Source organism: Suncus etruscus, chromosome 6 (assembly GCF_024139225.1).
Source record: "Suncus etruscus isolate mSunEtr1 chromosome 6, mSunEtr1.pri.cur, whole genome shotgun sequence".
Lineage (NCBI taxonomy): Eukaryota > Metazoa > Chordata > Mammalia > Eulipotyphla > Soricidae > Suncus > Suncus etruscus.
The window spans coordinates 45,709,932-45,773,612 of NC_064853.1; the positions used below are offsets into that span (position 1 = coordinate 45,709,932).

Genomic DNA, 63,681 nt, shown 5'->3' on the forward strand with positions numbered 1-63,681 from the left:
TCCCACTTGCCTTTCCCCCCCCCCCCCCCAGGGGAATAAGTTGTACTTGTAGAGATCAAGTGAAAGCCTAGGACCATTGAGCCATGAGGGAGGTTACTAGGCTAACTCCAGACCTTGAAAGTACACTGGCTGAGGGAAAGCTGCTTTTGAAATAAAAGTAAACAACATTTGTCTGACACTTAGGATGGAGAAACTAAGCTAGATTTCAAAGGTCATTGAGCTGTAGGTCTTTTGTTCATTCTGAGCAAGTATTCATGTACACATGGGGATAGCTCTATTGTGAAGGTCACAAAGTGATTCTGGGGCTAGGACTGGCAGGCGGACTGGCCTAGGGCAGGGTGCAGCTTCTGTAGGTAGGGCAGTAACTGTCTAACAAGGGAGAGGCAATGGCTAAAGTTCAGTATGTGCAGTGGGTTCTGAGGGTGTGAAGGAGGGTCAGTGGAGGCCACAAGGCTCCAGGAGGCAGAACATAGCTCCTTCACAACCTGCAATAATGGAAATATGTCAAAACATCCACAAGACCCAGTAACCAAATAAAAGAGTTTCTGGGATCAATGCTAGAACTGCTGGAGCAGCCAAAAATAAAAGTGTTGGCTTGCAACCCAAAGTTAAAAGAAAATATCCATGAGTTCTTATGGAATTAATGAATTATTAAACAAATGAATTGAAAAGTGACAAAGTCCCCTGTAGAACCCAAAACACTCGTGTAATGTCTGTGTAATCCTCAAGGAGGGGTGCCCCTGCCCCCCATCCTTACTTAAGTGTGTCTCTCTTGCTGGCCTCCTTCCTAAGCTGCATGAGGCTGGTATAAGTGTCTCCATGGAGATGTCTGCAGACCCCACCTGGGCTAGGCTATGGAGGCCCACCTTGGGGTGCAAGGGTGGAGGATTTGAGGCATTCTCGGGAGCAACCTTGCACAAATACTGGCAGCCAGGCAGCCCTGGAAAAGAAAAAGGCTTTTTTGAAGTATAGGTGTATCCTCATGCCACAGCTTTAGGATAACTCTGGGTTATCCTGATGCTTCCATCAACAGCAACTGCTCTCCCTGCCTCCCTCCAACTCCAGTGAATTCCTCTGTCTTTGGGTACGACTTTTCCATAAAATCTCTAGCTCCTGACCCACAAAGGTCACAATGAGGACTCTTTGTAAGAAGAAGGGAGGGCATACAAAGCATTGTGTCCAGGTGCTCCTCATGCCCCATTGGTGATAAGAAAGCCCCAATGCAACAGTAGAAATAATAGATCTGTAGTCACAGCAGTGAGGACAGGTAACTGCACCAATGAAGGGCAGCAATGGTCTGTCCGAATTCCAGAACTCTAGCTAAGGCTACTCATCAGAAGCAGGTTGAGGATCAAAACTACACCTAACAGGGGCCAGAGTGGTGGCGCAGGTGGTAGGGCTTTTGCCTTGCATGTGCTAACCTCGGACAAACAGGAGTTCGATCTCCTGGCATTCCATATGGTCCCCCAGCAAGGGGTGATTTCTGAGCGCATAGCTGGAAGTAACACCTGAGTGTCACCTGGTGTGGCCCCAAAACAAACAAACAGAAAAACTACACCTAACAGTTGAAAAGAAAAGACAAAAGTTATTGGGGCTAGAGCAATATCACAGTGGGATGGACTTGCACATGGCCAATCTAGTTTGATCTCCGGCATTCCATATAGACTCCCAACCACTGCCAGGAATGACCACTGAGCACCACAATAAAAAAACCCTAATCACAGAGCCACTGAGCACTCCTAAGTGTGGCCCCAAACTCAATAATGAAAATTTTTTTTTTTTTTTTTTTTTTTTTTTTTTTTTTGGTTTTTGGGCCACACCCGTTTGACGCTCAGGGGTTACTCCTGGCTATGTGCTCAGAAATCGCCCCTGGCTTGGGGGGACCATATGGGACGCCGGGGGATCGAACCGCGGTCCTTCCTTGGCTAGCGCTTGCAAGGCAGACACCTTACCTCCAGCGCCACCTACCCGGCCCCTCAATAATGAAAATTTAATAATTGTTGTATGTTACACCAGGTCAACATTGACCAAAAGGAAGCAGTGCAGTAGTACAAGAAACACAAACTTAAAGCAAAAGAGGAGGCACAACCTGTTCTGATGAACATTGGATAAAATCTAGCAGAAAAGTATAAGCATGCTTGAATTGGTGCCAATTGAATTGAGGGCCAAAAGTTGTGAAGGGACTTGGAATACCTGCCTTGCAACATATGGTCACAAGTTCAGATGTTCTGTGACCCATGTGGGGACGCTGTTCTCCATGATCCACTGTACCTCATGTGATTTCCAGCCTCACTGCAGCTGGGTGTGTGTGAGGCTCACACAAGGGGGGACATGTCTTTTGAGTCCTACCACTTGCAGGTATGAGTGTCATGGCCAGGAACTGCAACCCCCAGTAAGCCTGTGTGCGAGCTCCTCTGTCCTCTACCCTATCCTGAACCTGGGTCTGTCAAGTAAGAATGTTCATCGCAGTGAGAAGATGTGACTGAAGGAGCACAGACCTTTCTGCACTCTGTGGCCAAGTATGGGAACTCCACAATCTGACATGTGAGTCCTTGGCAAGCACCAAGGCAAAAACCTGTATGAGCAGCACAACCAGGCATATGCGTGTGACTCATTGTCACTATAATAACATCAACAAATGAAAGGAAAGGAGAGGGGGAGAAAGTTTTTCTTTTTTGGGGGGTGGGTTATACTCACAGCACTCAGGGATTACTTGTGACTCTAAACTCAGAAATTTCTCCAGTTAGGCTTGGGGCACCATATGGGATGCAGAGGATCAAACCTGGCTCAGCCACATGCAAGGCAAATGCCCTACTTGCTGTGCTATTGCTCCAGCCCCAGAAAGTATTTTTTTTCTATTTTTAGATTTTGGGTCACACCCGGCAGCGCTCAGGGGTTACTCCTGGCTCTATGCTCAGAAATCGTTCCTGGCAGGCTTGGGGAACCATATGGGATACCCGCATTTGAACCACCGTCCTTCTGAATGCAAGGTAAATACTCTACCTCCATGCTATCTCTCCAGCCCCCAGAAAGTATTTTTTAATTAAAATTGTGTTTGAGGTCCAGAGAGATAGTACAGCAGAAAAGGTGCTTTTCTTGCATGAATCTAACCTAAGCTCTATCCCTGGCACTACATATTGTTCTTCAAGCACCACCAGGTATGGCTCCAAAAACCAAACTAAACCATGTTTGAGGGCTCAGTGGCTGGAACTGCCTGTCTCACAAAATTCATGGTCATGAGTTTGATCCTCAGTACTACCTGCATGTGCTTCAACAGTGTATATGATCTCCACCATCCCGCTATAACCTAAAGTGTGGGATGTTGGCAAGAACTACCACTGAAGAAATAGTGGGAGCACTGTGGCCAGGCAACCCTAAGGGAGCAGCTGTGTAAGCACCACAGCAACCCCTGAAAAGCAAGAGCGGAAAGTGCTCAAACACCACAGCTAGCTGACCGTGATCCCTTAGCCAGAAAGATTCCCTCAGCACTACTGGCTGTGGCCCCATAACAAAAATAAAAGGATTGACAAATCCACATTAATAATGCAAAAGTTTAAAATATAGCTCTCCGAAATTGAGTAGGTCAAGTGAATAAAAAATAACATGAAAAACATTGCAGAAGATAGTGCAGACTGTCTTAGGACTGTCTCAGTCAGCCTCAGTCCATTTCATTGTGTGCCTTCCTCTATTGCAGGAAGGGAAAAAAATAGATCTCCCAGATCATTAGGTGTCCTACTGGGTGCCATTGTGCAGAATCACAAAAGAGCGGATGAGAGGTGAACACCGTTTTCCTCTTCCTTGGACAGCTGCTTCCTTCAAACACAATCATGAAGTCATTGAGTTTTTCTGGAGGGGTGTCTGTCCTCTAGTTCTGTGACGGTAGTGGCAGCAAGGGCAGTGCTTTTGTTGGACCTTTGACTTGTTACCACTATGGTGTGCTTGAAAAACTAATTCTGGTGCAGATGACCCAGAGACCCAGCTCCACAGACCTGCCCATAGCCCTTCCCAGACATCAGCAATATTTAATACTTCTTTCTTCTACAAAATCTAGCTTGTAGGGCCTGAGAGATAGCACAATGGTAGGGCGTTTGCCTTAGACGCAGAAGGATGGTGTTTCGAATCCCAGCATCCCACATGGTCCCCTGAACCTGCTAGGTGCAATTTCTGAGTGTAGAGCCAGGAGTAACCCCTGAGCACTGCCGGGTGTTCCCCAGAAAAACAGAACAAAACAAAACAAAAATCTAGCTTGTAATTTTGCACCGAACACTGATTTCTATAAATTCAAATTACTATAGATTACGATGGATTTGAAAAATATGATTCAAAAACTTGGGTAAAAAGATAGGAAAGTAAGAAAAGCCTAAACTATGACTGAAAAATTATATCATTCAACATTATTAAGATAAATATTTGTTAATCCAAATACAATATGTGTTGTACTAAGGAAGCCTTAAGTATATCTATCTACTTATCTACATATATGCATATATGTATCTATATATTTCTTTTTGTTGTTGTTGTTTTTGTTTTTTGGGCCACACCCAGCAATGCTCAGGGGTTACTCCTGGCTGTCTGCTCAGAAATAGCTCCTGGCTGGCACGGGGGACCATATGGGACACCGGGATTCGAACCAACCACCTTTGGTCCTGGATTGGCTGCTTGCAAGGCAAACGCCGCTGTGCTATCTCTCCGGGCCCGTATCTATATATTTCTATATAAATTTTGGAACACACTTGGCTATATTCAGGGTTAAGTCTCAGGAATCACTCCTGGTGGGGTTCAGGGGAGCATATGAAGTGCTGAAATTGAACACAGGTCATCTGTATGAAAGGCAAATGCCCTAACCACTGTAGGTTCTACCCACTCTCTCTCTAGCGCCAGAAACCTTTAATATTACTAAAAAAATATTATAGAAATAAGTTTACCTTCTTTTAGAAAAGTAAAATCCAGTTTTATTTAGAAATTCTGAAGAAGGGGAGAAAGAGGAAGAGTATACTTAAGAGAGAGCACAAAAATAATTTTATCTCGTGATAAGATACACGACACTATTTAAAATTAAAAAAATTGTTGGCTTTTGGATTATGTCAGTGATGCTCAGGAATCACTCTTGGCAGTGTTTGGGGACCATATGGTATGCTGGGGATCAAACCCAGGTTGGTCACATGCAAGGTAAGCACCCTGCCCACTGTATTATCACTCTGGACTACATTATTTTAAGTAAGTGGTGACTGAAAGTTCAATTATTTGAAAGCTAATTGTACCTAGGCCTGTACAAGACCCATGAATCAGAGAGTAAATTATAATGGAAATTATAAAAGATTTACAGCTGAATGGCAATAAAAGTGTCACTATTATCTATCAGGGCTTGTATGACACAGCTAAAAAAGTACTTAGAGAAAAATAATGACACTAAATAAATTAACTATAAATGAAAGACTTTAAGAAGTGAATTTAAGAGGCCAGAGAGATAATATAGCAGGTAAGGCTTACAAGGTCTGCCTTACATGCAGCAGACCTGTGTTTGATTCCTGCACTTCATATGGACTCCTACAAGGAGTGATCCCTGAGCACAGAGCCAGGAGTAAGACCTACGCACCACTTGGTATGGCCCCCAAACCAACATTAATTAGTGACACAAATTGTAATAATGACAATTAAAAAAATATATATAGCAAACTAAGCAGAAATCTAGGCTTAAAAACAAAACAACCAACAACCCTAGAAAGACTGATGAAGAGAGTTAAGAAAACTAGGAGCTGGGGCCGAAGAGATAGCATGGAGGTAAGGTGTTTGCCTTGCATGCAGAAGGATGGTGGTTCGAATCCCGGCATTCCATATGGTCCCCCATGTCTGCCAGGGGCGATTTCTGAGCATAGAGCCAGGAGTAACCCCTGAGTGCTGCCGGGTGTGACCTAAAAACAAAAAACCAAAAAAAGAAAAAAGAAAACTAGGAGCTGGACCAGACAGCACAGCGGTAAGGCATTTGCCTTGCATGCAGTCGACCCCAGAGGGATCCAGTTCGATTCCTGGCATCCCATAAGGTCCCCCAGCCTGCCAGGAGCGACTCCTGAGTGCTCAGGAGTAACCCTGAGCGCTGCTGTGTGTGGTCCCCAAACCAATCAATCAATAAAGTTTAAAAAACAAACAAACTAGGAGCTAGAGAGCTAGTACAGGGGTTAAAGTATCTGCTTTGCATATAGCATCCCTGGCTCAATCCCCAGAACACAGAGTCAGAAGTAAGGCCTGAGCACAGTTAAAAAAAATCTTAGAAAATTTAAAATTATTGTCTAGAAGTCCTAAACAATACAATAAAAAGAAATATGACCATAGGATTGGTACAATCTACAATAAAAAGAATTATGATGGGGCCAGAGAGATAGCACAGCGGTAAGGCACGCAATCAACCAGGACGAATGGTAGTTTGATTCCTGGCATCCCGTATGGTCTTCGGAATCTGCCAGGAGTGATTCTGAGCACATAGCCAGGAGCAACCCCTGAGTACCACCGTGTGTGACCCAAAACCAAAACAAAACAAAACAAAAAAACCAAAAAAAGAAATATGACACATGGGACTGGTACAATCTACTAGGGGTAAATCTACTAGAAAGATATAAATGAGGGTGATAGTCAAAAGCCATATATACTATGCATATGGGAAGCCCAGGTTCAATCCTTGGCACTGCAAGGTCCTCTGAGCATCATAGCTACCTTTGAATGGCATTAACCTGGGAATAGCCTCCATATTCCACCAAGTGTGGCCTCCCTAAAACAAAGGTGTAAATAAAAAGGGAAATACAACTTTGAAGTAACACGAGATAGAATTCCAGAATAAAGCATCATAAAGTTCTGAACATTTGTAAAAGAATCAATATAAAATTTGCAAGATTTAATAAAAATATAGCTGTCTGGATACAGTATCAACAGAGTATCATTGCCTCCATTTTCACTGGCAATAATCAAATGGGAAGGTAATAAGTAAAAAAAAGTTATTAAGTCCAGAGTAATTTAATTAAAATATACAGTATTTTGATGAAAAAAAATGACATAAATGAATTGAAACTCTGAAATAATAGAGATAAGTACATCACATTTATGGGTAAAAGACTTATTACTATGAATATTATTATTTTACTATTTCTAATCTGTATATTCAATGAAATCTTCATATAAATTTCACCAAATTCTTCAGGAAATGGTAGTGAAAAAAGACAATACAGCTCATATAGAATAATGTAGTATGTAACTATGTAGCATATATCAATAACTATAGATATATATTCAGATATATCATTAAGACATTTATTAAACAATAGGAATCAAGCTGAGCTGTTAGAGGATGCTTCTGTTTGCTTCCCTTAGATTTTGCTTGGAAAGTTGATTTCTACAAGGGCACTATATAATTTCTTTCTCTGAAAAGAAGACAGAAGATTACATAAGTATGGGAATCTCTGGTGAAGACCAATTTCTGACTCAAAGTGGCATTTTAAAGTGCCAGCTTTTACTGTCCTTTTACTCCCAGTACCAGGTGATGTAGCCAACATTTCCCTTCTCTCATCCAACTAAAACAATTCCCCTTCCTTCCTTCCTTCCTTCCTTCCTTCCTTCCTTCCTTCCTTCCTTCCTTCCTTCCTTCCTTCCTTCCTTCTTCCTTCCTTCCTCCCTCCCTTCCTTCCCTCCTTCCTTCCTTCCCTCCCTCCCTCCCTCCCTCCCTCCCTCCCTCCCTCCTTCCTTCCTTCCTTCCTTCCTTCCTTCCTTCCTTCCTTCCTTCCTTCCTTCCTTCCTTCCTTCCTTTTTTCCTCCCTCCCTTCCCCCTCCCTGCCTTCATTTCTCTTTTTCATTTTCTTTCTCCTTTCAACCCTCTCTCCCTTTCCTCCCGCCTTCCTCCTTCCCTTCCTATCTTCCTTTTTTGCTTGAAAGCTAAACTGTTTATTCAATATTTGTGCTAGTTTATTGATTGTATTTCTGCTTACCAGGTGTTATATATGGCTTTGATGTGAATAAAGACAATGTTATTCAGTAATCAGCTTGTAGAATTTCAGGACAGCCAATTTAACCATCTTTCTCTTATACTTATTCTTTTTGGAAATGGTGTTAGATTTCCTCCTTTTCTTAGCATTACCCCAAAGTTTCAAAACAAGATAAAGAGTGGACTCCTAAGGCTGTTGAGAAAACACAGCAGCAGGGCCTTTGTCTTGCACGCGGCCGACCCAGGACTAACTGAAGGTGGTTCGATTCCCGGCATCCGATATGGTCCCCAGAGCCTGGCAGGAGTGATTTCTGAGTGTAGAGCCAGGAATAACCCCCAAGCACCACCAGGTATGACCCCAAAACCAAAAAAAAAAAAAAAATTGTACTTTGACTAATTTTGTTTGACTATAATATACAAAAGGAGTCCACTTTTCTCTCAGGGATTCCTCTTGGCTCTATGGTCAGAGATTGCTCCTTGCAGACTCGGGGGACCATACGGGATGCTGGGATTCGAACCACTGTCCATCCTGAATCGGCTGCATGCAAGGCAAATAAATGCCTTACTGTTGTGCTATCTCTCTAGTTCCAACAAAGTACAATCTTAAGCTGTTTATCAGCAAAGATCATCTTTATGATTCGAAGAATTTTGTCCTTATTCAGGATCTTGGTTTTTTACATTTTCTATAGTATCCGAGGGTTCAATTTGAAGGGTGATAATCTTCCCGGTAAGGATTTTCACAAAAATCTTCATCTTGGTGGTGGCTCCATGGCAGATGGTGGCTGTGAAGGAATAAGATGTCTTTTCACGAGGCTGGAGAGATAGCACAGCGGTGTTTGCCTTGCAAGCAGCCAATCCAGGACCGAAGGTGGTTGGTTCGAATCCCAGCATCCCATATGGTCCCCCGTGCCTGCCAGGAGCTATTTCTGAGCAGATAGCCAGGAGTAACCCCTGAGCACCGTCTGGTGTGGCTCAAAAACCAAAAAAAAAAAAAAAACCAAAAAAAAAAAAGATGTCTTTTCATTTCAAAAAGTGATTTCGTGGGGCCGGAGAGATAGCATGGAGGTAGGGCGTTTGCCTTTCATGCAGAAGAATGGTGGTTCGAATCCCGGCAACCCACATGGTCCCCTGAGCCTGCCAGGAGCGATTACTGAGCATAGAGCCAGGAGTAACCCCTGAGCGCTGCCGGGTGTGACCCAAAAACCAAAAAAAAGTGATTTTGTAGGGCTGGCACAATACTACAGTGAGTAGGGCATTTGACTTGCCAACCTGGGTTCCATCCCTAGCATCTCATATGGTCCCCATAGCCTGCCAGAAGTAATTTTTGAGTGCAGAACCAAGAGTAACCCCTAAGTGCTGCTGGGTGTGGCCAAATAGTGATATCTTTCGGACCAGAGTGATAGTACAGTGGGTAGGGTGCTTGCCTTGCATGCGGATGACCTGGGTTCGATCCCCAGCATCCTATATGGTCCTCTGAGCAATACCAGCAGAGATTTCTTTTTTTTTTTTTTTTTTTTTGGTTTTTGGGTCACACCCAGCGGTGCTCAGGGGTTACTCCTGGCTGTCTGCTCAGAAATAGCTCCTGGCAGGCACGGGGGACCATATGGGACATCGGGATTTGAGCTAACCACCTTTGGTCCTGGATCGGCTGCTTGCAAGGCAAACACCACTGTGCTATCTCACCGGGCCCACCAGGAGAGATTTCTGAGTGCAGAGCCAGTGGTAATCTCTGAACATTGCCAGGTATGGCCCCAAATTAAAGATTTAAAGCAGTAACTGTGTTCACTGGTCAGATTCTCAGCTTTGGCCTCATTTGGGACACTGGAAAGCCTAACATGGCTCACATACGGCTTCCTTTTTTTCTTTCCTTTTTATAATAAATTTAATTTAAAAAGTTATAAACTTACAGAAAAAAATTAGTATGTAGTTCCTGTATATCCTATATGTTTTCCTTTATTATCCTTTTCCTCCTCTTCCAAGCAGTGCTCATGAGGCCTGGAGGCCTCTCTCAGGGATTTTTGGACAATGGGGTGAAGGGTTGAAGCTGTGAGTCTTTGCCTCAGTGCTCTGGGGCTACATTAGGTCTCCTGGGGACAAGGCATTTCTAGGGGTTAATCCCAGATTGGCTGCATAGGAGACATTCACCTAACCCTTGTTTTCTCTCCAGTCTATATTTCTTTTTAAATTCAACATTATTTTTTGTGTGTATATATATACATATATATCCATGTTGATATATTGATCCATCAAGTTATCTAACTCAATCATTCTCTCATACAAGTACTAACTAGGCTCCAACCTTGCCTAGCTTCTGCAGTCAAACAAAATCGGTATGCACGGGGTATTATAGCTAAAGACTTAACTCAGTCATTCTAATGGCAGCGTGGTATTTCCATTGATCTCAAAGCTTCTAAAAGTTCCCCATGGCAGATATTTGATGCCAGGGCATTTCCCCACATCCCCTTGCTCTCACTCTTTCCCCGGTCTACAAATCCCTAGTTCTGAAATGAAAGTGTTTTATACTTATTTGTTCTAAATGTCATCTGGTTTCTAATCTTAAGAGTCAGTCTAGAGGTCATAGAGATAGCTCAGTGGAATGAGCATGTGCTTTGCATGTGGGAAGCCCTGGTTCCGTGCTCCTCACCTCCTGGCCCCTGGAGCACTGCCAGGCGTGACCCTTGAGCACACTAGGGGAGAAGCTCTTGAGTACTGCCCCAGGTGGCCTCCAAACAAATCAAAACAAAGCAAAAACAAAAACAAAAAAAAGATTGCTTCCATGAGCTGGGAAGTGAGAGTATATTTTATTGTAAATCTTTCTCCCGGGCTTAAATGTGAATATCTGTTTTGTTTTGTTTTGGACCACACCTGCCATCGATGTTTGAATAATTCCTGGCTGTGCATTCAGGAATTACTCTTGGTGGGCTCAGGGAACCATATGGGATGCTGGGGATCAAACCAGGTCTGCTGCGTGCAAGGCAAGCACTTTCTTTACCCACTGACTATCTCTTGGCACCCTGAGGTGTACACCTTGTCTGAATACTATTTTTATTTTGTTTTAATTTTTAATTAATTTTCATATTAATTTTTATTTTGTGAATACTATTTTTATATTTGAAATAAAATAATTAAAATAATGTGTGTCTCCTCTCTCACTCTAGGATCGAGTTTCGACTCTCAAGCAGGTATCCAAGGCCCTTTGTTGCTTTGGGATCCTTCCCCATGGGCACACACTTATGTCAGGGGCCCAATGTAGTGACACCTCCTCTAGAAGGCCCTCTGGAAGAAGCAGGAGAACTCACGCACAGTGCATGCCCTGCCTTGGCCTGGATGTAAGGATTTCGGGGTTCCCCCCTTCGTGCTCCATCACGCTGCGTCACGCTCTGCCCCCACATCTCATCCCATGTGACTCACGTTCTCCAGGCCTCGTCTCTAGGGTGAGGGTGTGCGTGGGTGGCTGGTGGGGTGATGGGTGGTCCGGGTTTCTGTTGCCTGGAAAGCCCGTACTCCTGCTTTTAGGGAGGGCTGGGAAGGATGGGGGGGGGTCCCATGGGTGCTGGCCTCCTTGTTGCCTGCCTTGTCAAAAGCAGGAAGAGACCCCGGTTCTTACCTTGAACTTGGGGAGTCCCCTAAGGACCCTGAGCAGGAGAACTCAGTTCCAGCTTCCTTAACGCTCCCCAAAGCCGGAGTGTGAGCCCTGAGTTCAGCTGTGTTTACAGGCAGGGTGGAGAGTGGGGGTGCTGCAGGGGCGCATTATCTGCCCCACCTCACCAGCCGCCCCCGCACAGCTGTAGTCTCAGCCTCAGGAGTTATCAGAGCCTGGGGATCCTGCCGTGAAGGAGCCTCCTTTCCTCTAGTTCACACTGGGTCCTTATGGAGAAGTTCAAGGGGTCCCTGGAGTGAAGCTCTCTCTGTCTCCTCTCAGGCCTGCCCTCTGTGCGGGGCTCCTACGACTGGCCATGTCCCAGGAGGCATCTGCAGAAGAAGGCTTTGGCACAGTGGACACTGTGCTCAGCCCCCCACGCTGCTCTGATGCTTGCCAGAATGAGGGAAAAGCCAGCTTTGCGTCATGGTTGATCCCTCATCAGCCAGGGGCCAGCTGGGGGACTGGAGTCTGGACTGACACCAGAAAGGGGGGCCTCGAGGAAGATGCCCAGCTGGTCACCTGCTCCCAGGCTGCTGCCTGCAGATCAGAGGCGCAGTCCCACTTGATGCAAGCCACAGGGTTGAGCCAGAACTTGGAGCCCAGCCCTGAGGCTACCCAGCCAGTATCTGCTGAGGGGAGGGTTGAAGCCAGGAGGAGGCTCCACATTTCTCTGACTGATGTCTTAGCCAGAAAGCAGCCCACTACCTGCTACAGTGTGTGCCAGGATCTCCCAGAGGAAGCTGGGGTGCTTCCCAAGGCTAACTCCCCCAGGCCTGGAGAGATGGAGGAAGGTGGAAGGGGTACCGTGGAATGTAATGGGACAAGTCCCTCCTTCAGCAAAGAGGGACCCCCCAAAAGTCACCTGCCATGCTCACCAGGCCTGCTCCCCACCAGGGCACAGAAGAAACTCAAGTGTCAGACTTTTGGAGAGGGCAAAGAGGAAGCTTGTGGCTTCTTGTGGCTCAGTGAGGACACCCCTCAAAGTGCTGACCTGGAATCCCCAGGGATCCAATGTGCTCCTCTCTCTCCCAGGAACCCTGAGTATGGTCCTGGAGATCTGGGTGGAAGTTGGCTAGAATGGACACTGGGAGCTGATGATGTAGGGGGATGTTTCCCCCCTGGAGATGATGGGGCCCTTCCACAGAGCCCTTATGACCTTCCTGGGTCCCCACTAACAGAAGGAAGTGAGCCCCAAGGAGCAGCTGCAGAGAGGCCTCCACAGAACCCTGACCTGTGCCTGGGTGAGTCTGGAAAAACTTCCATGGGGAAGCAAGAATCTGAGCACAGGGTTTGGGCTGGTGCTGATGAAGGCTGTGTCACTTCTCATGACCCGGAGCAGTTGGAAGATGAGGCCCAGCCAGTGTGCTGGGGCCAGCCTGGGCAATGTCTGTCTCCCCACAATACCTCGGCCAACTGCCCAAAGATTTCCATTAGCAAGGCTCCCTCAGGACCAGTCACTGGACAAAGACAATCTCTCAGTGCTAAGACATTGAAGAGGAGGCCAGAGGTTTATGCCCAGGATGAAGGCACAGAGAGAAGCTCAGACAACTCATCTACAGTACAGCCAGAGAAACACAGTCCAGAAGTCTGCTTACAACTGGTAAGTGGGGTCAGAAGGTTGAGCTAGGAAGGGCCCAGGTTGGTCTCTCAACGGCAGGCTTGGTGGTGGAATTTTAGTTAAGCTTGATGTGTACTTGGCGACTACTATCCTCAACCCCTATTTTATGTGAGTAAACTGAGGTCCATCGGGTCAAGAAAGAAAGTGTGAGATTTTCTGGGAGAAATAGTTTTATCTTTAGAAGTCTTTATCTTTTAGAAATGGAATGACCTGGCTTCAGATTTTGTCTCTGCCCCTTCCTGAAGCGGAGTCGATATATTTGGTTATTGGGCAATAACTGGTGATGCTCAGGGCCTATTCCTGGCTTAGTACTGGGGCTGGGGATGGAGATATTTACTCAGTGTGATGCTCAGGTGACCATATGGTGCCAGGGATTGAACCACTGAATCCAGGGTTTCTGCATGTATAGCATGACTTCTAGCCTGTTAAACTATCTCCCTGGCCCACTTTGCAATTAAAAAAATTAATTGCTTTATTTAAACACTATGGTTACAAGGTTGTTCGTAATTCAGTTGTTTTTTTTATTTACAGTTGCAAAGTTGTTCATGATTGTTTCAGTCATACAATGTATATTTCACCAATGTACATTTCTTGCCACTAGTGTCCCCAATTTCCCATTGCCCTCCCCCTGCCTGCCTCTAGAACAGACATTTTTCTTCTCCTTCTCTATCTTTTTCATTTTCTCTCTCTTTCCTCTTTCCCCCTCTTTCTATATTCATTTTATTTTTTCTTTTAGACACCGGAGTCTCAAATATTGTTACTGAAGGGGTATCATGCATATCACTTTATCTCCTTTCAGCACTCAGTTCTTGTCCAGAGAGATCATTTTCAACTATTATTGTCATACTGGTCCTTTCTCTGCCTAACTGCACTCCACCACTATTTATAGCAAGTTTCTTATCATGGACTGGCCCTTCTAACCTTCTTCTCTATTGTTTATTGAATATTATTACCATACTATCTTTATATACATGTATATATATAAAACCATCCATGTATAAGCAAATTTTATAACATAATTTTTCCTAACTTCTGCGTAGTATTCCATTGTGTATTGTATTCCATGCAATACAATATTGTATTGTATTCCATTCCACTTTCTTTATTCACCCATCTGTTCTTGGGCACTTGGGTTGTTTCCAGATTCTGGCTCTTGTGAATAGTGCTGCAATGAACATAGGAATGCAGAAACTTTCCTGTTTTGTGTTTTTGGGCTCCTCAGGTACTTTGCAATATTTTTTAACCTAAGTTTTACCATTTGTAAAAAAGAGAATGATACTTGCATTTTAAAGAGAATATCCTTTTTATTTTTTTAATAATTATTGTTTTATTTATTTAAGTAAATTGCATGACCTGGTTGACATAGTTGATTGTAATAATTTGTCCAGATAAGTGAAAACAAAGTTATTGAAAATATAATAGGAAGAAAATAATAAAATGAAAGAGAAGGAAAAAAAGAAAGAAAAAATACGGTATCAAGTTCATTTTTGAAAATTATTGTATCTTGGGGCTGGAGGTGGCGCAGCATCAAAGCATTTGCCTTGCACACAGCTGAACTAGGATGGACCACGGTTTGATCTTCCGGCATCCCATATGGTCCCCAAGCAAAGAGCGATTTCTGAGCACATAGCCAGGAGTAACCCTTGAGCATCAACAGGTGTGGCCTAAAAACCAAAAGTAAAATAAATAAATAAATAACATAAAAAAAGAAAATTGAAAAAAAAAAGACAATTATTGTGTCTTCAATGAAGTCATTAATACATAGTAAAAGGTTTAGTAAGCTCTTTTTTTTTTTAATAAATCATACATTTTTTTTGTTTGTTTTTGTGTTGGGGCCACAATTGGTGGTGCTCAGTGGTTACTCCTGGCTCTACACTCAGAAATAGCTCCTGGCAGGCTTGGGAGACCATATGGGATGCTGGGAATTGAACCCAGGTTCGTCCTGGTTGGCTGCTTGCAAGGTAAACACCCTACTGCTGTTCTATCCCTCAGGCCCCTAGTAAGCTCCTGTTGTTAGCTGTCCACTCTGTTAAATTGAGGTGTTCCTTTAGGGATGACAGTATCAAACATATGAAGCTGTCTAGAAATTCAGATCTCCATTACTGATACTATGACTTTTAGGGGCATGTACTCTGCTGCCAGGCCTCTTGAAATAAGAAGATATAGAAGGGAGTAGCCCACACTTGCTCCAAAACCATCGTACCTGAAGTGTGGTCAGATTAGTGTCACCAAAGGGAATCATAGAGGGTCACAGATTATGCAGGGCTATTGGGGAAACAGTAATTCTGGGTGATGGAGGCAGCAAGATGGCTTCATCAGGGCAAGGGCTTGGCCCACCCTATCCTCCCGAGATGGCCTGTTTTCTGCTGCATAGACCGGTGTAGCCATAATCTTTCATGGATTGGTTGAAATCTTGTTCAAGAAAAGAGTGAGGCTATGGAACTGATCCAGTTCAAACATAGTGACTTTAAGAGGATATTTTGAAGAGTAAGTGAGATGATGGTGTTAAATAACATGTTTAGCACAGCATAAGATACAAAGCAAATTGTTTAATTTATGTTAAATTTGCCTTTTCTTTCTTGAGAGTAGTCAGTTGCCATATCAAATAAATTAAAAATGTATATATATTTTTTGGTTTTGGGGCCAAAAAAATACTCAGTGGTGCTCAGGGGTTACTCCTGGTCCTGCACTCAGAAATCATTCCTGGCTGGCTTGAGGGACCATATGGGATGCTGGGATCGAACCCAGGTCTGTTCCAAATTGGCCACATGCAAGGCAAACTCCCTATCACTGTGCTATCGGTTCAACCCCACAAATAATTTTTTTTATTTAATACACTGTGATTTACAATACTTACAATGATGGGGTTTTATGCATGCACTGTTCCAACACCACACCCTCTGCCAGAGTGTCCAATTCCCTTTACGCTTGTGCCAGGGTTCTTCTCAGGTATTCGTTCTTTTCCTTTTAAATTTTTTAAAATAAAATCTTTTCTATTATAACACTGTGATTTACCAAGTTGGTCACAATACAGTTGTTTCAGGCATTACATGTTGAAACACCAATCCCACCATCAAGGTGACTTCTTTACCAGCGGCTCCAGTTTCCCACCCACCATCTCAGCCTTCCCCTTTTGCAGGTGCAAATAAATTTACTTCATATTCTTTGTTATAACACAAAGGCAAATGGAATGATCAAAACTTAGATCATTAAGGGTCAATTTGAAATATTTGTCTTTGTATGGTGTTACTAAAGTCATTGTGAATTTACGGAGCTGTGATTGGTGCTAGTTGAATCTTCTGTGTTATTGTTTAGGCTCACTGAACTTGATGGTCTTCTGTGCAACTTTCTCATCAGGTATATAATTTTCCCTTAGATTTCCTATGATACTACTGGGCTGACACTACTATGAAAATTTGAGATATTGTAAGACCACTTGCAGGCTTATGGCCCAGGATCTCTAGATCTGGAACAAATTTGGTAGCTTGACAGTTTAATAATGTTAAGATGTGTTGTGGGGCCATTTCTGTTGGAGGTTGTTGGTACGGCTATGGGCTGCTGTGGCTTCATGCAGAAAGGGGAAACTGCCCCTATTCCTTCTGAGAAGATGCCAGAGTTTTCAGCCTGAACCAGCCTGGACCAGATTGTATAGTCGTCATATTTTTTGAAGCTTAGTAGAAGGCCATTTTTCTGCTGGGAAGATGTCTGATGTTCTTTTTTTTGACTTTTGGGTCATATCCAGCACTGCTCAGGAGTTACTCCTGGCTCTACACTCAGAAATCGCTCCTGGCAGGCTCGGGGGACCCTATGGGATGCCGGGATTCGAACCACTGTCCTTCTGCATGCAAGGCAAACTCACTACCTCCATGCTATCTCTCCAGCCCCATTATAATGATATTCTTTTTTTTGTTTTTGTTTTTGTTTTGGGCCACACCCGGCATTGCTCTGGCTGTCTGCTCAGAAATAGCTTCTGGCAGGCACGGGGGACCATATGGGACACCGGGATTCGAACCAACCACCTTTGGTCCTGGATCGGCTGCTTGCAAGGCAAATGCCGCTGTGCTATCTCTCCCGGCCCTATAATGATATTCTTAATAATCAGAACTAACTTATTTTTCACTAAAGGCAGATGATATAACTGCTTCTGGTATGTATTTCTTACATAGCTGATTTTTTTTTTAATGACATCTAGAGAGTATGTATTATGTGCTGGGTGCTTTTGTCTTGGTGTTTACATAGAGCCTGGAGAGGGAAGGTAACAAGCTCAAGGTCACAGTAACGATAAAGGCCTGAGTCAGGATACAAATCCAGGCAGTTTGTCTTTTGTTGCACTGTCTGCTGGTGCATCTTTTCTGCAGGCATAACTAGCATAGCCTCTGACCTGTTGTTCACTGTGTGCTGCAGACGGTCCTGAACATCTTCAGCACAATCTTCTAATAGCCTGTCAGGTTGATGCTTTTCATATATGCCCATTTTGCTCATGTGATCACTAAGTCTCTGAGGGGCAATGTGATCAAACAGCTCTAAGCCAGACATTCAATCAGCAGGACTAAGATGAGCATCAGTGTGCTGCCTTGGGTTTGATTTGTCACTGTCTGGTATTATAATTACATTTGGGTGTTGTTATATTGTCTTTGTAAACATCACTCATAAAATACTAGGATTTTTTTTTTTTTTTTTGGTGGTTGTTTTTTGGGCCACACCCAATGCTGCTCAGGAATTACTCATGGCTCTGAGCTCAGGGATCATTCTTAATGGGCTCGAAGTACCCTATGTGGTACTCTGGATCAACCCAGATTGGCTTTGTGCAAGACAAGCATCCTACCTGAAAAGAATTCAGCTCCTGCCTATTGCCTCTCAGGAATGACTCTGGCCAGACGGGATTTTCTCAGAATGAGTTTAATAGAGAAAACAAGCAGGAGTGAGGTCCTTACAGCAAAGCTATTCAGAAAATCCAGCCAGCTTCCAACCAACAACCACCAGCACAACCACCAACATCAACCACCAGTAACACCAACCATCACCCAGGGATACTGCTTCTCAATTAGATACAGAAAGTTTCTTTGCTCTTAAAGGGACAAACCCCTTTTTTGGGAGCGACATCCAAGACTACCTGCTGTATAATCATTCTGCATGACTTTGTTTTGTTTTGGCCAAAACCAAATCCAGCAGCACTCGGGTTACTCCTGGCTCTGCACTCAGGAATCACTCCTGACAGGCTCCAAGGACCATATGGGACGTTGGGTCCTGGTCAACCCAAGTGCAAAGCACTCTCCCTCCAGCCCCTGTATAATCATTCTGGCAGAAAGTTTTTACTTAAAATTATTATTATATTATTATTATTCTCAAACATAAAGAAGATGAATTTTTGAGGGGGTTTTGGGCCACAGCTGGTGACGCTCAGGGGCTACTCCTGGCTATGTGCTCAGAAATTGCTCCTGGCTTGGGGGACTATATAGGATGCTGGGGGATCGAATCACGGTTTGTCCTAGGCAGACACCTTACCATTGGTGCCACCACTCCGGGATCTAAGAATAAGGTTTTAAATCTCATAAAGTCAATATTCAGAGCTATCTCCTGTTGATATTTTGGAATATGCCCTTTCTTCCCTCATATATATATATAGAAATGGGATCATATGTGCCAAATTTTTTAACTTGACTTTGTTTTTGTTTTTGTTTTTGGACCACACCCAGTAATGCTCAGGATTTACCCCTGGCTTTGCACTCAAAAATGACTCCTGCTTGAGGAAGACTATATGTGATGACCCTATTTTAGGGTTAGGATTAGGCCAAACAGGATTGGCTGCATGCTAGGCAAGTACCTTAACTCTCATACTATCTGTCTAATTCCCTAATTTGGCTTTTTTTTTTTTTTTTTTTTTTTTTTTTTGTGGTTTTTGGGTCACACCCGGCAGTGCTCAGGGGTTATTCCTGGCTCCAGGCTCAGAAATTGCTCCTGGCAGGCACGGGAGGACCATATATGGGACGCCGGGATTCGAACCGATGACCTCCTGCATGAGAGGCAAACGCCTTACCTCCATGCTATCTCTCCGGCCCCTAATTTGGCTTTTTTTTGATTTCATCAAACACATGAAGATATTCATGCACTGGAGAGCACAAGTACATGTCTTGCAAGTAGCTGACACTGGTTCAATCCCTGAACCCTAGAATCGATCCTTGAACACAGATTAGGAGTAGCCACCAGCACCACAAGGTGTGGCCCCAAATCCCACACTACCTGTTGTGATCCACAAGACTCATGCGTGAAATGTTGGCACAACATTTATGATCGCATATGGCATCAATGTACACATATACGTAACAACGTCAATGAGCATAGATAGCATCAGGGTGAATCATACATTACAGTCCCTTCCATCGTCCGGTGGTCAGATGCTGCACTGGTTGAAACAAGAGCACCTCGGGAACAAATGACTCATCATTGTTAGTCATGGCTCAGTTTTATACTGTCCATTTGTGTCACTGCCCTTATCATACTGTCATGATTCTGCATCATGACTTATCATTGCTTCACAGGCTGTTTACTTCCTTACTGGTGTTTATGCTTCATTCAATGTTTACTTCTTGTCTGTTTACAATTTAGTAGTCTCTTCACAATCCATTCTTCACACTACCCTTTCTTCCCCAAAATAAAACATTTTTCACTAGTTTGATAATGCAGAGTGAGAAAACCCCTTTTACTGCCTCCTGCCCATGGAGGAAAAACGCAAGGGCAGTTAGTGTCCTGGGCCGTTTGTCTGACCCTCTAATAGTGAACAATTTCTACATTGAGGTTTTTTGTTTGCTTGTTTGTTTGTTTTGGAGGCCACACCTGGCAGCGCTCACGGGTTACTCATGGCTCTGCGCCCAGAAATTAGTCCTGGCAGGCTTGGGGGACCGTATGGGATGCCGGAGATCGAACCTGAGTTGGACACTGCAAGACAAACTTCCTACCTGCTGTGTTATTTAGCTCAGGCCCCTACATTGAATCTTTTTTATATCCAAATAGTCACCAACAATTTTTCATTGTTCTGGGTGAAAAATTTGTTTATTTTTATGCCTCATGTTCTGAGGCTTGCATTAGTTTATTTTTTTAACACTATAGCATTTGAAGAAACATTCAAGGCTGTTATTTTGTTCTTTATGAACCCTGATCCTTGCTGTCTATATACAGATATGTCCTAGCCCTCAGCACTGCCAGGAGCAGAGGACAGGCGGGATTTCCTTTTCTCATTTCCTACCACCATGGAACACAGCTAGGTCGTGGCCTGGAGGCCAGTAGGCCAGGCCCCCTAGTCTCCTCATGGAAGCAGTAGGAGGCTGAGGAATGAGTGAGCACAGTGACTGTAGCGTCTGGAAGATGACAGATGCCCAGCCTGTTACCTGAAACAGAGTAACACAGGGGGAACATCCCCATGCATCTGGCTTCTCCCCATTTCAGATTATTTATTTGGGCCCCATGCCCAGAATTGCAATTCTGGGGTGTATTGCATATGGAGAGGCTTGTCTGAGCTCAGCAGTGGAGCTGGGTGCCTGCCCATTCTGACGGGACAGGATGAAGAGGCCCGCCATTCTCTCCTCTAAGCCCACCTAACATGCACAGCTGGCTGCCCATGGGGGCCCAAACAACCCATTGTCACAGCAACTGGTACTTGCTGCAGGAGATGAACTGAGGCTGGGCTGTGAGGGAGGTTGAGTCCAGGACTGAATGTGTGGTGGGCAAGCATGGGCAGGGTACCAAACTGGTCTGGAGTTCATGCTTCTTCTTCAGGAGGTTTTCTAATATGTGCCAGGGACCAGCTCTGAGTTTACATTGCTTCTTTTTTTTTTTTTTTTTTTTTTTTGTGGTTTTTGGGTCACACCCGGCAATGCTCAGGAGTTATTCCTGGCTCCAGGCTCAGAAATTGCTCCTGGCAGGCACGGGGGACCATATGGGGCGCCGGGATTCAAACCGATGACCTTCTGCATGAAAGGCAAACGCCTTACCTCCATGCTATCTCTCCGGCCCCCTACATTGCTTCTTGTCATAGCATAGGGTGGCCTGAGATAGGACATGTCTTTTTCTCAGGGTCTTAGTGTTCCTCCTCTTTGGAAATGGGGCATCAGCTGGGCTCCAAGGCTGGTTGTGTTGTATTCTTCTTGGTTTGAAATAGAGACTGTAGATGGATGTGTGAAACTCCCTTTTCCTCTCTGACCCGAGGCCTTGTAGTATTGGGGAGGATTTGAGGCTGCTCTGAGGCTGGGATGGCAGAGGGTAGGGAGGATTGAGTACCCAGGGTTCCCACTCTGCTCATCCCTGCTTAAGGTGTATACATCAATTCTGGGTCTATGCAAGAGGAGGCTGACAAATAGTTTCTCTGTGCTGAGTGCTTACTCTCTAGTGGGAGCTTGCCAGCCTCCAGTACTTAGTCTTTCAGTCACACTGAAGTTAGTGCTCATTTTACTAATTTCAAAAAACTGGGATTCAGAGATGGTAAGAAACTCACTTGAGGTCACACAGCAAAAGTCAGTGGGGAGTCGAGATTTGCATTTGGGCCTCAATTTCAGATTCCATGCCTGGGCCTAGCTGCAAAAGACCTGGCTAAGAGGCTGGATATTTTTATTTATTTTTGTTTTGGGGGCCATACCTGGTGATGTTTAGGAGTGACTTTTGGCTGTGCAGTCAGGAGTTACTCTTGGTGGTGTTCAGGGGATCATATGTGGTGTCTGGGATTGAACCTAGGTCACCGCACCATATCTGCTGTACTGGCTCTTCAGAATGAGGTTGGATTTTTATGGCATTTTATGATGAAGGGGAGCCTTCTGGGAAGCTAGAGGGCAGTTTAGGGGAACATGCAAGTAGCTGGATGGAGTTAGGTATAACTGAAACTCACCTGACTCTGGAAACCCAGGGCAGATGAATGCTTCCCAGGTGATAGTCTGGGGTGGCAGAGAAAGATACTGTGTGGGGCACAGGTAAGAAGGGTGGGCAGGACAAAGCAGAAGGAGGGAGAGCAGGATCTGGTTTGGAGCACTATAGGATACAGCTCTAGGTGGGAGGGATCCGGAGGAAGGACTGAGGTGAAAGAGGTCAGCAAAGGGAAAATCAAGTGTGGTCAGCTCAGGTGTGTCTATTTAGGATTTGCTCCTGGTTCTGTGCCAGGGAATCACTCCTGTCAAAGCAATGGAGCCCATAGGCAGTACCCAGAACTAAACACAGGTCGGCTATATGCAAGACAAGAACCATACCCACTACACTATCTTTCTAGCCTATCTTTTTTTTTTTTTTTTTTTTTGGTTTTTGGGCCCACCCCGGCGGTGCTCAGGGGTTACTCCTGGCTGTCTGCTCAGAAATAGCTCCTGGCAGGCACGGGGGACCATATGGGACACCGGGATTCGAACCAACCACCTTTGGTCCTGGATTGGCTGCTTGCAAGGCAAACGCCGCTGTGCTATCTCTCCGGGCCCCTAGCCTTTCTTTTTAAAGGCTGGACGGTAGACTATTGCACGCCCGTACTCCATTTTGTTGATACATTTATAGGTTGATGAACTTGGAGATTGTTTGCTATCTTTTGACAATTGCAAATAATGCTGCTGTGAACATTGTTGTACAAATAAATATATATGTTTCTGATCTCATGTCCTTTATATATCCAGAATTGGAAGGTGAATTGAAATGAGATTAAATTGTGAAGGAAATTTTCTTTTTTTGTTTTGGTTTTTGGGTCACACCGGGCAATTGCTCAGGGGTTTTCTCCTGGCTCGATGCTCAGAAATCGCTCCTGGCAGGCTCAGGGGACCATATGGGATGCCGGGATTCAAACCACCGACCTTCTGCATGAAAGGCAAATGCCTTACCTCCATGCTATCTCTCCGGCCCCCAAGTGAAAGAAATTTTTAATTTTAATTCCCCTTAATTCCCAAATTTATCCATTATTCTATTTTAGTTTGTATTAACAAGCTTTTATTTTTATTATTTTACATTTTTGGCCACACTTGGTGATGCCCAGGGTTACTCCTGTTTCTGCACTCAGGAATTACTCCTGGTGGTGCTCAGGGAATCATATAGGATGCCGGTGATTGAACTGGGTCAGCCATTTGCAAAAAAAAAGTCCCTACCTGTAATAGTTGTTCCAGCCCCCCAAGAAAATTATTTTAAAGAATGTCCTTTTCTGTTTCAAGATCATAAAGATGTTCTTGTTAGTATACTAGGAGACAGGATTATGTTTTGCCATGCTGGTGATTGAATCCATAACTTCATACATGCGAGGAAAGCACTCTGCCCCTGAGCCACATATCAACCCTTTTATAGTGTTTTGCCTTTACCATGAGGTTTTTAATTTACCTGAACTGATTCCATTGGGGGTGAGGGCTTCCCACAGAGTGGGACCACTCTGGAAGTTCTTGACTAAACAGGCCTGTGGTTCAATATGTGGGTCTGCAGATACGGTACTGCTTTGGCCCTACAGGACTGTGGGTCACCACAACCACTCTGGGGTTGCATGGGGACTTTCATGGTCAAACCTGGCAGTAATCAGGGGCCTCAAAGATGCTTTTATAGCCGGTGATGCTCAAGGGATTGTGTGGTGCTGGATATTGAACTAAGGCGTGAGGCATATGCTTTAATCCTGAACAATCTCACTCATCCCTGAATGATATAGGGTGTATAATTTTGTTTGTGGCTATCAAATTGTTCTAACTTCTTTTACTGAGAATTCGGTCCTTGCCCACTTATGTGCACTGCTAACTCTGTCATACATCAGATCTGCAGATACATGGATTGGTTCCTGGTCTCTCTATAGTCACCATAATAATTTGCTAGTAGCATGAATATAAATTATATTAGTAATTCTGATGACTGGTGAAATAAGTCTACCCGCTTTGCTAATTTCAGGTGAGTTCATCTTTGCACTTACATTTTTTTGCTCACCCATATATTATAAAAATCTCATCAATTTCACACACACACACACGACACACACACACGACACACACACACACATGACACACACACACACCACACACACACCTCTGTTGGAGTTTTAACCAGAAACATATTTAACCTAGAATTATTTAAGGAAGACTGACATATTTACAATATTGAGTTTTCCAAATACATACACATAGTACATTCTTCCATTTATTGTAATAACCTGCTTTCAAATTTTTGTTATGAGAATTTAAAAAATGTATATGTAGATTGAATTGTAAGAACGACTTGGCAAATTATGGCCCATGGGGTTGGCCATCTCATTGAATTTTGTGAGTAAATTTTTACTGCAATTTTCTAAACACTGCTTGTTAACATTTATTCTCTGACTGACTCATGCTACAATGACAGAACAAAATGGATGCAGTTGAGACTATCTAGCCAACAAGTCTAAAATATTTCTTTTCTCTTTTACAGAAAAAAATAGTCAGCCCTTGGCATGAAATCACTCAAAATCACTCATTACCTAACCGTTGAAACCATGAATTCTCTTACTTACGGACTATATAATAACTCCTACATATTAATAAATATTCAATACCCAGGCTTCCAACAATCTCATGAAGATAATTAATTTTTTATGCTTTGTCTTTTAAAGTCTAGGTCTAAAATGAAATCCATACATTTCAGTGGATTGGGATGCCTTTTAGTCTCTTTTATGCCATAGATTTTCTCTCCACATCCTGTTTTTCTTGTTTTAGGGGAAAATACTAGGTGATTTGTCCTGCTTCTTACTCACCCTTAGTGGTGTCTCTTGTGAACTGTTGACTAAGTCTAAAACTTTGATTAGATTTAGAATAAGCTTTTTGCCCTCACAACTTATGAGCTGTATTTTTTCCTTTCCATCTGACTATTTTTATATATAGATATATAAAATATATAATATATATAAAATGCTGGTTTACAACTCAAAATAAGTTTCAAAAGTCTATTTTCACACCTCAGCAATACTGTATCAATGCCCATCACCAAAGGCTTAGTTACTCTTAGCTACCTCCACCACCATCCAGTTGATTCCCTTTACCCCTTCCCATCTGGTAACCCCTGCTCTGTTGTCAGTTTGTTTTTATTTTGTTTGCTATCTTTATTTGTTGCTATTTTATTTGTTTGCTATCTTTGTTTCTTTATATTCCACATGTGAGTAAGACCATACAATATACCATACAAAACAGCTCTCTCTCTCTTTCTCTCTGTGTCTGTCTGTCTGTCTGTCTGTCTGTCTCTCTCTTGTTTTTTGGGCCACACCTGGCAGAACTCAGGTGTTACTCCTGGCTATCTACTCAGAAATTACTCCTGGCAGGCATGGGGGACCATATGGGATGTTGGGATTTGAACCACCGTCCTTCTGCATGCAAAGCAAACACCCACCTCCATGGCTATCTCTCTGGCCCCTCTCACTCTTGGCTCTGACACTTAGGAATTATTCCTGATGATGCATGGGGGACTATATGGGATGTCGGGGATCAAACCCAGGTCAGCTGTGTGCAAGACAAGTGTTCAACCATCATAGTACACACCAAGTCTTTCTCTTTCTGGCTTATTCCACTTACAATAGTCTCTTCAACTTCTGCTCATGTTGCAAACAGCAACAAAATTTTACTTTTATTATTTTGTTTGTTTGTTTTGTTTTTAGGCCACACCTGACAGTGCTCAGGGTTACTTTCTGGAAAGCACAGGGCCATATGGGACACTAGGGATTGAACCCAGGTCAGCTGTGTGCAAGGCAAACACTCTACCCACTATACTATTGCTCTGACCCCTTTATTTTATTTTTATAGCTGAGTAGCATTTTACAGTATTTATCTACCACATATTTATCCACTTATCTATAAGAGAGTACTTATGTTATTTCTGCATTTTGGTTATTATGTACAGTGCTGTGATAAACATATGGACAAAGATTTATAGGCATACACCTTTTCAAATTTTTGCTTTTATATTCTTTGGATAGATAGCAAGAAAATAAATTTACAATTTTTGTGTTGTAATAAAATGGTCTTTTAGAAATCATAGTTTTAGGGGCCTGAGAGATAGCATGGAGTTAAGGTGTTTGCCTTGCATGCAGAAGGATGGTGGCTCGAATCCTGGCATCCCATATGGTCCCCCAAGCCTGCCAGGAGCGATTTCTGAGCATAGAGCCAGGAGTAATCCCTGAGTGCTGCTGGGTGTAAACCCCCCCCAAAAAAGAATAAAACCATAGTTTTAATTATTACTGATAAAAATATAATTTCTGGAGCCAGAGAGATAGCACAGCGGTAGGACGTTTGCCTTGCATGCTGCCACCACAAGACAGGCAGTGGTTCGAATCCCGGCATCCCATATGTTCCTCCATGTCTGCCAGGAGCAATTTCTGAGTGCAGAGCCAGGAATAACCCTTGAGCAGCATTGGGTGTGACCCAAAAACAAACCAAAAAAAAAAAAAAGCAATTCCTTTTACAAAGACTTTTCTGGTCTCTATTTTTTTTCTATTTTTTTTTTTTTAATTTGCTTTTTGGATCACACCTGGTAGTGCTTTGGATCACTCCTGGAAGGCTTGAGGGACCATATGGGATCTTGGGACCAAACCCAGGTCAGCACATATAAAGCAAATGCCATATCTGCTGTACTATCACTTTGGCCCCTGGATTCTTATGTATTATAATTTTGTTTGTCTTCTTTTAGAAAGTTATATCATTTGCAAATAGACAGTTTTATTGCTTCTAATTATTATATATCTTGCCCCCCCTTCTTTTCTTAACTATATTGGCTGAGACCCTTTGTGTAGTATTGAACAGAAAAGATGATATTCGGAATATTTGCTTTATTTTGGATTTTAAAGGAAAAGTGGCCTTCATTTTGCAGTGAGTAGCATGGTGTGTATTTTAAAATTATGCTCACTTACTTCAAGTTTTGATGCAAATCTTTCTCATTCACTTAATGCCAACAATTACCCCTTTTTCCCAATCTTTCCTCTCCTGCAAGCATCTGCTGGCATTACTCATGTTAAATTTTTGTTTTTAATGCCTCCTATTCACAGTGATTTGCGCCAGCAAATGCAACTCATTTATGCACTGACCTCTAAAATTAGTGTACTTTGTTGTTGTTACTTACCTTTCTATGAAATGTCTTATTTTCCTATATATTGGCAAGCTCCCTAGGAAATACTTGTTGCAGTGCACTAAACACAATGAATATTTAGTGTCCAAAATTATGAGTTGCACGAATTTAATAGCTGATAGGCAGGCAGGAAGGAATCTGACTGTGTGCCCAGAAGTCACCAAAGCACATAAATTATGTCAAGAAGTCTGAAGGAAACATACATTTTCCCAAGGGTCGAAACTATATGAGACTTACTCTATTCAGTACAATTAAGTGAAATGCTTGAACTCTCAAAATAATTAAAATTATGCTCATTATCAAAATAAAGGAAGTTCTCTTTTATCCTGGTTTTGCTAATTATTATATAAAGAGTACATTTTACATATTATGATTTTGGGGGTTTGTTTTTTTTTGGGGGCCGCACCCGGCAGTGCTCAGGGATTACTCCTGGCTATCTTCTCAGAAATCGCTCCTGGCAGGCACAGGGGACCATATAGGATGCTGGGATTCGAACCACTTTTGATCCAGGGTCGGCTGCTTGCAAGGCAAATGCCCTACTGTGCTGTCTCTCTGGCTTCCTTACATATTATGATTTAATATCTTATACTAATATAGTAAATTGTTTAGTTTTGGAGCCATACTCAGTAGTGTAAACCCAGGAGTTAACTCAAGGCTTACTCTTGGTTCTGTGTTCAGGTTTAACTCCTGGCAGGAGTGGAGGACTATATGGAGTGCGAGGGATGAATTTAGGTTGATTGTGTGCAAGACAAGAGTCTTTCCTGCTGTACTATCACTCCAGCCTCGAACATAGTAAATTTGATGCCTTGAATTTTAAATGTTAAATTAGTCTTGAATTTCTGAAATAAATTCCAATCAATAGTTTATATATTTAAATTTTTGTTTTGATTTTGGGCCATACCCAGCAGTACTCAGGGTTTTCTCCTGGCTCTGTGTTCAGGATCCATCTCAAAGGGGCTCAGGGCCCATCTGTAGTGCCAGGGATAGAATCTGAGTAGGCCACATGCAAGGCAAGCACCCTGTCCCTTGTCCTATCTCTCCAGCCCCCAGTTTATTTTTTAATATATTTCCTAAATTAATTTTTATAATATTTGGTTTAGGTATTTTGTATGATTTTAGTTGAAATTAACTCACCTGAAGTGATTTATTTCCTACAGTCCTTGTGAGATTTCAGTATCAAGGTTCAGCTAGTCTCATAGGGAAAATGTCTTCTCTTTTCTATTTGCTGCCATAATTTGTATGAAGATTGGAGTTATTTGTGATTTGAATATTTCAGTAGAATTTCTGGCTAAAAAAATCTAGACTGGCCTTTTCTTTAGGGAATCTGTTTCCTTCCTGCCTGCTTTCATTTAATTCTATGCTGTAGGTTTTCAGTTTTAAATTTTTGCTTCAGGCTTGGGGATGTGGCTCTGCAGTAGAGCATGTGTATGGCATGTGTGAGTCCCTGAGTTTGATTCATCAGCACACACACACACACACACACACACACACACACACACACAATTTTTTTGCACACACAACTTTTTAAGAAGCTAGAAAGACAGTGCAATGGGTAAGGTGTCTTGCATGTGGCTGACCAGGGTTTAATTCCTGGCACCCTGAATTATTCCTGAGCACAGAACCAGGAACAATCTGTGGGTATCACCAGGTGTAGCCCAAACACACCCACAATATTTTTAAAATAAATTTTTCCTTGAGTTAGTTTTGGCAACTATGTTTTTTAAGCACATGTCTCTTCCTTCCTTCCTTCCTTCCTTCCTTCCTTCCTTCCTTCCTTCCTTCCTTCCTTCCTTCCTTCCTTCCTTCCTTCCTTCCTTCCTTCCTTCCTTCCTTCCTTCCTTTCCTTCCTTCCTTCCTTTCCTTCCTTTTTTCTTTCTTCTTTCTTTCTTTCTTCTCTTTCTTTCTTTCTTTCTTTCTTTCTTTCTTTCTTTCTTTCTTTCTTTCTTTCTTTCTTTCTTTCTTTCTTTCTTTCTTTCTTTCTTCTTTCTTTCTTTCTTTCTTTCTTTCTTTCTTCTTCTTTCTTTCTTTCTTTCTTTCTTTCTTTCTTTCTCTCCTCTCTCTCCCTCCCTCCCTCCCTCCCTTCCCTTCCTCCCTCCTTCCCTCCCTCCCCTCCCTCCCTCTCTTCCTTCCTTCCTTCCTTCCTTCCTTCCTTCCTTCCTTCCTTCCTTCCTTCCTTCCTTCCTTCCTTCCTTCCTTCCTTCCTTCCTTCCTTCCTTCCTTCCTTCCTTCCTTTTTGTTTTTTGGGGCCATACCTGGTGACGCTCAGGGGTTACTCCTGGCTATGCTCTCAGAAATCACTCCTGGCTTGGGGGACCATATGGGATGCCTGGGGATCGAACCTCGGTTTGTCCTAGGTTAGCGCGGGCAAGGCAGATGCCTTACTGCTTGTGCCACCGCTCCAGCCCCATATTTTATTTAATTTTCAAATGTATTGGCCTGCTGGCATAAAGTATTTCACAGTAGACTTTTTTAGTGTCTATTCATTCACAACTATTCATTCTAGAGCATCTAGTTGTATGCTCTCTCTTTTCTTAATCTTAACAAAGAAGTTTCTAGGTTTTTTGTGTCTTCAAAGAAGCAATTTTTGTCTTTTTTGATCCTGTCCAATGTGTGGTTTTGGTATCAGTGTCATCTTCCTTTCAATTTATTCTTTTGCTTTATATTCTAAAAATGATGTTCTTCCTTTAATTTTCTCTCTTTTTTCCTTTCTAATAAAGTCATTTAAAGCTATAAAAAGACCTTTGTAACACGAGCTGCATTTCAGACTTTAATATATAGACTATCGTTCAGTTCTCAAGATTTTATAATTTCTATTAGCTTTTCTGCGACCTATATGGCATTTAGAACTGTAACTTAAAATTCCCACTTTCATGGTGTTCTCTTTTTCTATTATTGCTTTCTAATGGAATCATAGAGAATTAATGAACTAATCTGAGAATGCAAACTTTATCTGAGCTGGGACATTTATCACTAGCCTACTAGTGCTATTTGGGGGGAGGGTGTTTAAGGCCATACCTGGCAGAGCTCAGGGGACCATATGTGAAGTTGGGGATCAAACCAAGGTTGTGCATATGCAAGGCAAGTACCTTAATCCCTGTATTATCTCTGCAGCCTCATTTGTGCTATTGAACACTTGACATATGGCCAGTGTAAATTGAGATGATAAATAAATAGAGAAGTTAAAAGACTTGGAACAAAAAAGAAATTTCAAGGGATGAAGAAATAGTAGAGGCTAAGATACTTGCCTTGTGTGTGGTTGACCCTGGTTCAAGCCCCAGAATCTCATATTGAGTGAACCCTGAACATGGAGCCAAGAGTAAGACCTAAACACCACCAGGTGTGACCCAAACACTAAGAAATTTAAAAAATATTTTTATTAATATTTTAATATAGATTACATGTTGAAATAACAATATTTGGGGTAAAAGGAGTTAAATATATAATTTATAATTTTCACTTCGTTTTTGTTTTTATGTTACACCCAGTAGCAGTCAGGGTTTACTCCTGACTCTGCACTCAAAAATTAATCCTGGTGGGGCCGGAGAGATAGCATGGAGGTAGGGCGTTTGCCTTGCACACAGAAGGACGGTGGTTCGAATCCTGGCATCCTATATGGTCCCCCGAGCCTGCCAGGAGCAATTTCTGAGCGTAGAGTCAGGAGTAACCCCTGAGCACTACTGGGTGTGAGCAAAAAACCAAAAGAAAAAAAATTACTCCTGGTAATGCTCAGGGGATCATATGGGATGCTGAGGATTTAACCTGGGTGGGCCAGGTACAAGAAAATTGCCCTACCCATTATTGCTCCAGCCCCTTCCCTTTACTGTTTTTGTTGGGATGGAGGTGATGTACGCACATGCCTGGCTGTGGAGTTCAAACACTTAGCTGTGGTGCTTGACGGATACGGTATATCTTTGCACACTCAGCTAAGGTGCTTCTTAGTGTACCAATACTGCATGCCTATAGTTATGCCTGCACAACATGCTGCTAAGGTGGGTTATGAGGGATCATCCTCTTTAATTGCCATGCTACTGGCATGGCATGACTGAAAACTTTTTGTCGTAGAGCTTGCACAAATCTAGCCAAGTAATGGCCAGAAATTGCTGGTGGTGTCAGGGATCACAAAAAGCAACGTTGCCAGACTCATGTTTGGTATGTGTGGCAATATGGAATATTGAACTCTGGGCCACATACGGGCATTTTCACCATGAGGTAATCTTCCAGTCCTCCATTAAAACATTTATCTTTATTTCTTTTTGTTTTGTTTTGTGTTTTGTTTGTTTGTTTTGGGGCCACACCCAGTGACACTCGGGTTACTCCTGGCTATGAACTCAGAAATCGCACCTGGCTTGGGGGACCATATGGGATGCCGGGGATCAAACCGAGGTCCGTCCTGGGTCAGCCGTGTGCAAGGCAAATACCCTACCATTGTGCTATCGACTCAGCCCCTTTGTTTTGGATAATACTCGGGTTATGCCTGACTCTCCACTCAGGAATTACTCCAGGAGGTGCTCAGGGAACCTTATATGGTACAAGGGATCGAACCCAGGTCAGCCACGTGCAAGGCAAGAAAAGCCAATGTTCTATGGCTCTGGGCCCCTCATTTATTGAATCTTTTTGGATGGGAGTACCCCTCACAGTACTGGGGTGACCATGCCATGCAATAGTTCTGACTTAGTCCTTGAAATACAGTATATAGCGGTGGCACTAGAGGTAAGGCATCTGCCTTGCACCACGCACTAGCCTAGGACAGACCAAGGTTCGATCCCCTGGTGTCACATATAGTCCCCTCAAGCCAGGAGCGATTTCTAAGCACATAGCCAGGGGTAACCCCTGAGCGTCAGCAGGGGTGGCCCCAAAACAAAAACAAACAACCTAAAAGAAATACAGTCTATTTACATCTGTTGTAGTTATGTTTATTGATTTATTTGAATCTATTACCACTGTTTTGTTTTAGCTTTTACATATATCTTGCATTTTCACTATATTTTTATTGCCTTCTTCTAGACTGGTTATTTTTTTCTTGTTGCTTCACATATTTGGAATAGATTCTATGCTATATATGTGTGCACATATATACAGTGTATAGTGTGTGTGTATGTGTGTGTGTGTGTGTGTGTGTGAACTGTGTATAGACCATTTGCAGCAGTGTTGAGGGCTCATTCCTGGCTCTGTGCACAGGTATCAACCTGGGCTGGTTGCAAGCAAGGCAAGCACCCTACACACTATACGATTGCTCCTGGCCATCCTATTTAAATTCTTTTGGTAATTATTTTGAAAATTTTAACTTATCAAAGTACATGAGTAACTACTTCTATCTTTTTCTATATTTATTTTAGGATCTTGGAATGGTTTAATTCTAAACAATCACCCTCCCAATTTGTATGCTCTTATTATCCAGTAAATTAGTCCTGTCTTTCTTTTTACTTTTGCAATTGTCGTTTTTCTAATCCCACAAATTACACTGCGGTGGTTTCTACAATCAAAATTGGTTTAGATTCACAGCATAATTATTAATTTCTTTGCTCAAAATTTCTCCTAGCTCCTCAGCTTTCCTATCTGGGATAATTTTTTTCTTCCTTCTGTCTCTCATGCTCCTCCTTTACAATTTTATTTATCGAGAAAAATTAACCTATTATTAGGAAACAGCAGGATAAAACTTGCTTGGTATTTTCTTCCATAATTAAAAAGACTTTGTGTGTTGGGGGAGCATCCATATCTGGTAGTGCTCCGGGTTTACTGCTGGCTCCAAGCTCAGGCTTCACTCCTGGAGGGGTCCTAGGATTCCTGTGTGATGCTGGGGACAACACCTTGGTTTGCTATGTGCAAGACAAGTGCCCTGCTTGCTGTAATATCACTCCAGCCCCTAAATTTAAAAAAAAAGTCATTTTAGGACTGGAGGGAGTAAAGTACAGCAGGAAGGGTGTTTTATTTACACAGTGTAATTCACAGTTATTTATAATAGGGTTTCAGGCATCTTATGTTCCTGCCTCCAATCCCATCATTCTCTGAGGTCATCCCTTCACCAATGATCCCATGTTCTCCCCTTCCACCAACCTGACTCCTGGACAGATACTTTTTCCAATAGGGTTTCATGCTTTCAGCAGAGTTTAGACCTAGAGGTTTAAAAATATACAGATCCCTGTCCTCTGAACCACAGAGGAGTCCAAGGCCCTTGTCCCTTGCCCTTCTGTTACTTCTAGTCAGTGAAAATATTCTACTGTTGTCAGCCTTTTATCTTCATTATCGAAAAGTTAGCCATTTGTCTCTTTGCCATTCCTTTGTAGGAAAGTGCCTTTTGGTGAAAGGCAGACAACCTGGTTAAAGGTGAAACTCTGGAATCAGATTTCCTGGCTCTTAATCCCTGCTGCTGACCTCCTTGGTTGGATGATAACTGCTTATTCTCTCTATGCCTGTATGACTGACACTGGGCTAGCTGCTTACCCTTTCTGTGCTTGTATGTTTTGTTTCTCCTCTTCTGGAATGCAGGACAATAATGATCTGAGGATGTAGCTCAGAGAGTCATAGTGAGGATGAAAGAAATCCAAAGGTGAGCTTTTAGAATAGTGGTAACCCTTTCCAGTGCTAGCTGTTGTCTTTTCCTGTTGATGTTTTCTAAATCTCCTTATCATGTAGACGTGTCGATGTGTAGACAATTTTACTAGGATGAAGCTAGGTGGGGATTCACCCCACTTAAAATTCCCTGAGCATTTTGAACCTTTAGGGTGCTGTCTTCTCTCAGTTAGGGCAATTTTTTCAGCCATATATCTTGAGATGCTGCTACTGCCCCAGCCCCTCTCCTTTCTTCTGGGAAGTCAGGTAGATTAATTACTCCTGTTCATTCTCTCCTTTGTGTGTCTCTGACATGTTTCACAGTCTCTGCATTGTGAAGATTCTAGATCATATCTTTAAACTGTCTTCCAGCTCACCAACACATTTCAGCTGTATTAATATGTTATTAAACCTAGCATCTAGTTGTTATTGTTATTAGGGCTATCACTACTATTTTTATTATTTTTTTATTTACAGAGGTTGGATTTGGTTCTCAACCAGTCTGCTTGGTCTTTTTTTTTGGGGGGGGGATGAGGGAGGAGCCCTCACTTATTTTTGCCATCTATCTTCATTTCTTGAAACATATCACACACACCTACTTTGTATTCTGGGCTCATAAATCCAAAGGCTTTCACTACTCAGCTTCTGCTATGTGTTGTCTTGGAACCTTATGACCCTGGTGTACAACACACTTCTGAGATAAATGCCCTGCCGATGGATTTTTAATTGCAAAGGGCTGTTCTTTTCTTGGGGGTGAAGGTGTTTGGCTGTGCTCAGGGATTAGTCCTGGCTCTGTGCTCTGGGGTCATTCATGCAGTGCTTTCGGGATCATACGTGGTTCCAAGGATCGAACCTAGTCACCACATGCAAGGCAAGTGCCTTAACTCCTATTCTGTCTCTCTGGCCCCCAGTGAGTGGCTTATTCTTAGTATTTTTCTCACTTCTCAGATGTTTCCTGTTTTCTTCCTGGACTTATTTTTTGTTGTTGTTGTTGTTGTTTGGGGCCAAACCCTGCTGTGCTCAGGGGTTACTCCTGATTCTGTATTCAGAAATTACTCCAGGTCCTGGTAGGCTCAGGGTATCATTTGGGATGCTGGGGATCAAACTTGGGTCCTTTGAAAGGCATACGCCCTACCTGCTATGCTATCATTCCAGCCACTCCCCCTAATTTATTAATTTACTTTTCTGAAAGACTGATTTATTCCCACAGTTTAAAAAAAAAAAGAAAGAAAGAAAAGAAAAGTGTCCTTCATGGCTTGGTGTTCCTTTTATTTATTTATTTATTTATTTATTTATTTATTTATTTATTTATTTATTTATTTATTTATTTATTTTGGTTTTTGTTTTTTTGGGTCACACCTGGCAGTGCTCAGGGTTTACTCCTCTTTCTATGCTCAGAAATCGCTCCTGGTAGGCTCGGGGGACCATATGGGATGCCAGGATTCGAACCACCGTCCTTCTGCATGCAAGACAAATGCCTTACCTCCATGCTAGCTCTCTGGTCGCTGATGTTCCTTTCTGTGATAGCCCTGGTTATTAGGTTCTTGTGGCTGATTCTTCTGGAGAATCAGCAAATAGAAAGTTTTTAATATTTCTTATATTTTAAATTTTTCTCATTTTTTAAGGTAAATGATAGCACATTGCATGCGTTGTTCTAAACTATTTTTTTAAATTAAAAATACATTTCTGAGTATAAAGAAAGTGTTTTGAGGGGCCGGAGAGATAGCATGGAGGTAAGGCGTTTGCCTTTCATGCAGGAGGTCATCGGTTCGAATCCCGGCGCCCCATATGGTCCCCTGTGCCTGCCAGGAGCAATTTCTGAGCCTGGAGCCAGGAATAACCCCTGAGCACTGCCAGGTGTGACCCAAAAACCAAAAAAAAAAAAAAAAAAAAAAGAAAGTGTTTTGAGTAACGTAAATGCCATATGTCTCCAAGTTGGAAGTCCCCTTGGAATTTTATTCCCCAAAGATAACCTTCATTGTGCAACACACAAATACACATTTACATAAATGGGTGATGCATAGTTACTGTTTATTCACTTGTTTTTTTGCTTTCCATTAATCTGTCAGCCAGTGCTTTCCCCTCAGCCAACCAAAGTGCCTAGACTTTTGCATCAGACAGAACTAATGGCTATCCCCCCACCCCACCTAGATTTTTTGGGCAACACCTGACAATGCTCAGGGAATACTCTTGTGTCAGCCACATGCAAGGCAAAGGCCGTGCCAGCAGTACTATTACTCATCCCTGGAACAGAACTCGCTTCCATCCTAGCTCTGCTGCTCTGTGTTTGCTGGACTTGCCAGAGCCTCTATGAGCCTCCCTTCTTCCATCTGTAAAATGGTCTCGGAGTGTTTCTGTGTCATGAATAAATTCATGAATAGCGCCACTGCCAGGGCCAGCTGCTTCATCAGCCCCTGGTGTGGGTAGTGTTCTTGTGGACTCACCAATGGTCAGAGAGGCGCCATGGAATGACGGTCACTATTTGTTAACTGTCACCCCTTTGGTGCACACTGGACCGCTCTCATTCTTGGTAGTTGTGATGAATGCCCACCCTGTGATCATGGAACTGGTGTCTTTCTCGCTAGTGTGAATGTCCTGATTTATTCGCAACGGGCTCCTCGGCTTCTCTGAATTTTAATCTCTGCTTTTCTCTCTCTCCAAGGAGGAAATGAAAATTTCCTGTGGGGTGAAGAGAGTGTGCTATGTAAGTCTTTATCTTTTCTTTTTTTTTTAATTATTATTTGAGCTACCCCCCAGCAGTGATCAGGACTTACTCCTGGCTCTGTGCTCAGGGATCATGCCTGGTGGGATTCAGGGGCCAGATAAGGTGGAGATGGAGCCCAGGTATGTGCTAGGTAAATGCTTTACCTGCTGTACTATTCTCCTGCCCTCTATGTCTTTACTTTTTATTGCTGCTCCTCTTCTTCCCTTTGCCCAGGTCTGAAGTGGTGGGTAGGGGGTGGTAGGGGTGGGGGTGGGATCCTCCACATAGAGGCAGTCCTGGTTGCTACCCCAACCCAATGATGCTTCCATAGAGAATCCCAGTATTACCCCTTGCCCCCAAGACACTGATCTCAGTCTTTCCCAGCCTTGCTACCTGACCACTTCATAATCATTCATTGTTCAAGGATCACTCTTCATACCCTCCTGCTTGCAAAGCAATTCCCTGTGGTTTGCCATTAAAAGAATAAAAACCTAGCAAGGCATAAAAGCCTAAGAAAAGCAAGAGAAAGTGAAATCTTGTCACAATCCCTCATCCTCTTCCCATCCTAGAAAAGTGCAATTACTGGGCTCAAAGCAAACAATGAGCTTCCAGAAAGCCTTAACAAAAAGGGGAGCAGCCGGCCGTGAGAGCTTGTTAGAAGACCTACCCTCTCTGCACCTTGAAATGGTCAGGAAGGACTTTCTCTCAGGAGCAATGAAGCAGAGACGGGCAGGCTGTTGGAGGGGGTCATGCCCTGTAGGCTGCGGATCAAGAGTTTTTGGAAGGCAGAGCTTGGTGGGAAAAGAAGCTTATTTGGGTCTCCCGTGCTGAGGTCGAGGCCGTGTCACCAGGGCCCAGTTCAAGGAGAGGCTGGGAATGAACACAAGCTCCTCTTACTGTGCTCTGGTGGGGAGAGATCCCTGCAGAGCTGAGACTGAGACGCAAGTTCAAAGTGGTCCCTTCTCCCTGCAGGTGGCTGAAGGGCCAGTGATAAGACTCCTGGGCACCTTGGGCCAGGCCCAGGCAGGGAAGTCGCAGCCTCTGCAGCTGGAGCCTCTGGAGGACATGATGGAGATCAGCTCAGCCAGTCCTGCCCAGAGGCTCAGAAGGAGGGGCCAATGCATGGCCCAGTGGACCCCCACAGGACAGGTATAGATCCCCACTGGGTAAGTCCCACCACAGTATGATGGTCCCTGACAGTACTAGAACTAGTACTAGTACTAGTACTAGAACGGACAGGAGTTGACCTAAGCATATGCACTGAACCAAGAGTTGTCAAACCAATTCTGGACTCAGAGCTCAGCCCGGCCAGGATACTGGCCCCAGAGCAGTGGCTGACCCTCTGTCTGCATTCCAGGAAGCTCCCAGGAGGTACTGGATTCTGCCAGCCTCTCTAACCCCCAACCCCACCCCATGATCCCCAGGATTGCCCCCAGTGGTGCCCCAGAGCCACCTTGGTCTCCTTGTCCTCCTCTTTGAGGCCATCCCTCAAGTAAGCCACAGGGTTCATCCACAGTCCCCAGACCATGCTCCAAGGAAGAGGAGCTGAGGGCTACAGCCCAGGAGCCATGGGCTGGGAGAAGGTGGTCGGGGGAGACAGTGTCCCTTGGGGTCTAGGCTCTGTTCCTCTCCTCCCTCACAGAACCATCACCAGGAAGCTGAAGAGGAGATGCCTTCTGAACAGGACAAGGAAGAGTATGCAGGTGAGGGGCAGGGGACCCTTTGCAGAGATCTATGGGGACTCCTGCCCAACCCCCGTAAGGAACCCCCACTCTGTCTTTCCTCACCAACTGCTTCCTGCTCCACTCCCAGAGGGACATTCTAGAAGCTTCAGTATCTGTCCTGCCCCTTAACACCAGGTTTCTCCTCCTTGCCCCCTGAGTACCTTTGGAAAAGTGTCTCTTTTTTCCCCACAGGACAGCCCTTCCTGGATACTGGGGTGCGGGATACTGTGGTCCATACCATGCAGAAGGTGCTTTGGACCCGGTAAGACCTGGCTCCTCATTTCCCTGACATCCTGTCTCACAGGCCACCGCCCAAGGCCACGCCCTGTTCAGGAGCTTCTGGATGCCAAATAGAGGGAGCTGCAGAGGGGGAGAGCCAAGCCTGATGCTGGCTTTCAGGCTACATTTTGCCATGAAGCCTCTGTAGCTCGTAAGGCTGGCTCAGGCCCCCTGGACATCAACACTGATACTGTTGGTGACTTCAAAAGTGCCAGTGAGTGCAGATGACCTCCAGACCCAGAGAAGGTGGGACTTGGTAAAGGTCACACAGCAAGTCAATGGCGGGTTCAATTCACTATTCCCCTAGCCCTGGGGATGGATGCACCCCCACCTCGGGTGGTCCCTCATACATAACCCAGCTCCTCAGGGATAACACTCACTATGGGGAGATTGCTGACTCTGAGCCTCAGCTGCTTCACCCATTAAGGAACAAAGATCACACTAAATCCTCATAGAGTTAAGGGGAGAGAAGGAGGTTCAGACAGGGAAATGCCCAGAAGCAAAAACCAAGTTTGCTCAGACCTTTTTCCTTTTGATAACTGTGGTGCCTGGTTCATGCTAATTCAGCACCTGGCTCTGCCCTCAGCCTTCAGGAGCACCCGAGCCTGGCCCCGAGCTGGGAGGCAGTGGAGGGCATCGCTAAGAGCATTGAGGCTGCCCTCTTTGCCCTGACACAAGCCACCAATAGCCACTACAAGAATAAGTACCGCAGTCTGCTGTTCAACCTGAGGAACCCCAGGAACCCTGTGAGTGGGGCTCTGGGCTGGGCACATTGGAGTTGGGGGCTCGACCTAGTACTGCAACCCCTCTCTGGCCCCCACAGGAGCTGTTGCTCAAAGTGCTTCAAGGATCTATCACCCCCCATGACCTGGTGCGGATGAACTCCATCCAGCTGGCCTCCCAGGACCTGGCCCGCTGGCGGGACCAGGAAGAGAAAAGGGTGAGTCATGCCTCTGACCTATGCAAAGAATCCCAAATAGTACTTATTAGGAACAGTGGCCAGCCACACTCACTCCATGCCATTTAATCTAACACCCTTAATTTAATTCCTGGAGAACAGACACATATTGCTTCTAGCACTAGAGATCTTGCCCCAAGCCATGCAGCCTCACTAGTCTTATTTCTGGCCAAGGTGGCTTCCAGATCCTGCCCCTATAGGCCACCACATTAATGCTGCCAGGGCAGGGTGGATGGGGCACAGTCTGGCTTGTGTATAAAGGTGAAGTTCCAGAAGACTTCCTGGAGGAGCCAAACTTGAGTTGGAGGTATGAATGGGATGTGGAGAGGCCAGACAGAAGATGGGGAAGGGCAGAGGCAGCAGAGTACAAGAGGGAGAGCCACGGACAAAGACTCCAGGCAGGGAAGCATCCTGGACTCTGGGTGCTGTACCCCTCCCAGTCCCTCCAACCTGCTGAGCTGGGCTGTCCTGCCTCACAGGGCCTGGCACTCCTGGAGCAGCAGCAGCAGGAGCCATACAGCCTCCCAGCCTTCAAAGTGACCCATAAGGGGGAGGTGGATATTCTTCGAGACACAGAACAGTCTCTGATGCTTGAGTACTTGGTAAGTAGAGTCTGGCTAGGGGTCCCACATTTCTGCTGCTCCCCTTCTAAGTCATGGCAGCCACCTGCCCACTGAGGCTCCATCTGCAGGGGGCACTGCACTGGGGCTGGATGAGCACAAGGGCCCTTTTGTGCAGGGCCTGTCTGCTGCCCCTCTGTTTGGGGCCCAATTCTCAGTTATCCTGTGTATGGTAGCACTCTACTGTCACTTTTCCCCACCCACCCCACTTCAGGCCAGATCTCCTGTTGGGATGCAAGAGAGTCACCCTAGTTCAGCCATGGCCTCTGACTGTGGGAACTGTAACCCACAGTTCTGTGCAAAGGCTTAGAGGTGTGGTGTGGCACCTCTGTGTCACTCACACGTATCAAAGCTACACTTTCTGGGATGAGCCATTCACCTTGACACTTACTGAAGGTCCCCGAGACGTGTGTCTCAGAGCGTGTCATATCCTACGAACATTCCACAGGGACTGTAGTGTCTGTGAGGCTGCTGCCTCAGAGGTGACTCATGGACAAAGTGAGGTGCAGGGTTTAACATGTGATCTCAGCTCTTCTAGTGAAAGGACACCCCAAACTCATACATATAGGCAAACCTTTATAAAGGAATGCCAGAATAGCGATAGTTGTCTGAATGGTGGGACAAAGGGGTGATTTTGATTTAGTCCATAATTTTATTTCCAAGCCCAGGGTGCCTTTGTAAAACAGGAGTGACTTCTTTGGGATAATGTGCCCAACTCCCTGGGGTGCTCTGCTCATGGAAGATGACCAAGCTGCCATCTCTCTGTGCCCATTTCTCCTTTGCTCCCAGGTGCCCACCCTGCCAGAGGACCTCACAGAGAAGCACATGCCCCACTTCCCGGACCCCAACTGCCAAAACACCTGCACTGATGGGAAAGAGACACAGCAGGGTGTGGGGGTGTGGGCAGGAGGGGCTGAGTGTGGGGTTCATCAGCCCTGTGCATGCCTGGTCTCAGCATGGGGTGGCAGAGTGGGGCTGGATCCTGATGCACACTGCCTGGACATGGTTCAGTGGCTGCCTTTGCTCCTTGCAGGCCCAGACCCCACAAGTAAGCCACAGGATTCTCCCATGGTCCCAGGCAGGATAGAAGACGATATCTTCCAGAACACTCTGAGCTCAGTCCCCATGTGCTCTCTGAAGATGTCCCCAAATGGGCAGAAGTCTTCCGTGGAACCTCAGGACAGGTATGAAGGGCTGGGGACATGTAAGGGACAGAGTCAATGCAAGAAGGTGACCTGCAGGGGAAACAACCTCAGATGAAGCTTTTCTTTTTATGTGGCTTTGGGCAAATCCTGCTGTTTGCTCATGCCTCAGTTTCCCTTCCGATGCAGTGGAATGAGCTCTCCCATTTACTGTCCCCAGCCCCACTTCCACACAAAAGGCCATACATAGGAATTTGTTAGTGTGTGAGGAGTGACTGGGATAGTCCTAACCTGTTGCTGTCCCTCCTCTAGGCCCCAGATGCCCAATGGGCCCACAGAGACACCCTCCAGCCAGCCACCCTGGGAAGGTGCTGTGGACATGTTCTCCATCAAGCGATTCCGGGCCAAAGCCCAGCTGGTGTCAGGACACAGCTGTCGACTTGTCATGGTATCTGGTTCTGTCCTGTCCCAGGAAGCTACTCTCCCATCACCACCACCTCTCAGCAGTGCCTCCTGCACCTTCCCTCTCTCAGGCTGAAATAAGTCACTGGTACCCACTTGGGGCTTTGCCCTGTGCTAGCCACAGGTGCAAATAAGATGCCAGCTTCATTCCTCAGAAACACCCAGGGGTGAGCAGCAGGCGCCAGGAGAGGATGCTGGGTTTACTGGTGATGCTCTAGTGACTAGCTTGAAGTGCTTGTTGATGGTTGTGAGGTTTGATGAGTGAAGAAGAACAGCTCTAGAGACTGCCTGGGACAGGGCTGGCCCCAGGGAAGTTAGGACCTTCTGGGATCCTTCAGGCCCAGCTTTCTGTGACTGGTGTCTGGCCCAGGTGGTGGGCAGCTTGGCTCATTGGATGTCCCGACTGCCCCCCAGGCCCTGCCAGAGGTGATCCGTTCAGCAGGTTGCATCCCTTCCAACACTGTCTGGGACCTTCTGGCCAGCGTCTGCCCAGCCGAGGCTAAGGTAAGAGTGCATGGTTAGCCTGCACGATGTCTGAAGTTCGTCTCTACTGTGGGCTCTCCAGGTCTGGGCATTGTCACCACAGATTCACAGTTTGACCCCTAGATGAGCTCAGGTGTATTGGCAGGTGTCAAGAATGACTGTTCCCTAAACCTGTGTTCTTTTCTTTAAACACAGGATGTGTGTGTGGTCAGGCTGTGCCCACATAGCTCCCGGGATGTGCAGAACTGTCGCCTGCTCTACTCCTACCTCAACAACAAGCAACGCCACTGCCTGGGTGCTGTGGAAGACATGGGGTTAGTCCTGCTGCCTCTGCCCGCCTTCCAACCATTGCCTGCCAGACTTCGCCCACTCGGAGGCCCAGGTGACACCACCGTACTAAGCCTGCCCCCCCCTCCTTCCTCAGTGATCAGACCTGGGTTAACAGAGAGCATGGGACAGAATGGGAATGCTGGAGCAGCCTTGCTATTATTCTGTGCCATATTGTGTTCTACCAGCTCTACCAGGTTGTATAACAGCATGCTATACTGTTTAGATGCAGAGTACTAACTATTGTGGTATATTCATTACAGCCTCTCTACTTGGGCACCCCAAATAGAACCTCCTGGGTTGGCCATATCTGACACATAGGAATTCTGAGATGGAGGAGAGCAGGGACTTCCTGAGGGGCCTGTAGATGACCTCTGGGGTACAAGCAGTGGACTGTGTCAGTTCCCTAGTAAGCCTTTCTGGGCTGCCTGTCCTGGGTTCTGTGAAGTCAACAGCATACAGAGTTCCAAGGTCAACCTATCTATGCCCTTTGCAGTCAAGCACACCTGTTCCCATACAAAGAAAAATCTCCTGAGATCACTTCTTCTCCCTCTCCCTTTTTCTGTTAGCTCAGTGGCACCCACACCACACTTGGAAAACTGTTTCTGAGGGCTCCCCTCCCTCTGTCTGGCTCAGCAGGACTGCAGTTTATATAGTTCAGTGTTTCTCTGACCCTGTCTCCACCATCCCGCAGGCCTGGACATCACTCACTCCAGTCTGTTGCTGGCTGTGCTGCTCCCCAAAGCAAAGCTTAAGGACCCCATAAAGCCACGTCCCTTGAAGGGCAAAGCCCGAAAGATGGTCTCCTTCAACAGGAAAGTGGAGCTGAGATACTACCAACCAGAAACCAGGAAGCCAGCAGTGGCCTCAAAGGGTCTCTCTGGCTCCTGGCGCTGTTGGGACAGAAGCCTCACCCCCAGGGGACTATGTTCCTGGCAAAGACCCCCCAGAGGCAGGGGAAGACTATGGGGAGAGCCTGAGACTGAGAAGCATCCTGAGAAAGGGCTCTGTCCCCAAGAACAAGGCTGGAGCCAGTCCTGGCACCCCCATCTGGCGGCACCAACAGATGCTGGTCAAAACCATGGCCAGCACTTTCCTGGGGCCTCCTGTCCCCGCCAAGCCCTTCTTCAGTATCTTGAATCCCTGGTGACCATGAGCCAACAGCTCCAAGCCTCACTGAGGTCTTCAGACCAGAAATCTGTTCCCCCATCCTTTGCCACATCAACCCCTCTCACCACAGTGCCTGAAATCCTTGGCCTCCTTTACCAGACTCCTACAGTGCCTGCCCCACCTGGCTTAACTACTGACTCCTCTTTGGACTCTGCAGAAGGAACTGGACTTTAGTGTTCTGAGAAATATGGCATGACCTCTCACTAGACTCCCATCACTTCCAGGAGAGGCTTGGATTCCCCTCCAGATCTGAACTTGGCTTGATCCAGGAGAGAGAAGGGCAGGGTGAGGAAGTGAGGGTGAGGGGTGAGCTAGTTCATCTGCCCTGTTTGAGTTTCTTGTCCTACAATCTGTGTGAAGTTGTGATTTTGGTTCAGTAAAATTTGTCATAGTTGAGACTGCGTCCTCTGGTGAGAAGAGAGAGTCTGACCTAGGTTCCCAGTGTGGGCTGGGATGGGTTCATCTGAGTCCCTGTGCATACAGGTGACATAGCTAAAGTGCTGGGGTGGAGACAGCAGTCAAGCCAGAGCTTGCCTGAAGTTCCAAACAATCACTATGGCCCCAGAACAGATTTTGTTTTTGTTTCTGAGCCATATACCATGGTGGTGCTCAGGTACTACTTACAAACCTGGCTCAGTACTTGAGAATTAGTCCAGGTGGTACTCAGGGAATCATGCAGTTCTCCTATGTGCAAAGCCTGCACTAAGTTAATTGAGTTCTTTCTCCACCAACCTGGAGCATTTTTGCTAGTCCTATCGACTAAGAGGAAGAGGCCATGGAGCTAGAACAGCAGGTTAGGTATTTGCTTTGTAAGCGGCCAGCCCGGGTTAGATCACTGGCATTCCATATGATCCTCCAATTTCTCCGGAGTAATGTCTGAACATAGTCAGGTGTGACTCAAAACAAAACAAACAAATAATAATAGGCCATAGGAGATAAGGTAAGATTATAATAGGAAAGATATGCTATTGGAATGGACACAGACACACTTGAGTTTTTCAGGGAGAAAAAATAATACATGTTGCAATGGTTTTCAAGTATTTTCAGTTGGTAGGATTTTTTCCCCTTTGGGTAGTTGGGATCTGCCACCAATTTCCTTTCATGTCTATGTATGCTTCTGTGTAGGTGTGAGTGTATATATGTGGCTACAAATGCCTGTATGAATCTGATCACACATTCGTGTGTAGAAAGTTGGAAGATGCATGTAGAATGATGTCTCTGTCCATCTTTCATCTCCATAGCCAGGCAGAAAGTAGAGAAAGTCAAGGGTTTTGACCTGCCCTGGGGCTAGAGGTTCTTGTGAGAGCTTGATGGTGTTGCTTTAGCCTGGGGCCTGAAATGAGAACATCACCACAATTGCTATTGTAATTGGGTGCATCTCCTACAAACTGGATCTGGGAACTGACCCAGTCTATCTTTGGGCTCACTACCTTGCACCCTGAAGCAGGTTTTGGCTTAGAAGAGCAAGCTTCTTGGCCAGAGCAATAGTACAGCAGGTAAGGTACTTGCCATGCATGAAGCCAAGCCAGATTCAATCCCCAGCACCTCAGATAATTCAATCCCCTAGCACCATCAGGAGTGATTCCTGAATGCAGAGCCAGGTGTAACCCATGAGCATCTCCTCCTCCCTCAAGAAGCAAGACCTTCTAGAATGATATCCCCTATTTGCCTTAGAGGCTGAACCCCACCTCTGTTCACCACTTCCCAAAGTCTGTTTATGAACCATCCATTCCCTAAACTTTGCTGGACCGGGAAGACAACCTGATGGCTTGGCCCCGTGAGCTCTGCCGCTGCCCTACCAACGGTCGACAGTAGAGGGGGCCCTTGGCCTTGGGATGAAGGTCGGGGCTGCAGGTCTGTGGTCTAAGCAGGGGTTCCAAAGGGCGCGGGAATTTAGCGCCAGGACTGGAAGCGGGGGAAGTGGGGGTCGGGGTTGGGATCGGTGGCAACTGGATAGATGACCCTGGGAGAAGCACAGTGCTCCTTGCAAGGGAACTTTTGGGGCCTGAGTTCTAGAGCGCCACAGCCTCCATGCTGTCTAGAATTACTATGCAACGCTACAGCTCGGTTCTGAGCTGCCACTTGGATTGTTTTCCTCAAGCTGCTGTGCTGTGCACCTGGTCCCCAAGAGCAAGGAGACAAAGGAGCGTCTGACAGCTGCACCCCTCAACTTCCCCAACATTCAGAAAGCTCTGTCCTCTAGGCTGGGACTCCTCTCAGGCTTCAGGCTTCCCCTCTGTCGGGTAGGCCCTGAACACCTTGCCCGGCTGAGTCAGCTTAGATAGAAGGAGAAGACCCTGCATCCTTCTTTGAGGCTGAGGGAGAGGCAAACAGCACCTTTCTCCGCCTTTTTGGACTGAGTCCACAAACCCCTTTTGCCTTTCTTTTTTTTTTTTAGTGGAGGAAGCCAGGGACACGGATTAGGGTGTGCTGTTGCTAGGGGGCGTGGCCGGCGGTTGCTAGGCTCGGGATGCGTTGCTAGGCAACGCTGGGCGGGGCTCGCGTTGCTAGGCCGGAGTCGGAGTCGCTAAGGACCTGAAGGACCACCCGGCTCCTCCCCTCTGTTTTAGTAGAAGGCACCCCACTGCGCTGCGCTCACCCCAGACTTTCAGCCTCCCCCTCACACTGGATGCAGCCTCCGAGGGTCTTTGGGGTTCACACCCTCTGCTCCTCTGGGGTCCTCGGGGGGCTCTGAGTCTTTTTGTGCACGTGTCTGAGCTCTCACTTCATCGGTGGAAAGGGGTGGGGGTCGCTTATAGGTTTCTATAGCAACCTCTCCCGTGTCACCCCCTTTCCTCCCAAAGGTTTGAGAGACGGTTTGCACAAATTTACATCTATCTGCATTTCATTAGCACAGGGGCGTGGCTGGAACTTGTTTGGGCAACTATCCCTGGACAGTTTGCTTTTCTCTCGGCCTCCCTCTGATGGGCACGTAGGTTGAGCATGCGTGAGTGTTGTGCTTATTAATGTTTCCTGATGAAGGGTGGGTGAGTTGAGGTGCAGCTTCTGGTCCCTAGTCACCATCTGCATGAGCCCATTTACCTGTGACCAAAGATATCTTCTCCTCAAGGCAGCCACCAGGCCTGATTGGAATCCCAATCCTGTCACTTGATTCCTGGGTCTCTGGCTCAGTTTCCTTCTCTGTAAGTAGTAGGAATGAGATGCCACTTTCACAGGCTCTGTAGCTGTGGCTGGCACACTCAGTGATAGCTTCTCCCCTGCCTTTGAGCCCAGCTCTTCAGGAAGCCAATCCTTTGCAATATGAGACATGACAACTGGACATGGGGAAGAACTTCCAGGTGTTGAGGCAGCCTAGTGTTAAGGCCTCTTTCCTGGAGGCTGAAAGCCACGTTGGTGAAACATAGCCTGGTCTATCTCCAGAGCCTTCCTTTCCTGTCTTAAAAGACAACACAAGTGGCAGCTGAAGTGGGGAGATATAAAGCAGAGAAGGAGCACGGAGGTGATTGAGAAAGTGCCCTGTGAAGTCTGGCCTGCTCCAGGTGGGATGTGGAGGGCAGAAACTGCTTGGAGAACCACCTGTCTAAGCTTAGTCACAGAGGATTAGGAGACCCTTAGGCACTCTGTTGGTCTCTCAGGACCTCACTTATCCCACTATGGACAATAAAGATGCCTCCACTGTGACTTGGACTCAGCTCAACATGGATATGGCTCACTCCTTGGAGCAATGCTGTGGAGCAGGTTCCAGGGCCCCGAGCTGGACAAAGTCTGAGAAAGACCCCTGAGTGTGACAGCCTCAGACCTTCTCCCAGAAGTTCTTATTTACACTTCAGACAACCTCTCTGAGAGTTGGGCAGTCTTCATGGTTAGCCATCAGGGACCCCATTATGTCTAGTGTCAGAGGTTACTGGAGAGATCACAGAAGTAAAGGAGAAGAATGGGTTCCACTCTGGGTTGGTATCTTAATTTCACTGAGATTCAGCTGATGAGCATAAATGAGTCTAGCTCCTATCATGGACAGAAGTAGAAGTTAAGGGCTGGATCATGATTGGCTGCCTTCCTGGAGGAGGCAGGACTCCATGGAGGCCATCCCCTGCCATTGCCACTCTGATCCCCGTATGTGGGACCTCCATCTGCTGGAGGACGGCGGCCAGCCAATTCCTTCTCTGGCAGCCACCTGTGCTCCACAGGTAAAAGTTTTGGGGACAGGCTGTGAGCCTAGCAGTGCCCGGCTGGCCTTGCCTCTGTCCCACTCTGGGGGCCAATTAAGTCTCCATCCCTAGCCGTGCCGATTAACAGTTAATAAGGCAGCAAACACCTGCAGCTATGGAGGCGAATTAAGAGCAACAGTCGGCATAATACACAACCCGATAAGTGAGCAATTAACAACCGGAGAAAGATTAATAGAAGCAATTATGTCCTACTTGGAGCTCTGTAAATACCACTGCCAGTGACTGGGGGATTCAGGCCAGTTCTGCACGTTCCACCCCAGGTCACAGCCTCTGCCAGGAGGGGCGCCAGCCCAGACAGCCAGGGGACTCCAGACTGCATGAGAAAATCGCATAAGTAGACATGCATATAGTTACGCAGAGTGGTCTACACAGTGAGTCCCACAGACACACATTCCCCACTGTCTTCTACAGTCTACTACAGTGTTAAGACTACAACAGTCTACACTACACTTACAGAAGTAGGTATATACAGCACATACATAAGCATACACAGAAAAGTGTATTTCTGCATGCATGTACCCTTCCTTGCAAGTGTGTTTTACCCGTTCATGTAAACTCATATAGGATTATACATTTTTTTGTTTTGTTTTGGTTTTGGGGCCACACCTGGCCATGCACAAGGATTACTCCTGGCTCTGCACTCAGAAGTCGCCCCTGGCAGGCTCAGGAGACCATATGAGATGCCAGGAATCAAACCCAGGTCTGCCCCAGGTCGGCTGTGTGCAAGGCAAACACCCTACCGCTGTGCTATTTCTCTGGTCCAGGAGTGTACATTTTTGTACTGATATGCACTTCTGGAATGCAAGGTTTAGGAGCTGGAAACCTGTGTTGGGTCTAGCGGATCTGTGTTTATGCCTTTGGGGATGTTGTTGGTGTGTGACACACCTGTTTAGGTGTGCTTCCTCTATGAACTCTTGGGGCTGTGGTGACAAGAAGCATTTTCAGGATACTTTCTGGCAACCCTGGGATGATGATATCTGAAATCAGAGTGCCTCTCCAGCAAAGGGGGTCCGAGGAATGAAGGATCCTCTAGGACTCCTTGGAATGAATTGATTTTTCTCTCAGGCTCTCTAGTTCCCACTGAGAGGGAACAGCAGCACTGGGTCTCACCCAGGTAAGAGGAGTAAGATAAGAACCATTTCTAAAGAAATAGAGCTGAGAAAGATAATACAGCAGGCAAGGTGTTTGCCTAAAATGAAATGGATTTGGGTTCAATCCCCAGCATCACATATTATCCCAGAGCCCCACCAGGAGTGACCCCTGAGCATGGAACCCTGAGAAACGCTGGTGTGGCCCCCAAAACAAACAATCAAACAAAAAGAAATGGAGCTGTAGGTGAATTTCTCCTGATGAAAGACAAACCTGGAATTTACTGCGAAAGACACAAAAAACAGAGACTTTTTTCCAGGAAAAAGTCCTCGCCCCAACCCCACACATAGAATCCACAGTCTGGGGCCTGGAGAGATAGCACAGCAGCGTTTGCCTTGCAAGCAGCCGATCCAGGACCAAAAGTGATTGGTTCGAATCCCGGTGTCCCATATGGTCCCCCGTGCCTGCCAGGAGCTATTTCTTTTTTTTTTTTTTTGGTTTTTGGGCCACACCCAGTAACGCTCAGGGGTTACTCCTGGCTATGTGCTCAGAAGTTGCTCCTGGCTTGGGGGACCATATGGGACACCGGGGGATCGAACCGCGGTCCGTCCAAGGTTAGCGCAGGCAAGGCAGGCACCTTACCTTTAGCGCCACCGCCCGGCCCCCAGCCAGGAGCTATTTCTGAGCAGACAGCCAGGAGTAACCCCTGAGCACCGCCGGGTGTGGCCCAAAAACCAAAAAAAATAAAAATAAAAAAAAAAAGAATCCACAGTCTGGGTTACAGAAATTGAAGAGCACAAGACCTTGTGGCACACACACACACACACACACACACACACACACACACACACACACACACAGTCTTGAATAAAAACACAGAGGATGTTGCTCTATCCTCAGGCCTCTTTCCCGGATGTTGCTCTATCCTCAGGCCTCTTTCCCGTGCAGGCTTACTGCAGACTCACAGCCACCCTGGGGCTAACGTGCACCTGCCCTCCCAGCCCTCTCTCTTGGTCACATACCCATACTCTCTGCCTTAGCCCAGTGCCAAGCCAGAGAGACCAGAGGGGCGTCTTTCCACCAGCCTGCCCCCACTTGCTTGGCCAGATGGCGGAGGCCGCTAGGCCCCAGGAGAGTGTTCCATCACCACTAACCCGCCAGTTGACAGGCGGGCGCACTGAGGCCTGGCGCAGCCAGAGGGGCCAGAGGTGTAAAGAAGGAGGTAATGAGGCTCACCAGCACCCCCTCCCAGGACATCTATGAGACCTGCCCCAGGGCCTCTTTCTTGGCTGTGACATGCAAACACAAAGACTCAATGTCACCCGGCACACTCACAAACACATGGGCTTCCACAGAACCCAGGCATAGCAGGTCCTTGTCCCCTCAAATCTCCAGGTCTATCTCTCACCCTTAGTCTCTCTTCTCAACAAGAGCTGAGCTTATAGAGGGCCCAGCCAAGTCCTTCAGTCCCACCTGCTCCCACCATCCAGTAACAATAATGGGAATTGGGAACTACATTTTTTTGGGGGGTTACACCCAGCAACACTCAGGGGTTACTCCTGGCTCTATGCTCAGAAATCGCTGCTGGCAGGCTCAGGGGACCATATGGGACTTCGGAGGAATCAACCACGGTCCATCCTAGGCTGGCGTTTGCAAGGCAGACTTATTTCTAGTGCCACCACTCTGGCTCCTCCTTTTTTTTTTTTTTTTTTTTTTTTTTGGGTCACACGGGCAGTGCTCAGGGGTTACTTTTGGCTCTATGCTTAGAAATCGCTCTTGGCAGGCTCAGGGAACTATATAGGATGCCGGGATTTGAACTACTGCCCTTCTGCATGCAAGGCAAATGCCTTACCTCCATGCTATCTCTCTGGTCCCTGGGAACCACATTTGAGGCCCCAAAAGCCAAAAAATCTGCCTTGCACTGGGTTGATCCAGGTTCAATCCCCAGCAGCCCATATGGTTCTCTGATCCTACTAGGAGTAAATCCTGACCACTGCCAGGTGTGCCCCAAAACAAAACCAAAAACTAAGCCAAGCATCTAACTGCCTTCCATCTAGTGTCTTTTCCCATCACTCAGTTCAACCTTCCTTCTGTTTGACTGTTTCCTTTCATCCCTTCATTTGTTTATTTCTTCAACCAAGAGAAGCATGAAGCAAGCAAGTCATTAATTTGGTCCCATGACCTAATTGCCCTCCTGGCCTCCTGACACCCTGACCCAGAGCTGCAGCACTTGGGAGGGAGACAAGGCAGTTGGGGTTGAGGGGAAGAGGGGCCTCTGAGAAACATGAGGACTGTGCAGAGAGTGTGTTCCCACCCCTACCTACTTGTAAAATGAAAGTAAAGGTGGTGCTTGTGCAGCTGGAGGGAAAGAAGCCAAATCCCAGGATAATAGATAATAATAGCTAACACTTCCCTGAGCTTACTCTGTGCCAGGCACTTTCTAAGTGCTTCACATGAATTAAGGCATTTTTGTTCTCTTAATAATCCTAGGAAGCAGGTTCTGTGATTAACCCCCACCTGGGGAATAGGGAGGTTAAAGGACTTGTCCAAGGTCAGGCAGTTTGTTGCAGCCAACCCAAATGTTTCAAGAGCTACCAGTAGACTAGAATACAGAAGGAGGTCATAGCTCTCTACCTACTCTTTCTCTTAGATCCCTGGGTGGGCTCTGTCTGAAAGCCCCTGACTGTGAACCCGTGGTCCCTGCCAGTCTCCAGGCTTCTAGGGGGAAGGAAGTGAAAATGAGGCCACTGGGCCCTGAGAGCTTAGAGTAGTTTGGACGGGGAATTTCAGATGAAAAATAAGCAAGGGATGGCCAATGGAAGGAAACTGAGCTCACAGTGAGGATATTCTGTAGCCTATGGACTTAGAAATTATTCATTCTTCCTCACACCTATATTCATTGCAGCACTATTTACCATAGCCAGACTCTGGAAACAATCAAGATGCCCTTCAACAAATGAATGGCTAAAGAAACTGTGGTACATATACACAATGGAATATTATGCAGCCATCAGGAGAGATGAAGTCATGAAATTTTCCTATACATGGATGGACATGGAAACTATTATGCTGAGTGAAAGGAGAGATAGAGAGGGAGAGATAGAGAGACACAGAATAGTCTCACTTATCTATAGATTTTAAGAAAAGTTAAAGACATTATTATGATAATGCCCAGAGATGAGGGCCGGAAGGACCGGCTCACGATATAAAACTTACCTCAAAGAGGGATGAGTGCAGTTACACTAACAACTACCATGGCAATGTAATGAATGAGAGAAATAGAATGTCTGTTTCGAACATAGGCAAGGGTTGTGGGAGGAGGGAGATGGGGCATTGGTGGTGGGAATGTTGCACTGGTGAAGGGGGGGTGTTCTTTTAGTGCCTGAAGCCCAACTACAATCCTGTTTGTAATCACGGTGTTTAAATGAAGATCTGATTATTAAAAAAAAGAAATTATTCCTTCTGTGCAAATCTTTAGGTTATCCCTAAATGGATAGCCACTTCCTAAACTTTTCCACTCACAATCTCTTTTCACTAGAGAAATGTTTCACTAGAGAAAGGTATATCTGTATATTAAATAGTTATACAAATCGAATACTGATAAATATGCTATAAATACATGTACAAGGATTTGGGGGATGTTTCCCAAGAGGCTCTCAGTGATTCTGAGCTAACCAGGCCCACAGTTCAATGTGACAGCTCAAAGATATGGTTCTGAGGTCTCAGGGATTACTAATGCTCAGGTGACCATATAGTACTGGGGTAAACAGGGTCAGCTGTATACAAGGCAAGCAACTTAAACTCTGTGCTATCTCCAGCCTCTTAAAGCAGTTAATAGTAATCATAACCCCCCACATTTAGTTATGGGGTTGTGAGCCTCACAATTTAAGAAGTTAGGGCCTGAAATAAGTTCCAGGGCTGGGGAGTAGGCTGATCACAGGGTACTGAAGCCATAAAGTGGCAGATCCTGGCTGGGTCTCCAGGCACTCTTGTTAAAGCCAACTCGTTATTCTTTCAAGCTTTTGGCCTCCTGCATGCAGAGCAATCCTGGAACTCTAGCACCAGCCCTTGGAGTTAGCACTTAACCACTCTGGAGAGAGCTGAAAGAGCCAGAAAGCTGACAGGAAAGTCCAGCTTCACACACACACACACACACACACACACACACACACACACACACACACACACACACACACACCCCATACCACCCCATACCACTCAGTCCATCCCCACCAATGGAAACACTGCTCAGTTCCTAAGGCTGACTTGATTCTCAATTGTGCTGCCCCTCCCACTCCATCCCCACCCATCCTGCATCAGGGATTAGGGAAAAGTGGAGGCTCCTGCAATTAGAGAGGGACCAGCAATGTCAACACAGTCAGCCCCCTTGCTCTGTTTCCCAGGCCCCAGGATTCCTGCTTGGTCTCCAGAGACTTTTCCACACAATTACCCAGGCCCTGGAATTTCAGTCTCGTTGCCAGCCAGGCCCTTGTTATGCAAATATAGGCAAATGAGATGCAAACGGAGCAGCCCTAGATTAACAGAGAAATCCCCAGCAGCTGGAGGAGTCAGCTCCCTCATGCTTCCCCCCTAAACCCTGTCCCCCAGTCTTTGCACACCTGGCCCTGTCTGGTCCTTCCTTGTCTTTGCTACCACTTTCCTGTTCCCCAGGTTTTGCCTGTTAAGATATGAGGGTGGCTTGGCACAAGATGAGGACCCCCAAGACCTTTGTCTACATTCCAATTTGAGATCTCTGTCCTCCTTCCACTTTTCCTTGTTTTTTTTTTTTTGGTCTTTGGGTCACGCCCGGTGCCTCTCAGGGGTTACTCTTGGCTCTATGCTCAGAGATCACTCCTGGCAGACTCGAGGGATCATATGAGATGTCGGGATTCGAACCACCATCCTTCTGCATGCAAGCAAATGCCTTGCTTCCATACTAACTCTCTGGCCCCTTTTACTTTTCTTTTTAGGGGATTGGGGACCACAATAGGCAGCTCTTAAGGGCTGCTTACAACTCAATGCACAGGGGTCACTTCTCTTGGGGGGAGGGGACTGTGTAGGTGCTAATGATGGAACCCAATTTTCCCTCACGCAAAGCATACACTCTAGCCTGCTGAATTCTCTCCCAAAGCTCTTCCCCTATTAAGAATCTAGGCAGGGGTAGGAGTGATTAACGGGGTTTGGAGAGAGGGGAACCTTTGTTTTATCCCTATAGAAGAGGGAATTCAGACAGACACGGGGTTGAAGGTGAGATGCATGCATTTAGACACTCATTAAGACACAGATGCACAAATCCAGTCCAAGCCCCCACCCTGTTCTTCCATTGACATGCTATAAATTAAGTGAAAGACATTCACAGGCTGTGGTGGAGGGTGGGAGGAGGGCCGAAGGGTGGAGAGAGGCTGTTGGATGAAGGACTCCAAGCCTATATGAAGACAGAAGGGAGTCGAAGGTTTTGCCCGAGACAGAGTTTTATAAACTGAACACTGGCTTTGCATGCAGGAGCCCTGGGTTTCATCTCTAGCACTGCGTGGTCCTCTGGTCACCACTGGGAGTGACCCCTAAATATAAAGCCCCCAGCACTGTCCCCTCAAAAAAAGGGGAGAAGGAAGATCCTGCCCAGAAAAGAAACCTGGGGCTGGGGGCTGGGTGTATGGAATGAGCCTGGATGTGGGCAGTGTCTCCCAGAGCTCCCTGGGAGGTTAAGTCTGGCACTTGTGCCCTTGGGCACTGCCCCGGGGAGCCGGGCCTGCTGGCCAGCCCATGCAGTCCAGGTCCAACTTCTAAAAATAAGAGTCGAGAATCTCAGCCCCCGGTTGGTTCTGCAGGAGCCTGTTGCCTTGGCAACCCCTTCTCAGAGGCCTCTCTCCCGGCTGCCCCGTTTGGCTGCTGGTCCCTGTGCCAGTCCTCTCTGCTGGCCCCTCTTCTGGCCTCTGTCCCATTCTCCTGGGAAGGGAGGAGGAGTTGGGGCAACCAGAGCACCTTAGCCTGAGCCCTGTGGCCTGAATGTCTATATAGTGTCTGACAGTGGGGATGTGACTTTCTTCCTGTGTCCCCCACACCTGTGAGTGGGTTGCATCCCAGGGGTAACAGGGTTCTCTCTGGAGCCAGGTCTATGCATGTGTCCATGCACGTGTGTCTAGGTCTTTGAATAGAATGGTCTTTCTCTGCTGACCCTGCCCCACAAGGGTGCTCACTGCTCTTTCCTGAGGATACAAGACCAGAGATCAGATGTGTTGAGGGGCCAACGTTAGCATCTTCCAGTGTTTGCAGCCAAAGAGAAACTAAATTGAAAACCTATCCCGTTGGGGCAATAGGGAAGGACATCACAGGCAAACTGACTGGTGCACTGAGTGTCTGCATGTGTGTGTGATGGATGTTAGTGTATGCATGCTGGCATGTGTGCCTGTGCTGTGCTTGCTGCTAGTCTCTGTCAGAGCCTCCTCTCCTCCCCATCAGCTTCCCCTCATCGATGAATCATTGAGTCTTGACAGATCTGGTAATCGCTGCTCCAGCAGGCCCCGCCTAGCTTCCTCTGCTACTACTGTCCAGCCAAGCCAAGCCTTTATCTCACTGAAGTGACATGGTAGCCTCTGACACCCCATCCTGCCTCACCCTGTCTCTATGACCCTGTTCTTCTCCATCTGCAACCATCATGATCTCTCTAATGCACTTCGTGGGTCCTGTTACATCTTCTTAAGGTTATCAATGCTTCAGATCATCAATGTTTGCTTTGTTCCCAGGGCAAAAAGCACCAACTCCTCAGTCTCCCCTGATCTGCTCATTGCTTGGATTTACTTGCAGGCCAGCTACTACAAGTTTCCACAAGAGATCAGGAGCTCTCTGGCCTCTGTGCTTTTTCCTAAACTAAATCCTAGACTAGAACCCATTCTTCTCCATAAATAAAGCTTACTTAGATTCTGAGATAGCACAGGCATCACCTCTACCAGAAATATCTTTCCTGAGTGCCGCCCCCCCCCCAGCTGAGTGAAGAGTCTTTGTGTTACTATTGTGATCCTGGGCTGCTGATCCCCTCTTCACACACGTATATGGCATAACTTTCACTCCCCACAAATTTATAGAAGATTTATAAAAGAATAGAGAATGTGTGTGTGTGTGTGTGTGTGTTTGTGTGTGTGAAGTAAGGTATTTTTAATTGAATGAAAGTTTCTTAGAAAGATGTGAGAGGGGGCCGGTGAGGTGGCGCTAGAGGTAAGATGTCTGCCTTGCAAGCGCTAGCCAAGGAAGGACTGCGGTTTGATTTCTGGGAGTCCCATATGGTCCCCCCAAGCTAGGGGCAATTTCTGAGCGCTTAGCCAGGAGTAACCCCTGAGCATCAAACGGGTGTGGCAAAAAAAAAAAAAAGGAAAAGAAAGATGTGAGAGGAAAGAAGAGGGGAAATGTGTTCATGGGAGAACATGGTCTTCTCCAAAGTGATAATAAGCAAGCAGGGAGAGAGAGAGAGAGAGAGAGAGAGAGAGAGAGAGAGAGAGAGAGAGAGAGAGAGAGAGAGAGAGAGAGAGAGAGAGAGAGAAGTAAGTGAGATATGTGTTCAATGAAGTTGCTTGAAGAGCAAGCTGAAATAGAGAAATATTGAGATTATGAGGGGCCGGAGAGATAGCATGGAGGTAAGGCATTTGTCTTTCATGCAGAAGGTCATTGGTTCAAATTCCAGCCTCCCATATGGTCCCCCAAGCCAGCCAGGAGCAGTTTCTGAGCGTGGAGCCAGGAGTAACCCCTGAGCACTGCCGGGTTTGACCCCAAAACCAATAAATAAATAAATAAATAAATAAATAAAATAAATCATGCATAATTATCTCAGATTAACTCTTGGTTTATTGCCTTCCAGATTTTTCTTTTAATACTTTGTTTTAAAATTAAGGATATCTTCTATGTATATTTTATTACTTCTTTGTTTCACTCTGTATTATATAGTGAGCACTTCCCAGTTATTAAGAATTCTTCAGGAATATGACTTTTAATAGCTGCATAGTATTATATATGACCATATCATAATTTATTTAGCCAACCCTCTATTGCTAGACATTTATGTTGGTTGTGATTTTTCAGTTATAAATAATAGCAATAAGCCTCCATATGCATGGTTCTTTTGTAACATCTTTAGTTACTTCTTGGAATGAGTTTCTAAAAACAGCTTAGCAGATGGGAGGGGTCTGTCTGTTGACAACATGGTCAGTGGTCTTCCTGAAAAGCTGTTCAACTGTATCTTTCCATTCCCGATTTCAGTTCTCATCAATGCTTAAAAAAAATAACAACTATTCATTGCAGCAGGTAAAACCACATCGTGTTGTTTTCATTTGCATGTCTTTGATTACGGGTGAGAATAAGCCTTTTATATTTCCTCTTTTGTGTCATGCACAGATCACATTGAACTATAATTATATTTTTACATCCTGCCGATCCCTCGTTCACCCCAGCTCTCTAGGACAGAGCCTATTTTCGTCTGATTCAGTTTCAGGAGCAGGGACAGAAGCTCTTGTCTAGAGAGGGACTGCACTGAGCCTTGACCTTCAGCCCTAGCTTTGATGTTGAGCAGGCCTTCCGTGAAGCTCAGTGTGGACATGGATGAGGCAAATCACTTCACCTCTCTGGGCCTTGGTCTCCTTATCCATTGAGTGGGTTGGAGTGGGGAAGGGCGATGAAGTGTGTGTAGAGTTGTGAAGGGTGTGTTGGGGCTGTGTGTGGAGGTGTGAAGGGTGTGTCGGAGTTATGTGTAGAGTTGTAAAGGACGTGCTAAAGCTGTGTTTGGAGCTGTGAAGGGTGTGGAGGCTAAAGGGGGTGTTGGAGCCGTGAGTGAAGATATGAAGGATGTTCTGGAGTTGTGTGTGGAACTATGAAAGGTATATTAGAGCGGTGGCTATTATCTGAGTGTGGCCCATGTCCAGGAAGAGGGTTTGGCAAGGTAGGAAGGACTAACACTCCCTCCCAGACCCAAGATGGTGCCCAGATGCTTCTTAGTTCAGAGGTGGGCAATTGATCAGGGCAGTACTAGGAAGGGTTTTGGCAAAGAAGACAAAGGAGTTGGTGAGGAGTTGACTTTGTCTAGAGCAGGGTTTGCATGTTCCCAGGCCATTCCCTGAGTTGGCTGAATCACCATCCCTACTCTCCACTGAACAGAGAGGGAAGGCACTTGGATTCTGGTGGCACAGCATCTCTTCCTGAGATTGGCCCCTTTTCTGCCACAAGGAGCATCATAGACATAAACCCTGAGTCTTCACCCAGTCTGGCTCAGGACATGCTCCAAGAGAGACACGCACAATTTCTCCACACATTACTGGCCTAATGATACTGTCATTTGGAGTCTGGAAATGAGGAGAAATCGGCTTTTTCTCGGTAATTAACGTGAGTGATGGGCCTTGAGATGGTGAGGCTGGCCCCTCCCCTACTAAGTGGGAACCTCGATCCCAGCAAAGTTGGCTAGGTCATCCCCTGCTTCCAGGAAGGTCTGTGTGTACCCCTAGCCCTGCTGGGTCATCCTTTCATAGATAGTGACCCCATTCTGCCCACTACCATTATTCAGGGATCTCTGTTGGGAGGTCCTGTTGGTCACAGTTTCCTCTTTTTTTTTGGGGGGGAGCACACTTAGTGGTGTTCAGGGGTTACTTCTGGCTTTGAGCTCAGAGGTTACTCCTGGCAGTGCTCAGGGGACCATATGAGATGCCAGGGATCAAACCCAATCCAGGTCGGTCATGTGCAAGGCAAATGCCCTCCCTGCTGTACTATCACTCCAACCCATTAAGAGCTTCCTCCTTGAGTCTGTCCACAGTCTTCTGGGCTGAAAACTATGCTGGGGGCCTCCTCATGGCAAATGTGTTTATTTGGGGGTCTCCCCTGCTTAGTAGAGGCTTTCCTCATCTCTGTTGGTGAAAATATCTGAGTAGGAATGGGGAAAAGTAGAAGATACTTCAGAAAACATCCCAGTGAGTGCTGGGGTAGAATTTGGGTCTAGGGCCCGGAGAGATAGCACAGCGGTGTTTGCCTTGCAAGCAGCCGATCCAGGACCTAAGGTGGTTGGTTTGAATCCCGGTGTCCCATATGGTCTGTCTTCCCCCCCCCCCCCCCCGTGCCTGCCAGGAGCTATTTCTGAGCAGACACACCCCCCCCCCCCCCCCCCCCCGTGCCTGCCAGGAGCTATTTCTGAGCAGACAGCCAGGAGTAACCCCTGAGCACCGCCAGGTGTGGCCCAAAAAAAAAAAAAAAAAAAAAGAATTTGGGTCTAGCAGATGGTGCCAAAAGGTGACCCTGTGGGGCCGGAGAGATAGTATGGAGGTACGGCATCTGGCTTGCATGCAGAAGGATGGTGGTTTGAATCCCGGCATCCCATATGGTCCCCCGAGCCTGCCAGGAGCGATTTCTGAACATAGAGCCAGGAGTAACCCCTGAGTGCTGCCGGGTGTGACTCAAAAACCAAAAAATAAAATAAAATAAAAATAAGTAAATAAATAAAAGGTGACCCTGCTTTTTTTTGTTAAGGAGAGAACCTGTAGATTCATGAATGTTTTTCTGGCTTCTTGTCTCAGTTTCCCGAGTCACTCACTTTGGCTGCTGGAGGAAGAATGTCCGAGAGAAGGGGCTGTAAGTTGGGGGTATGACCTGGCAAGTGAATAGTCACAAAAAAATCCCAGGACAGGGGAGCACACATCTTGTGGCCTCTTAGAGGGATGTGTGGGGGGGTCAGGGTTCTGAAAGCACAGAAGAGGAATCCCCTCTGTGGGAACTGATCCAGTGTTGAAAAGGCTTTAAGTATAGTGGGGGCGCCTGGCAGAACCTCATAAGGCAGTGAGGGTGGGAATATGGGGCCTGAGGGCAAAAGCAAAGGCCGTCTGATTGTTCCCTGAATGGGACACTTGGGACACTAGAGACAGGGGTAGGGAGGCATGAATGAGGTGGTAGTGGTGATGGGCTCTGTGGTTCTGAACCAGAAACATTTAGAGTGGCTGCGTGGTTGCTGTGGATCCCAATTCAAGAGCCCAGGATGAGTCTCTGCATAGACACCCCCTCTTTTCCTGAACCCTTGAAAATCCCCATAGAGTGGGGAAGTGGTTACAGTTACTGGCTCTGGCCTTTCCAGTGCCCCTTCCCCGCCAGTCCACCCCATCCTGGGCGCCAAACCCACAAGTTTCTCCATTAATCCTGAACTCACATCACCCACTCCTGCCCTATGCCCTTGTTCACATGAATTCCTAGCACTGAAACTGTTCCTCATCTGCTTCTCCTCATCTTCCCCACCTTTTCAGGGAGGCAGTCCTCCTGGCCTTGTGCCTCCCTGTTCTCACTTCCCACAGCCCTCCCTCGCCCACCCACCCTTCCTTAGCCAAGGCCTGGGCAGACCTTGTTATCTGCAGACACCACTGCTTAAGGATCCTTCAGGGAGCAGAGCTGACTTCCGCCCAGTTCAGGGGGAGACTGCAGGGCGTCCTCCCAGGCTCCAAGAAGGCTGGGCGGGGTGAACAGTCTAGTTTGCGGTGAGCACTCCTCGGCCAATGGTGCTGCTGTTATTGCTCCAAATTAGGTACCAATTTGCCCGTGTAATTGTTTGCTAATTGGCATGAAATCCTAATGTAATTAGTTGGGCCCCTTATTGGGGAGCCTGGGGAGCCAGAGGCAGTGGGGGGCCCCTGGAGCAGGGAGGAAACAAATCTGAGAGAGGAGGCCCTGAGCGCCTCACAGGCCAGAGACCAGAAGTGAGAGCAACTAGTGAATCTCACCTTGCAAAGGGCCTTTGGAGATGCAGGCACTGACCTTATAAATCTTATAAGGCACTGATCTTATAGATGGGGAAACTGAGGCCAGGTCAGGCCAACCCCTGCTGGGAACTGGTGGCAGAGCTGCATCAGATATCCAGGTCCCCTGTCTAGAGTGGCTGTAGTTTGCTTGTAGACTGGGAGGATAGTGCCCTTGGCAGTGTGACCTCTGGTTGCAAATACAGGCTCTCCACAGGGGTAGAAAAAGTGGCCAAGGTGTCTTGTGCTCCCTCAGCCTGGGCCTCATCTCACCTGTCGAGTCATTCAGGGGAATAGGGGTGAAGTATCCTGGACACCCCTCACTCCCTCTTCCTTCTATCCTGGCCTGCAGGGTCTATGTCTGTGAGCACTTCCCCCATGTGCCTACGGTCTAGGTGAGCTGGACTGAGTGCCTGGGAGACCAGAGTTCTCAGGTGTGTGTGCTCTGAACCTTATGCTGGAGGCTGGAGTCCTTTCAGATAGTTTCAGTGTTGTGCCAGTAACTGGGCAACAGTCTCTATTTGTGGTGTGACTTTTCCTCTGAAGGCTGATTTAAACTTCAGGTGTGATGTTGCCTGACTGGCAAAATTTATGGAAAGCTAACCATCAGCTCTCATAAATTGGTATAAGCTGGCTCTAGTACCTCAGCCAGATCCTTGTGTATGTGTGTGTATGTGTGTGTGTGTATGTGTGTGGAGAGAGAGAGAGAGAGAGAGAGAGAGAGAGAGCCAGAGAGAGAGAGAGAGAGCCAGAGAGAGAGAGAGAGCCAGAGAGAGAGAGAGAGAGCCAGAGAGAGAGAGAGAGAGAGAGCCAGAGAACCCATACCCCAGAGGAAAGGTGAGAACTTCTTATCCCCAAAGTTGCTTCAACTTTAGCCCTTGATATCCTTTCTAGACCATCTATCTTCCTCATTTCCCACTCAGAGGTAGGCTGACTTCATGAGGAGGTGAGCACGAGTTCAGCACATTGTGGGGGTCTCAGTCACTCCCTAGCCCTCCAGCTCCTTTCTCACAAATTATCTTTCCTGCCTCGGGTGGCCCCATTTTGCTCCTCAATTATAGCCTTAATCTCTCAGTGGCATCAGTTCCCAGAGTTCCATCTTCTCTAATCCCTCTCTTTACCCAAGTCACTCCTGCTTTCCTGTCACTGTCCCCCCGATGTCCTGAAGGCACCTCAATGCAGTATGTCTGAAATAGAAAGCATGGAGGCTCACAAGTCCTTCCCTGGCTGGGTATGGCTTCTGTCCTGCAGGGTACTGACTGCTCTGTCCTCTCTGTGACAGCACTTCCCCTCTCCCCTTCCTAGATGTCACCTCTCAGAGATGCATTTCCATGACCATCTTACCAAACTATCCCTCTTGCTTTCCACCCTTCCTTTATACTTACCAATACAAACATTCCACACATCCTCTCTTCCCCAGTAGGTAAACATCATCAAAATGAATTATGTGAATACATCCTATAAGTTCCTTGAAGTTCTAGATTACATCTGTTTCCCTCAGTGCCATCTCAATAAAGATTTACTGAATGAGGAGTCAAATGATAGTACAGCAGGTAGGGTATTTGCCTTGCATATGGTCTACCCAGGTTTGATCCCTGGCATCCCATATGGTCCCCCAAGCACTGCTAGAAGTAATTCCTGAGTTCAGAGCCAGGACTAACCCCTGAGCATCATCGGGTGTGGCCAACAACAACAACAACAACAACAAAATTTGCTGAGTGAATAAGACATTTGCCAGTCGGTGAACCCAATCTCAACTCTTTAAATGCCTTTCCTATTGCCTTAGTTGTCCTTCTTTCTCAGGGGAGGGATTCAAAGAGGTACTCAGGACCCAAGGATGTGGTGCTCAGGCCCTGCAGTGCTGGAGATCTCTCAGGCCTTTTTGGCAGTACTCCAAACCCTCAGGGAACGCATCTGGCAATGTTCTGGGCACCATGTGGTTCAGGGGCTCGAACAGGGTTGGCCACATGTAAGGCAAACAAACATCTTAACCCCTGTGCTAGCTCTCTAGGCCTGACTCATCCCAACTGAACCTTTCCTGTCCAAACCCCATTATACAGCTGTTCCTTTCAAAATAAAACCGACTACAAGGAGGTGCTCACTGATATAGTTTTTATTCAATGTCTGGTTTACACATCCTTACACACACATGTGTACCTGAGCACAGATCATACACAGAGCCTAGAAATCTAATTCCTGCCTCTGATAACGCTCCCTCGGCCCAGTCCTTAGGTGGTCTTTGCATTCTCTCATTCATTTCTCTCTTTCCTTCATCCATCCAATTAGTGCTGGGGAGCTGCCATGGCTGCCAGGTCCCTTGCTGGGCCTTACTGGAGTCAGCTCTCACTCTTTTCCAAAGTGTCCAGTACCGCTGGGAAGGCAGCCTGGAAGCTGTTCCAGCTCCCTCGACCCTCTTTGATCACCCTCTGTGCTTGCTGGCATCTCCTCCCTGTGCCCAACAAAGCCCCTGGGAGGCCTGCAGGAAGAGGCATTCTTTCATTGTGGAAGAGCAGGCACATGGTGGAAGGTCTGAGGCTGCCAGTTTCTGGGAGAGAAAGTGCAGAAGAGACCGCCTCTAGGCCTTGGCCCACCTGAGATCTGTGGAGAAGAGCCACTCAGGATTTCTGGTCTCAAGGGCTCAGCATCTTCACCTCACAGGAGTAGAATCCCAGAGAGCAGCTGAGTAGTGCAAGAGGCGCAGACTTACCTGAGTGTAGGCCGGGGTGTGCAAGTTTGCACACTCCCAGTCCCTGCTCTCCTGCACACTCCTTTATGCCCCTGGCAGGAGGTCAGGGACTGCTCTGACTCAAGGATCAAAGGTGCCAGAGCTCCTGCTTGCAAGTGCTTCCCAGGAACAAGTGCCCCCTGCAGCCTGGGGCTGCTCTTCCTGCAGTGGGAAGAGGAAGAATCTCTCAGGCCCGTTGCCCCAGACAGATAGGCTGCCCC

General features: G+C 46.2%; 1 protein-coding gene across 1 annotated transcript; it reads left to right on the forward strand.

Moving 5' to 3' along the window:
• Positions 1-11,922: 11,922 nt before the first annotated feature.
• On the forward strand, positions 11,923-43,886 carry SPOCD1 (SPOC domain containing 1). Its single transcript, XM_049775541.1, has 14 exons — positions 11,923-13,209; positions 36,506-36,547; positions 37,520-37,696; positions 38,190-38,250; positions 38,464-38,533; positions 39,137-39,296; positions 39,374-39,490; positions 39,988-40,110; positions 40,918-41,017; positions 41,162-41,312; positions 41,583-41,718; positions 42,147-42,236; positions 42,411-42,597; positions 43,237-43,886. Exons 1-14 carry the CDS (start codon positions 11,923-11,925, stop codon positions 43,884-43,886), a joined length of 3,351 nt encoding a protein of 1,116 aa, XP_049631498.1.
• The last annotated feature ends 19,795 nt before the right edge of the window (positions 43,887-63,681 follow it).

What these genes read in the sequence shown, in the direction of transcription:
- SPOCD1 (XM_049775541.1), top strand. Translation starts at nt 11,923, where the DNA reads ATGTCCCAGGAGGCATCTGCAGAAGAAGGCTTTGGCACAGTGGACACT. An exon ending in CAGAAGGTGCTTTGGACCCG is followed by an intron (nt 38,534 to 39,136) that starts GTAAGACCTGGC and finishes CTCTGCCCTCAG; the next exon opens with CCTTCAGGAGCACCCGAGCC. An exon ending in ACAGCTGTCGACTTGTCATG is followed by an intron (nt 41,719 to 42,146) that starts GTATCTGGTTCT and finishes ACTGCCCCCCAG; the next exon opens with GCCCTGCCAGAGGTGATCCG.